Below are 72,089 nucleotides of genomic sequence, written 5' to 3'. Positions count from 1 at the left end.
AGCCCTGTGATCAAGCAATAACCGATGGACCTGCTGACTGATGCAGCCCACCAGTTGTGTTTGTGTATGATGCACAACTTACTGATGGAGCTCAGTGTTCCGGTTTATCTCATCTGAAATCCTGATCAGCTGTTCCACCACTTCTTTAATTTGGGGCTCCTGTTGTTCATTTGGCCTTCCTCCCAGATACTCTGAGGACACGTGTCGACTGGGGTCCTCTGCGTTTATACGTTCAATCACAAACCTAGGACAGAGGAAACCACTTCACCAAACAAATATATTTTATTACTTTAAAAGATACCTACTTGATTATAGGGATGCAACGAATCCAGGATTCGGATTTGGCCGAATATTGGGCTTTTTGACGGGGTTCGGTTTCTGCCGAACGTTAGAATTTTTGGTCGACGTAATCACGCCGCCGTTGATTGCGAGAAAGTGTTTATGTAGGTGGAGCGTTCAATGCAGTAGGCTGTGAGAAAGTGAAATGGAACTCATGAGCAGAAAAGGCGCCGCCCGGCAGCACCCCCAGCCAAAAGAAGGCAACCCAAGCCGAGCCACACGCCCAACCCGCAATGCCGACCTGTCCCGCGGCGGAAAAGGACCCCAAACAACACACAACATCGCCGCTGCCAAAACATCTGCGCATGAAACATCCGAAAGAATATGAGCTGTGCATGAAGGAATCTACAGACAGCAGCCAAAACGCAGCAACCTCAGGTACGGCAAAGGAAGGACAGTCACAGCTAAAAACTTGTGTTAACCAGACAGGGCCTCTCCCGGGCTGTCAGCTGTTCTCTCGGCAAATGAGTCTCCCTACAGTGGGAGTGGAGCGACCAAACGGCCAGCTGCTGCTGGTTAGCTAACGTTAGCTTTCTAATTTCACCCACCCAACATGCCATCATCATACACTGGTTAGCGAAAATTTGCCAAACTAAATTGTTACTCATCTGGCGATAGCGATGTGCTTTCCTACGATGTGAAAAGAGCGTGTGAATTCAACATTAAGTTGTTACATTTAACTATTTTAGAGGCTGTGGACGTTGTTTACTTCATTAATGTGTTTTACTGTGTTAAAGGACTGAGGATGGGAGTAGGATTTGGTATTGGGCAAAATCTTAACCAGTGGATTCGGTATTCGGCCAAACCCCAAAAATCTGGATTCGGTGCATCCCTACTTGATTAATATCATTTAGTGGGGTTGTGAATCTTTTGGTATCTCACAATTCAATTCTGATTCTTGGGGTCATGATTTGATTCAAAAGCGATTCCCGATTCAAAATCTAGTTTCAAGTTATTTATGCACAAGAAATAAAGAAGCAGTTGTCACAGAAAATCTTGGGTCTTAGGCTCCCTCCAAAAATGCAAATTAAAGTTGTACAGAACAGAAAATCACGGGCACTCGGATAGCTCAGTTGGTAGAGCGGGTGCCCATATATATAGAGAGATTTTCTCATCGACGCGGCGGGCCCGGGTTCGACTCTGACCTGCGGCCCTTTGCTTCATGTCATCCCCCCCTCCCCTTGTATGTGTTCAGCTGTCCTGTCAAACTAAAAGGCCCAAAAAAATTATCTTAAAAAAAAGAAAATACAGAAAATCACCTACATGAGAATCTAAGACATGAGACATAAAATAGTGCAAGTTAAAATATAGGGATAAATATATAAAATCTGTTCAATTATGTTTTTAATCAACAGAATATAAAGAACAATAGTGTCCAAAAAGTTTTTTCTCTCTCTCTCAACCTGATCTCGGGAAGGATTAATGGGCGTCATTCACCAACCGTTCTTACAAGGAAATGTGTTCTTAAACCCTTCTTACGCACTTTTTACTAAGATTCTGGCATTCACTAATGTTTTCTTAACTTGGATTTGTTCTTAGCTAAGAACAAAATCTACAAACACTGAAAAGCACTCTTACGCACATTTGAGTGATGACAATTTGCTCCAAATGATTGGTTACTGCATTTTATTTAATTTTACAGTCGTTTACAATGATAGTATTGTACTGAAATGTATTTCTGATCATTTGTTGGAAAAAAAATCATATTATGCAAAAAAAACACTAACAATTTACATCAGCAATTAAACTGATTAAATCCTGCGTTATTTGGTGATTGATCGCTATTTATAGGGCCAAAATGCAGTGGTAGAATGTAACAAAGTACAAATTCGTCCTAACTGTACATATACAGATACGTACATTTTTCACGTATCTGTACTTTACTTAAGTAGACTCAATAGTGCATAGCCTACTTTTTTACATTTTGCAGCAATTATCTCTACTTTCTACATTTCTACAATGTTCCGTTACATTTTCGGGTCAGTTTCCCCCTGCCAAAACGTCTTCCTGACTGTTTGTCTCACCAAGTGAAGTTTGGTTGCCGTAGATACTGTATATATGGGGCACCGCTGATCCAAGCCGGCTCTGGTGCTGCAGAGCCCGGGCGCAGCGCCCTCGGTAATACAGCCTCCGGTAAAAGTGAAAATGAAAACGTTTGTTTTTATTATTCCTGTTTTTAAATCAAAGTTGCCATCTATTTCTCTCCACAGCGTCGTTCACTCCTCCGCCAGGCTGCGTAAGACGCGTTCATATCTTATTTATTTGGCTGGACCTCTTCACATCTCCCCATTTGCGCTGCTTGACACACTTTATGATATAAAATAAATAAATATACACATATAAAATAAAATACATCCATGAATAAAACCAACCGCATTCCGATTCCAACACATTTCCGTTTTATGTTGGTTAGGATAGGAACTTCTTATAAAAGTCAGGCCTTGCTTGTGGTAGTGGACACCTTCTACTTTTACTAAAGTAAATATGTCTTTGGTTATTTGTACCTTTATATAAGTACTGAGATTCAGTACTTCCTCCACCGCGGCTCCGACAATCTCCGAAAACCTGTCTCCCAGGAGGTGCACAGGAAGTGTCATGTCCTTATATGGGAATTTGCGGGGCGTTTTCTTATGCTAATTAGGAACAACTGGCACGCTCTTTCAGTTACGAAGACGTGGGATTCATCAATCCTAAAAACACAGATGCGAAAAAAATCTGCTGTTTAAGAACACGTCATGAATTCGACGTAGACTTTTCTTAGGAACCTTCTTAAGAACATATTTAAGAGAAAACTTAAGAAGATATTGATGAATGAGGCCCATTGTTATTCATTGTATTTCATGTTTATTTCTGGTTCTACCATGCAAAGCAATAACTTAACTTTTCTTTTAAAGTGCTGTATAAATTAAGTTTAGTCTTATTCAAGTTGTAAAGATGAGACTTACCCTCTAAGGATCACTGCTCCTCGCTCCATGATGGGATCGTCAATGACATCTGGAACAACGAGAAGACTGATTAAAACCCACCATCATTTCAATCATACACACTTCACTTTTGTTTAAATGAATAGAAAAAAAATGGTCATATTCCTTGCAAATTCAAAACAAGAAAAGAGAAGTTTTTTGTTATAAAAGCTTACCAACTTATCATGGTATCATGTGAAAAGTTTATTGTTTTCACAAGATAGGTTGATTTATGTTGGATTATGTTTGGTGTCTTATTTTGTGTAGGCCACAGGACGAAATTGCGGGGGGTCAAGACTAACCACATCTGACGGGTTGTGTCCCCCGTAAAAATATCATTAAAACCACACTGTGTATTGTACATAATATATACCTCAAATAGTTGAGTAAGTAATAAAACAATACAAACAGGGCAAAAAATGTTTTAAGTTTAGAAACATTTTGAGTCCCCCCTCCCTTGCCTCAGAGGGGTTTGGTCCACTGCTTGGTTTCTCCCTTTACGTTAATTACACAGAAGTCCGGTGGGACCATAGACAGTTAAAGAAATGGACCAACAGATCCCGTTGCTCTGGACGGAGACTAGTGAAGGATATGAGAAGCACTTTTCCGGTGAGCACTGAGCGTTACTGCGCAGCCTCCAACTGAGCTTGAAGACGTAGATGTGACGTGAGCAACCTGTCTGAAAGTTGTAAGTCTTCTGGTAGCTGTGCCAAGAGAAATCTCAATCATTCCCAATATTGCAGAGACGGAGAGCATAGGTATATGTAAGGAGATAACATGGGCACAGGCTAATTATTGCTAACTAAAGTGCTAGTTCATATGAGTAATTAAACTTAAACAGCTAATGTGAGTCGAAACTGCCTGCGAGCTTCTCCTGTACTATACGGTAATTACTATGCGACAGTAAGTCGCGTGGTTATGACAAAATCGTTAGCCTATTTTTACAAAAACGTCTGCTACGGAACCATAACATGAGATACAAGGTAATGGAGTATTTTATACATTGTCGTGTTTCTTTAGAAATAAACAATGGACAAATATTCTTTAAACGCTTCAGATGTAAAGTTATTCGCTGTCAAAGTGACGTCAAAATGAATGGCAGTCAATGGGATGCTAACGGCGGGTGAGTGCCAGCCTGCTTACTGGAGTTCCACAACTACACATATCCTATACAAGTACAATTTTGTATGTGTATGTCCCCTTCAATAATTGCGCTTTAATTTTATGTTTATTGTCCCCCCCTCCACCCCCATCTGTTAGATGAAATGTACGCCCATGGTGTAGGCCCTAAAATTCCTGTGATTCTTGGATGCTCAAAAGGAACACGCCGACTTATTGAGACTTATTGAGACTTTGTCTTATTCACCGTATCCCCCAGAGTTAGACAAGTCCATACATACCCTTCTCATCTCCGTGCGTGTCCCAACTCTGTCTGACGCACCCACCGCTAGCCTAGCCTAGCACAGATCCAATAAGTAACAAAATAACGCAAACATTTTTCTATTTACATGTTGTGATTTGTATAGTCACAGCATGTACAAAAAACAAGGTCACATGAGACACAGCCATCTTCTAACCGTATACAAACTGGGAACTATATTCTCAGAAGGCGTAGCACTGCTACTTCTGCTACTTGGGCGGAGTGATTTGCACGTAGCACTTGAGAAGCCCCTTTGTGAGGAGCAGAGAGTTCGCTCAGAGTAATAATCACTCCGCCCAAGCAGCAGTGCTTCCATTCCAATGCTATCAGCGGGAATTCTGTCATTGTACCATATCCAGTCCCGTCTAGTCTCTAACCCCATAATTAAGTGGTATGCGTTGTTAGACAGTCACGTAGCTTGTAATGTTGTTGGCTCTCATATTTGTTCATGTAATCGTAGGCTACATCAAATAAAGTCTGACGCCCCGTTCAAACTTTAGAGGACAGCTTTCACAGCCTCAGCGACAGGCATAGCTACACTCTGACTCACACTGCCCGGACTCCCCTCCTGCCTGTTTATTACCTTGTTTGTCACCAGCTGCACTTAGGTTACCGGCTAAAGGAGACATATAGGCCTGTATTATCCTTTATAATGCAGACATTAAATCGGCATACATCACATTAACTCATCTCAACACTTCTCCCAGCAAGCTACAGTATCTTGTTGATATGTAATGACTTTTTTGAATAACCACAGGACACAGGAAGTATTTTAAACCTCCAGTAGTCTTAACGTAGCCTACACAACACAGCAAGCTGATGCATTTATGTTCACCATTTAGATACATAGCTAGGGGTTTCCTCCCGAAGAGTACGTGGTGTTTCGCAAAGCGCCATCCTGCCGATCAGGGTTTAGATGAGGTTATGGTAAATCGTAGCACAGAGAATAACTGGTTGGGGTTTGAGGGAGGTTGGAGTCACGTTCACCACAATAAACGACGGGTTGGGGTTATGCTTAGGTCAAGATAGAGGGAAACAGCATATCGACGGGGTAACAGACTTCGACACACACCGGTTCTTACGTTCTTTATAAGAAAATGTGACGACCCTGGTACCTACCATACTAATATTCAGGGGGATTCAACGAAGTAATTTTTTAAGAGAAAGGCCGCTAACGTTATACGTTAGCTTGTTCGCACCTGCCGGCTTTAACGTTACATACCTTCCCCACCCACGGCGCCCTGAGGTTCCTCTCCGTCCTCTCTCTCCTCTTCTCTGTTGTCAGCCATAATAACTTCTAACTTCAGTCAGCTCGGAGCGAGGAATGATTAACTGGCAAGCTAGAAGTTTGGTTCGAACATTTAACACAAAAGTTAGCTCGTTTGAAGAAATAAAAGTCACAAAAGTCCGGACGTGCCCGTAGGTTGAAAAGTTTTCGTCTGCACTTCAGAACAAGGAAGTGACACACACAGAAGCGCGCAGTGGGGTGGCGGACCGTGGTGAAGTTAGTTTGATGTTGGATATTCAACAGGTATTTGGAAATTCATTTTGGGTTCATCAGCAGTTTCTGCTGTGCTTTCACTCTTGGCAGAAAAATGTAGGACACCCATTTGCTCCTAACTGCTTGGTTTTTACCTAGGGACCGTCAATAAATTATGTTCTGGAATTCATTTATTTCCGATAGCTTGTATATCAGATGTTCTAAACACCACAGGCCAATACAGAGCTGTTCTGCAATGTGGTACTGATAAGACACACTTCACTATAAATTTATATTTTGCACCTATTTTATTTACAATGTTTTTTTGTTTTTTTTAATCCCATTCATTTTCTATGGAAAACGGCGTTTTGCTCAATAGCGTCCAAGTTATGGGACCCAAACACCCCAGACCAATGCAGAACCTTTCTGGTATATGGGTAATTTTTGGTCATTTAATTAATTAATGGTATTTTGCACCTACTATTTCCAGGGTTCTTATTGCAAAATTCCATACTTTTTCCATCCATTATTTTTAACCTATTGGACATCAGTGCACATTTTTTTGTAGATGTAAACATCCTACTGTTAAGGAAGGACACATAAGGTAGGCCTAATCTAAAGCATTCCAGTTAGAAATGTATCGAGCTGGTCATCATTAAAGGAGAATTCCAGCCAATTTTTACATTACTCTTGATCTCTATAGCTAGCCACGGATACCATTTATCCCTTTTCCATGTAGATACATTCACTGATATGGTCATAACCACTATAATGCTCAATTACCTTTTTTTTGCGGGGGAAATAAACTACAATCTTTCGCCACGAAGGCATGTTTTGTCCTCTGGAGGACATCCACCAGACCACCGGGCGATCGGGGGATTTTTGTCAGCTGCGGGAGTTATCACGGACCGCAGATAGCAGCTAACAGCTAACAGCTAGCAGCTAACAGGCCAAGTTACCCACCGGCAGGATCAAGACAGGGTAGGTGAATTTAAACAATGTCTAAGTTGAAAACGCATCTTGTTGTCATGTTAGGGCCCTGTTCATGTGGCAAATATTAATTGCATTTTGTGTCTGTTAAGAGGCACAAAGGCACTCTAAAACTTGCCCCAACAACTGCCGTTTTAGCTCAGTGGATGCTTGTACATGTAGCTGCAGCAACTCCAGTCTGCTAGGACTAATCCAGGTCGGGTTTTTTCTATCGAAAGTACTCACATAGCTATAGCGATCAAGATTAACATAAAGATTGGCCGGAATTCTCCTTTAATGATGACCAGCTTGATAAAATGCCGTTTTCCATGGGAAAAGAATGGGATTCTTAAAAAAGAAATCATTAAAAAAAGGAGATGCAAAATATTAATTTATAGTGAGGTGTGTCTTATTAGTAACACATAGCAAAACAGGTCTGCATTGGTCTGGGGTGTTTGGGTCCCATAACTTGGACGCTATTGAGCAAAATGGCGTTTTCCATAGGAAATGAATGGGATTCATAAAAAAATGTAAACAAAAATAGTAGGTGAAAAATATTAATTTATAGTGAGGTGTGTCTTATTAGTACCACTTGTAGTACAGCTCTGTATTTGCCTGGGTGTTTAGAACATCTGATATACAAGCGGAAATAAATGAAGTTCAGAACGTAATTTATTGACGGTCCCTAGGTAAAAACCAAGCAGTTAGGAGCAAATGGGTGTGCTGTTGTTTTCTACCAAGATATTGTTTTCTGCCAAGACTGAGTGAAAGCACAGCAGGAACTGCTGATGAACACAAAATGAATATCCGAATATCTGTTGAATATCCAACATCAAACTAACTTCACCACGGCGGGAGGCATGAGCCATCAGGGTAGATGCTAGATGGATTTCATTTCAATTCAAAATAAGCAAAAACGAAGCCAGGCTTTCTGGAACTGGCTGCCAATATTAAGCAGTATATTTTTTTCTCCATTTGTATTCCCATTTTTCATTTACATTTCATGTTTATTTGATAGGGACAGACGCTAGACACTTACACAAACAATTCTCCAATGTACTGCATCACATCATTATAGCTATTGCTCATTTCCAATGTCTTTCCTTTGATAGCTTTAAACAGTCTTAACAAAAACACATATGAAACATAGACAAATTAAAAAAACATACAGACGCATTAACACACAGGTACACTGTAAAATATTACAGACCCATTTAGTTATGTCCACTTATTTCTTATTTTTAACTGAATGAGCTTATACAAGTTGTTGATTTTGAACTCAACTTTATGAGTTTTTGAAAGTTAAACTTGCATTTATTCGTTGGGTTGACTATTTAAAAAAATGTATGTGTTGATTGAACTTAGGTATGTAAGTTAAGTTATCAACCAATTGCAGTCAGGACTGCAAGACTGCTATTTTGCACGGGGCCCTGGGGTGGCCCCACCCAAGCACCCATGGTATCTCCGCTATAAATGTGGTTATGTTGTTTTAATTTGAAAGTGTGAGTTGAAATAAAGCAGGAAGGTACCGTAAAACTTCAAATAATAGCCCGGGCTTCTATTTACCCAAATGGCCTAAATGCACCGGCTTGTATTTGAGACAGGCGTCTATAAGAGACAGGCCTTTAATTGACATGCTTTGCCCGCATGCTGTGGATCCACTCACACACGCTCACCTCCAGCTCTTCACTGACCTTCTTCCTCCCTCCACCTTGCAGTCTGGCCCTTTTGTCGTCTTCCTCGGACAGACGTTGCAGTTCTGCTTTATGTTTACGCCATTCTCGCACTCTCTTAGGATCAATCGAGAAATGTCTTGCCGCTGCTTCTCCCGAATTTTGTTCGGCAAATTTGACAACTGTCAGCTTAAATGTCAAATCATACTTTTTTCTTTTTGTCTCCATGGTGGTATTGAGAGAATTAAGAAAAACTGAAGACTAAAAGAAAGTTCGTTAACCTGTTTGTTATGTTGCCATAGTGATGAGTCGTTTATGAACGGTTGCGTCTGTCACGTGAAATCAAATCAAAACATAGAACAAACGATCTGACGGGTTTTAAAAGATCAAATACAACCCGACACAAAAAAAAAAAAAAAACACACCAGGCCTCTATTTGAGACCGGCCTTTATTTACCCAAATCTGTTGTCACACCAGGCGTTTAAAAGAGACAGGCGTCTATTTGGGACTCGGCTATTATTTGAAGTTTTACGGTATGTCTGTTATACTAGGCAAGGAAGGTTTCTTGCATTATTAAAGAAAATAAATGATTTGTTTTAACTTAAAGTATGAAGTTAAACCAAGTAATACAAAGTTAAATCAACTAAAAGAACAACTTTAACAAAACTAGAACACTGTAGTTACATCAACCTCATTAACTTTAATTTCTATGTTGAAACAAAGGCAGTCTTCAAGTTGAGTGAACTTCGATTTTCATGCAGAAAGGGTCCTGCTTTCGTTCCACAAACGGACGATGCGTTTCGTTACCGCCATCGCCCGTCCGCCCACCGAAGCTCTGTGATTCCCGGTCGTCTGTTCGGTGTCGCCTATCCCGGAGGTGCGTCCAGCAACGGGTCCTGGCGGCCAACGGTTCTTCAGCTGCGCCAAAATGGTCAGCGTGCGCCATTCCAACCCGGTTACACGAAGGCAGCGGCAACAAAGTGTCGAATCGTAGGATACGTTCGTTCGTACCAGCAGTTCGTAGACCGTGCCAGTCAGCTGCACTCCACGCCGCACCGAAAGCGCCGCCTGTGCGGCCTGAAATGGTCGACCTCGGTGCGTGAGCGAGCTTCCCATATTGCTTCCGCGCCAGCGTCCCAGCGAAGTTCCAGCGTCGATGGCGATGTTCCGGTTCGTTACACTTAACCGTGCCGAGAACGTGAAGTTCCAGCAAAGCAGCCCGCACGACCGCCGACCGGTGCCAGCTTTTCCAGATCCAGCGATTGCCGGTATTCAGCCCGAAACCAACGTCAAAACCGGCGATGTTCCAGTTGTTACCCCATCCCGCCCGTTCTTCGCCGCCACTTCCATGCGCAGCAACGAACTGAGACAAGGAGAAACAATGGATTTGCCAGTCATGTGCCCCATCCTTCGCTCGGTAACGAATGGCGTCGGCTTCGGTGGCGGCGTCGCGCAGCGCGGCGTCCCGTGCTACCGTCTCGAAACCCTTCCTGTTTTCGTGACCGCATCCGTTGTCCGCGAAATGCCGCGGCAGCATGCCTGTTCCGCGTCCGTCGCCGCGAACAGCACCAGCTTCGTCGCCCTCCGCCTCTGTTCACCTGTTACCCAGCCCAACCACGCACCGGCCCAGCCAGTCCACCATGCCTGGCCGGTACGAACTGAAAGGGTACTGGACTGGTGCAATATTTTTTATTTTATATGGTATTGTGCAGTTGAGCATGTGGGCATGTGGGCATTGCGCAATATATTAAAGTTATTAACCACAGCATGAGTTCATGGGAAATGTAGCCTGACAAGCCAGACCCACATCCAGATGTCGGGTCTGGGAACTCACCATTGACGGAGCTCAATCCGAGGGGCGGGATAAACGGTTGTCTTTCAAATTCCCTCTACACGCAATAGGATAGCGCTACAACCAGGCAGAGCAACTAAGAAGGTAGCAAAGCTAGTTGATAGATTAAACTTTTGCCGTATCCGCTCGGCAAAACTCTGAACACATCTTCCTTTTTTAAGAATGATTTCAGTGGTTCTTTTCTCAAAGAAAAGCTTAACTCCAAGTCTTCCAGAAGACCGCTCTTCCCAGCAGCAGCAGCCATAAGCCCGCCCACCGACTCTATACACGATGTGATTGGCCTGACCAGAGTTTGGTTTTTCCGGCTCGCAAGTCAACGGAGAGTGCCTAGACCCCCTCCTGGCTGCAAATTAAATTTGCTGCCGCTAGGGTGCGTCTAGATTTCTAGGCTATGGGAAATGTGCAATCTGGGCAGAATTAAGTGCAATATGCGGGGGAGGATGTGTTGTGGGTTCTCTTCTCTTCTTCTGTGAGTGTGAGGGAAGGTAGCCTATAGGGGGGTCTTATGTGAGGTTTATCAGATGTTCATTGAACGCATTGGATGACATAATGTATGATAATGTTTTATGCATGGTTAACTGTATGTTTATTGTGTGTTCATGTGCGATGTTTAACAGTAAAATACGACCAACGACAAAGAAAACCGCACAGAATCGCTAGAAAGTATTTTATCTGAAGAAACAGTGTGTAAAAAAGGTTTATCTCGTAGTGAGGGGATTGTTGATTCTTTTGCTACTTCTACCATCCCCAGCTCCAGTGTATCTCAATGTTCTCTGTGTTATAAAGATGTGGATGAAACTACTGCATGTAGTTTCAAAGATAGAAAAACATTTGTACAATGTTTGAGAAACCGGGGAGATGCTTTTACCCTAGGTGTCTACATGCTCCTACCATCCATAGACTGTAAAAAAAAGAACAGTATGCCAGAGATCTTCAATAGGGGGTCCGGGACCCCTAGGGGGTCCTCAGAGTTGCTGTAGGGGGGCCACCAAATTATTGTTTGATATTTCTTTGAAAGTTTTTCTTGTTGTTTTTAAAATTAGAATATGCCTGAAAATAGACATTACCAGGAATCCAACATATTATTAGCAAAGAAAAATTATTTAAGTTACACAATATTGATGATTCGCTTTAGTTAAGCTTAAGGATGCACTGTGCCTTTCACATGTATGTTTCACATTAAAACATGATGTATATAAATACTGATCCATCCATTTTCATCTATCCAGCCCAGTTCAATATCCAATTAAATCTTTCTACAAGTAGAGGGCCCCTGCTCCATCTCTCTTTCAGTTAACGGGTCCTTGGCTAAAAAAATGCTACCAACACTGAATTGAAGCTCTTAGGTGTATATACTGTGATATTTTCTGCCACAGGAGGGCAGAGAAGATCCATCTGAGCAGCATCTATCCATCATGTAAACCAAAGTCATTGTTTTTGGGGCAAATGAAGAAAGACTCAAAGTATGTGCTTACCTTAATAATCTGTCCTTGAAGAGCACAGATCAAACTTGAAATCTCGGTGTTATCCTAATTCTGACCTGAATTTCAGTAGTCACATTAAGTCAATAACAAAATCAGCCCTACCACCTTAAAATATCATAAGATCGGGGACTTCTTGTCAAAACATTTTAATGCTGCTGATGTGGACAATTTGTGTCGGGATGGAAGAGATGTTGCTCATATATCCAACATGCCTGGTCACTTTGCACTTTATTGTGGGTAGTTTTAGCTTTTTTGTCATTCTGCCGCTGTCTTTTTTTAGATGTTATTGATGCTGTGCTCTGTACACTGGGAAATGCCAAAATTGGTCACCAGCGACTATTGTTGGTCTTCTAGCCCACTGGTATTCAGGTCACCCCCCATCTCCTTCTGTGTTGTATGACTTGTTGACCTTCTGTGTTGTATGTTATTTTTCCTGTATTGTATACCTTGCTGTAAAAACCAATCACCCTGAAAGTTGAAAGTTGAAGTTGAAAGTTGAGAAAAGTAGTCTAGCAGGCTGGTCTACTCTAATACGCTGTTCACAGGTCTGTCCAAGAAACCAATCAGACAGCTTCAGCTGAGCCACAATGCAGCTGTCAGATCCTTATATTGGCTACCACTTGCTCACAGAATCAACTTCAAACTTCCCAGAATTCAAATTGCCAAAACATAGAAGTAGCTCTTAGACTTGAGTCAATGCTGATTAATTTCAAATCTAAGCTGACGAATAAATGTAGTGGAGTAAAAACGTAGACTTTAAAGGTGCAATATGTATTATATTTACTGTATTTCATCAAATGTTTAAAGATATTAAAGAAACGTGCTAAGTTGAAATACCATGTTTTCTGACAACAATGCTAAAGCCAGTATTTTCTCCTTATGAAATTTCTGTTCCGTGACGGAATATCTGTTTGTGTTTTGGCCTGTGTGTTGGTATCAACTGCCCATTTAAGACAGCCGGACCGGGTTGCCAGATATACCTGTAGAAACGCAAACCCAGCGCGCTACAGCTGTAGTACAGCCATGGAAGCAGCAAATAAATGAACAGGATCAACGGAAATAGATTCATTCTACCCGCCTTAAAGGTCCCATGGCATGAAAATTTCACTTTATGAGGTTTTTTAACATTAGTTTGAGTTTCCCCAGCCTGCCTATGGTTCCCAATTGGCTTGAAATGGTGATAGGTGTAAACCGAGCTATGGGTATCCTACTCTGCCTTTGAGAAAATGAAAGCTCAGATGAGCTGTTCTGGAATCTTGCTTGTTATGAGGTCATAGCAAGCGAGGTTACCTCCCCTTTCTCTGCTTTGCCCGCCCAGAGAATTTGGCCAACCCATGAGAGAGAGAGAGACATCATGGCTTTCAAATGGAGCAAAGTGGCAGTTGGTCAAGGCCACACCCCCACCCTCCACCTTGTCCCCCCCTCTCTCCTCCTCAATAGCTACAAACACAGAAATGGCACATCCTAAGGAAAGCTCATTGTGGGACTGGCTCTAGTGGCTGTAATTCTGCACCAAGGCTGAATTTTAGAAAAGCATCCAAAGAGCACCATGTCATGGGACCTTTAAAAAAACAACTCTTTCTAAACAGTTGCATAACCAGAGAGAAGGTAAAACACAGGTAAATATTGGAGATGCATTTAAAAGATGGAGAAAGCTCAGAGTCTAAAAGGACAGGTGAGCGCTGAGCTTCATTCATTTATATCACGGCTAACGTAGAGATAGTCATTTTCATTAATTTCAACATTCATGTGCTTGCATTAAATTATATAGAGATCTCCAGTTAGTTACTCACAAAAAAATTTAGACATAGCCGGTGAAGTGATCCTGATTGGTGCTAACGCCGACATGCTAATACACTAGGGTGACCAGACGTCCCGGTTTGACCGGGAAAGTCCCGATTTGACCGGGACAGTCCCGATTTGACCGGGAAAGTCCCGATTTGACCGGGACAGTCCCGATTTGACCGGGACAGTCCCGATTTTGAGTTGCGTGTCCCGAGTCCTGACAAAAGCCTGTTGGGACGCTAAAATGTCCCGGTTTACACCAACCACTATGAAATTGTCAGTGATTACATAGCTGACGTGGTCTTATTATAGCCTGATCATTAACTAAACCCATGTAGAAAGACTAATGAAGCGACCAGCGTATGATTTTAACAATGTGTGTGTGTCAGTCAATCAGTCTGCGTCTGCATAATCTGTGCAGCCAGCGTTACAATGTATATTTGTAAACATTGTTGCAATGCCTCTTCTTATCTGTCTCGTTTTAGCCATAGACAGCGAAAGGGTTTTAACCGGGAACAAATGCTCCCGTTGAGCGGATCTTTTCACTCATGAACAACACATGGACTGACCAGAGGAACCGCATGACCATTCCCAGATTAAAGGCGCTACTCGTCACATGGGCCAATTTAGCTAACACCTGTGCCCAATTTCACATTAGGCTTTAAGGCAACAAATTGATTCTTGAGCAAATTCACTCCTCAAATATATGGAATGAATGTTTCCAAGCTGTCTGCTCTATCAAATGAGATTACATTTGTGTGTGTGTGTGTGTGTTGTTGGTTAGAATAACACTAGTAACACTTTACGGTAAGGGTACATGAATTATCATGAATTCATGCATGAATTAATTGATGTATGTATTATTATGCATTTATAATTAATGATGTATGTATTATTCCATTCCTTAATATCCCATGAATCATCAGGAATTGACTTGTTCATAGTCTGTCATTCGGGACCTCATACATGAACAACACAACTAAAGCATTAGGTATGTGGGCACATCATTATGAATTATGATTTATTAAGCATGATCATTTACTTTTCTGCAAAGAAAATTGGTCATCGCTTTGCAAATTCTGATTTGAACACAACTTGTGCATAATGATGTACCCACCTTACCTAATGCTTTAGTTGATGTGTTGTTCATGCATGAGGTCATGAATGAGAGGCTATGAACTCATGTCAATTCCTGATGATTCATAAGATATAAAGGAATGAAGTAATGCACAAATCATGAATTAATTCATGCATGAATTCATAGTTTATGTACCCTTACAGTGTATAGACAAGCTGTATAACAGGATCTGGAAAAAGTAGTACTGACAATCTCCCCCTTGCTGAAATTGTTCCCCCGCTTCTGTTCAGCAGGCATAGCTGACAGACAGTGACTGTGCCCTGGGTACAGACGACTGCGAGGTCGCGGTCTTGTTAGCGGCTGTTGCAGTGATGTTAAGACGAGAAAAGGTGGCTGTCAGTCGGGCACAAAGGTCCGCAAGGTCGCCGTCTTTTTAACGGTCGTTGTTGTTATGGTTAGTCAATAAAAGGTGACTGTAAGTCGGGTACAGAGCTCCGCGAGATATAACCGTCAACATAGCAGCATCTAGCAACTCTGCACTGTGGATTAATGTCTGGCAATGCGAGACTAGCATAAAGCTAACATTGACATTGTGTGACGTTGGGTTTAGCGTTCCCAACCTGGCAACTCCCGTAAACTTCGCGTTGGGGAGGATGGGCTGGGTGAGACGACTCTTTTCCGTATTTTGAATTTGGACTGCAGTCACCATTTTAAATGCTAGCTGTCAGTATTACATATTGGACCTTTTAAAATAGTGGACGTAGCATCAGTGATGTCACCAATTGGTTTGTGGACTGCCGATTTGAAGCCTTGAGTTTGACGATTTGGTCGTCGCCATCTTGGTTTTTCTGAAACTGTATGCAGCAATCTCTGACAAGAGGGTAAACCTGGGGAGGATGACACGGCCAGGCCAGTGTTGTTTATGGTTGCAACGGCGCTGTGCTAAGCTATACAATAAAAAAAGACAGATGCAGATTTTCAACCCTTCTAAAGCGGGTTATCCAGTGGAGATTTACCTGCTGGTAGGAAATGAGCAAATATTCCTAGCGCTAGCTATCTAGCTTGGTTTTCAGAATGCTGAACAAGACATTTTTAGGTGACAAAAATGTTCCAAATAACTTTGATGAAGTGAATACACACAGTGAGAGGGTCAAAGTTTAAGACGAAAACACGGACAACCGCCAAAAACAATTTTTTTTTTTTAACGTCCACAGTGTGGTTAGCGTCCAAGCATTGTTAGTAGTGATGGCCAAATGAAGCTTCGTGAACCATTTTTCTGAGCCCACTAGATGAGGCTCTCTCTTCAATAAAGGGTTGAAAACTGAATTGCCATTCCTTTAACCATATAGTGAGCTCAGAAAATAAAGAAAATGTTTCACGAAGCTTCGTTTGACCATCACCAATGGTTAGCATTGCTAAACCTCTGTCCTGATTGACAGGTCCTAAAGCATCCTGCTTTATCGTCTATTTCAAAATAAATGGGACCATCATTTACTACATGAACATCATGCAGTATTGAAGAAGACTTGAAACTAGCGATTGAGACCATAAACGCATGATGGAAATGTTTACTGGTAATAAATCAAGTGAGAAGTAGGCTCATTTTCTCATAGACTTCTATAGAAACAGACTTCTTTTTGGAGCCGGTGGAGTCGCCCTCTGCTGGAAATGAGATATAATGCAGCTTTAAGGCACTTCTGCATCGGCTTCACTTTTCACACTTTTCATATGAAGCGCTGTCTATTATTTTTACAGTCTATGGGTAAAAGGTACAATGATTTGCCTTGAAGTGGGTTAGAAGTATAAAACAGCATAAAATGGAAACGCTCACAGTAAGTATAGTTTTGAGGTACTTGTAAGTTTGTCTCCACCACTGTTAAAAAATGTCCCAGTCAGCTGCCATATGAACAAAGTTGCAGAAAATGAGCTTAATCGGCCAAATATTAATAATGCTAATATTTATTATGATCATTAATAAACATGATCAAAAATGGAGTACAAGGAAGAACAGGGAACATATTTAAAACAATTACATACTCCATAACAATGCAGTTCTCCCTGATCTAACTTATTGTTCACATCTGCTCTGTGCAGCTTAACATGCTCAATGTTCTGCAATCTGAGGGGGAGAGAATGGATGTACAAATTCAGCTGCACAAAAATGCAGATCATTTCACTTTATAGAACTCTTATATGCACTGCTTCCCTGTTTCAGGGTGGGTGGTCTTTTTGTTGAAGCCCCTCTCTCCAGTTGTTCCCACGGCAGAACCAAGCCTTTTTATTCTGTCTGAGCCCCTCCCTTCCTCCATCTGCTGCTGGTCTGCTGCAGTTTCCTCCATGTGATAAACTCCAGGTCCGAAGGTTACACTCTCCCCCACACGGCCTTCCAGAGAAATCCCCGACTTGGCTCCTGCTGGCCTCTCAGCAGACACTATTGTGAGGCTCAGGCTTCTCCTTTTACTGTAAAGTAAATTTTGTTTGACTAGATAGATTATATAGGGCAGAGTAAGATTATCCAATTTTTTTTCTTAAATAACACACTATTTTCTCCAATCTTTGATCCTATTCCTCAGCACATACAGTATATTTTTTTAAAGGGGACGATTTACTTCATTATAAGTACAACATACTGTATTGTGAAGACAGACTAATTGCAAGCAGTTGTTTGGCCAATAATTTGAGGTTTGGTGAAGAGTTGTTGATGCTCCTTTCTTAGACTGCCATGGTGGCCTCTCATGCTGTCCTCTCCTTTATTCTTTTATGAAATTATAATTAAATGCATTCATTTCTAAGAGCATTTTCATTGTAAGGACAGATACAAAAGTAAAACAAATCAAACGAATGCAAAATCTCAAATGAACAAGATATGAATGGCTGATATCTAAACTTAAATGAAATCTGGAGCTGCTTGATAAACTCCTCTAACTGCTAATTTGTTCGCTTTTTGGACTGTTGCAACAGGTTCTCACACTTCATCTCGTAAAATATGGACGCTTGGTCAGGTGCCTTTGTCATTCTTATTGACGCTAAAAGTCCTTTTGCGCTTTAAGTAAAAGCGCTTGGTCGGGACTATTGCCATCCCTTTTGACGCAGTTATGTTAAGGAAAAGGTTGTGGTTGGGCTTACGGTTCCGTGACACGTGGCAACAACGGGTTGGCTGGGTTTAGGAAAGGGTCGTGGGTGGGCGTACGGTTCCGTGACACGCGGTAACAACGGGTCGGTTAAAGAAAAAAGCAACTTTAGGAAACGTGACAAGCGGGACGCGAACCCCGGTCTTCTGGGTGAAAGTCCTGTGTTTGACCCATCCACCACCCCAACCGACCTCCTTATGCGGAATTTCATCCTTACATACTACTCGCTAAACCCCATCTAACTGCTGCTCTCCCCGGTGCGTTATACAAACACGCTGAAGGATGCCTTTTTCGTCGCATCAGATGCTGACAGCCACTGACAGCCACTGTCCAAACGTCCTTATTTTACGAGTTCGGAGTGAGAACGGGTTGACTGTTAACGAAAATGGCTACGGCCCAACTCTGATGGTTAACATCAGAGAGAAAAACACGTCTGACATTTGTTTGTTAAAAAGACTACAAACAGCCACGCTAGCTACTCTGTGAAGCTGTTGGTGTGTATTAGCATTGGTGCTTTGAGCTAAATGCTAACATTAGCATGCAAACATGCTGATATTTAGCAGAAAAGGTTTAGCATGCTCATCATCTTAGCTTAGCATGTTAGTATACTAAGATTTGCTAATTAACACTTAACACAAAGTGCAGCTGAGGCTGATGGGAATGTCATTAGTTTTGCAGGTATTTGTTCATAAACCAAAGTTTTAGACAAATTCATATTTTACCCTGATCATCACCAAAGCCCAGGCCTGGAATAATGATTCAGGCCGGGAAACTGGCAATCCATCCAACAGTTGTCGAGACTCTCCAGTCTGGACTAAGGTGACCAGATTTCTGAAATGAAAATGGGGGGGGCTTTCCTAGTACGGTCAATATGCAGTATAATTGAAATATCCAATTTTATTATCTATAAAATAAATAGGGGGACAATTCTGGTTTCATGTCTTTTGACCATGGTGACTGTTTTAAAAAACACAGCACGATTAAAGGGGTGATAGAATGCAAAACCGATTTTACCCTGTCATAGTTGAATAACGACAGTTCGGTGGGTAAATAGGACATACATAGAAGCTCAAAATCCCATTGACACCCCTTTACTATGAAAATCTCATTTTTTGAAACTGCCGCTGAAAACGGGCGAATCTCAACAAAGCTGGAAGTTGACGTCAACCTCCCAAAAACCGGAACCTTTGTCACAGCTATGGATGTATTAAGAGAACGGTCACGCCCCAACATTTACATAGGCTACACAACTGACCTGAGATCAGGTAGTTTTCTGAATCTAGCTAGGTCACGCAGATCTCTGCTATTCCATTACAAAATTCACTTCTGAAACTTTTTTATGCGAGAAATCAACCATATAAAGCTCAAATATGGGCCGCTTTACGAAAATGGATGGCTAATTGCAAATTTTCTCCGACTGTGTGTCGGAGTTTAGTGCCGGTGTTGGTGCTGCCTGGGTTGCTACATCGCCGCCCTGACCGCAGTGTCAGCGAGCTTGTTACGCCCGCAATCTTTTACCGCAGCCCGCAGGTTCCAGTAAATCTTATAATGGGTATGTGTGTTGAGTTATTTAAACAAACAATCGGGGAAATAAACGCCTCTTGTCCGCGAGTCTCATTGATAGAGCCGCGGTGAGATGGAGTCCGAAATCGGACAAGTGTTAGCTAAGCTTTTCAAAGACCTTGAGGAACCTGTAATATTCATGCCGTGACGAAATTCAAACTGTAAATATACTTTAGTTATGCGAAAGTGAGGTATTTCCCCATTGTAATGAGTGGGACATATAGCAAGCAGCTGCTCGTCCTACAAAGACGCCTCACGTTCATAAAAATGCCTTAAAATCAAATCGGACACAACGGTTAGCTTTATAAGACATTGGGGAATGATGTTATATAAGTGGCGTGACGAAATTCAAACTGTAAATATAATTTAGTTATGGCGACAGTGTAGCTAGCTAGCTGCGGTATTTCCCCATTGTAATGAATGGGAAATATAGCAAGCGGCCTCGTCTACACGACAAGGCCGCGTTCATAAAAATGCCTTAAAATCAAATCGGACACAACGGTTAGCTTTATAAGACATTGGGGAATGATGTTATATAAGTGGCATGACGAAATTCAAACCGTAAATATATTATAGTTATGCCGGCAGCTGGCCTCGGAGCCCCGTAGTGCGGTATCCACAAATGGTGACTTTGCCCTGGGTATGGAGCCCAGCAGGCTGCCGCTTTCTCGTCAGACTGTGTGGAGCTCCTAAAGTCCGACACGTCTTACCAAATTTGCAATTAGCCATCAATTTTTGTAAAACGGCCCATATTTCAGCTTTATATAGTTGATTTCTCGCTTAAAAAAGTCTCAGAAGTGAATTTGGTAATGAAACATTGCAGTGTCTGGAATATGAGATTCTGTCGCTTCTCTAATCTATGTGTATTGGGGATTCGCTCAACCAATCAGCGCGCGTCTCTAATGTGTGCGTATGGCAAGTCGCTCAACCAATCAGCGTGCAGCTCATCTAAATATTCATGACCATACCATATTTGGAAGAAAAGCTCTTGTTACAAATAGGGCCAAAACACAGGGATGCATAAGGGCCAATAAAATATCAACCAGGCCATTTTCAGCCCAACCAGTGTTACATACCCCATTAGGAGACCATAAGGAACAGTGTGAAATACCCTATATAATCATTCTATCACCCCTTTAAGATGTCAACTGGTAGGCTCTGCTGCCCAGTCTTGCCACATAAGATATCATTTCACTTTTCGGCCTGTTTATAACACACAGTCGTTTAAAACGGGGATGTTTCCAAGGAAACAACTCCAACTGGGGACACGCCACCAAAACTGGGGACTGTCCCCGGAAAACGGGGAAGTCTGGTCACCCTAGTCTGGACCTACGGGTGGACAGACTGACCAACATTGCTATGTCTTTAAGCCTCTCTCTCTCTCTCTCTCTCTCTCTCTCTCTCTCTCTCTCTCTCTCTCTCTCTCTCTAGTGTGGGCATCATATATCAGCTATAAAAAAACATTAGTTTAAAATAAATTGGAATCAGTGTCAAAACAACATATCAGTATATCAGTCAAAGAGCATAACGGTATATTTGGGGGTGAAGTCCACTGTGTGTGTTGAAACCGTTAAATTCCCATCATCACAGGCTATCTAGTGCAAGCTAAGCCAAGTTAAACACACAGCCAGCCACCTGAAAGAGGACACGGTTTAAGTCCATTGGCTCCAGTCCATTTTTCTCTTCCTGTAAGTCCGTCACAGTAAGATAATCTGCTCAGTGAATTCAACTGTCGTTCCTCGTCTTTTTCCTCACAGCAACCTTGATCCTGAGGTCGAAAGCTCAGGGTGAATCACGTAATGTGCTGCAGCCTAGATGGCGGCATCTGTGAAGTCTCGTCTGGCAAATCCTTTCTGAAAAACATTAGACACAATACAAATACTGATAAACATTGTGAAAAGCAGTCTTCCTGAAAATGATGTAGCCTAATGATTGGGCTAAACATTTACACTCAGCTTGTGCTGCCATCAACCATTGGCTGCACGGTCAGTCTGCACTAAGATAGTTTTTGAGTCTTTATTCACCTACAGATTGTTCAAAACTCTGCTGCCACATTGCTTCACTACACTGGCTTCCAGTTTGTTTTAGAATCCTTTTTAAAGTTATTTTAATCAACTATAGTCTAAGACATTAAATAGCCAAACCCCACGATACATTGCTAAACTTTTAGACCAACAGATCCTAATATATAAACGAGAGAATAGGTTGATTTCAATTACTCCCAATTATGACTGTTCTATTTACTGCTGCACAGTGGCCGTTATAAACATGTGACCATGGCCAGACTTTATTCCACAGCGCTGTGGAGACTGAGCCATAGTCATCTGATCCATTGTTAATGTAAAAATATTGATAACTGCAACTTTAAAGAGGCTAAAAATCCTTTTTGCACTGCCATTCAGTGGTGACTAAATGCCTAGTCTATATCGGCGACGTTCCACACACTGGGATTGTTCAGGTGCCGCCGGAATTTCTGCCAGATGTCTCTCTCAATCGGCCGGATGTCCGTTACCTTCCTCTTTCTTTGTGTTGGCATTCTAAACTTATGAGGACTATGGTTAAATGCGCTTCAGATCTCTGCAGGGTAAATCCAGACAGCTAGCTAGACTATCTGTCCAATCTGAGTTTTCTGTTGCACGACTAAAACTACTTTTGAACGTACACGTTTCACCAAAACAAGTTCCTCCCCGAGGCTATTTTGCAGATGACTGTGATTGGTTTAAAGAAATGCCAATAAACCAGAGCATGTTTTTCTCCCATCCCAGAATGCTGTGTGGACTAGCCAGACCCTCCACCGCAGCGCTGTGGAGGAAGGTCTGGCAATACGAGACTACTAAATGCCTAGTGCAACAGCCCACACCTGCCCCACTCGGTCATTATGTCCTTCCTCTCTGGGTAGCGCAGGAAATTCTATGTTGGTCTTTCTTTTATATGAGGAAATATTTTGTTCACACTAATTTTGTCTGGAGTGTGTCTCCGGGGAAAAGCTCATGGGTAAAAATAAGCAGCAAATTTCATGGCAGTCTGTCCCGTAGTTTTCCAGATATTTTGCTTTGGACCATTTTGTTTGTACTGTGACTTGTGAAGACAGCACAGCATGTTTGCAGCAGGTTTTTTGTGAACTGCATGAGATTGGGTTGAGGACAGACACACAACAGGATATCTATCAAATGTAATAACTTCACCATGGCCACCAGGCAGTCAGATAAACACATGGCTTTTGTTTGTTGGTGGGGGCTGTGTGTGTGTGTGTGTGTGTGTTTGTGTGTGTGTGTTATACAGGAGGAACATAACAGCGTTCAGGGACTGCCAAGTCCACATATCCAAACTCTACTTTTATTCATTCCAGAAGAAACAAAAGAGACAAACCCCAAATATCTCAGCCAAATTCTCTGCATTTCTGCTGAGAGCGCTGCGGTCGCTCAGAAACTAAAACTCAATAAAACCTGGGCCAGGCACCAGCAGGGATAGACAAAGGTAAAATATTCAGGAGATAAAGCAGGGATCCTCACAAGAATGTAGCGAGAAAGACTGCTGCCACTGTGTTATACAAAACTAAAGGAATTCAGGATTGTTACATCTCTAAATTTATGTAAATGTAGTTTTAGCAGAGTAAAATTTAGTGTTATTTCCACTTGCAATTGCAAACCCCTAACAGCAGGCATTAGAGGTTGTGTTATCTAATATAATCAGTGTGGCATACCACAGCAGATTGGTGAAACATCCTTCTATCAAAGGAGCTGCTTGTCTTGTTCGTGCCCAGGCTGCTGTAATCCTGTTAGCCACTCACTTTGGATCTTTATCAACTTCATAAACTGGGCAAAACCCACTCGTTCTAAGTTGTAGTTTAACATATTGTCAGATTTTTGAGTTCATTCCCAGTTTCAATAATTGCCTGGGGTTTTTGGTCTTCGTTAACTGAACAGCTGATAGAATAAACTCTGACATGTTCTTTTCCATCACAGTTGTGTGGAAAAGCAACAATAAGCTGCAAGCAGGTAGCAACTTTAAAGTTGCTTTAATCAATATTTTCATATTGAGACTGGAATAAGTTACGTTGGTGGTGATAACCCAGTAAGCCATTAAAGAGCCAGATATTTTTCTCAGGGGTGGGTGTAGACTAAAACAAAGCTAAATGAGAGAGAATATTGGACATACATTCCTCAGGTTACACAAACATACGAAGGGATTATCCATCTGCTGGATGTGTAAATAAGCCATTGTTTGCTAACACATATATATGTCATATTAACGTTACAAGGTGTTAATGTGTCAGCGTTACGTGTTCAGCTTGTTTTGCTGCCCAAAGGGCCCAATAAATCAGTTTTTTTTTTAATCTTTTGATTAGGAAAGAAACTCCTGCATCTCAGTCTGCATCTGCAGTCAGATTTGTAGCTAATGTTGGGGAAATATTTTCATTTGCAGAGCCAAGTATCCTCAGATAAGGCATGACCATAGGCTAACAACAGGCTTTCAGAACAGAGCAAAGGAGTGAAGATGAGAACCAATGGGAAGAGAGGAGCAGAGGTCAAGTAAGATACAAAACAGATGTGTACAGACTGGAAAACCATCTGGTGGAGACAGTTTAGAGCACAATGTCAGCCAACACCCACACATTCTGCTCTCCACTTTGACTTCAGACTCATGTCTTCATTCACATACGCAGCAGCCTAAAATACCTTATATTAGCACTGCAATGTTTTCGGTTCTGTGACTTAAATTTATCCATGACACTTTCAAAAGACCATTAGATACAGTAAGGTTTACTGTCCCACTGGAAACAGAGCACAGTAAAGCTGTGGGGGTTGAGAAGGGCTTTTAATGAACAATTCTACACAACAGCTATCATCCAAGACAGTTATGTATGCTCTACAATATTTGTGATGAAATCAATTTAATAGATTCTAGACACATTTCCAGTCAGGCGTTATTTCGAATAAACTGACCACATATTGGGAATCTAAATGGTAACTTCCTCACCTGAAAATATATTAAAATATATTAATAAAGTGACATATTAACAGCTTTTAGCCTGGCTCAAAATCTCTGTGTATTACATGACTGACAGCTGCCTGTCTGTCCCGGCCAGTCTCTGAAAATGTTTATAATTCATTGAAACGACATGATACGGTGGTTATCGTAACTTTTAGATCTTTATTAATGAAGAAAATGATGACATTTGTGGGTTTCTTTTTTTTGTCATAACACTCGCTTTTAAGTGTGCCTCTGAAAAACCTGAGTTAGGAGGGCCATATACGGTAGCCCTAACACTTTGCCCTAGCTCTCTATCCCAACAAGAATCAGGACACCCCTTCCACGCAAATCAGAATGATAGGGCAAGGGCTCTATTGGGATTGGCCCAAAGACTCTTTGTTGACGCCCATAAACGTCCCGCACTCGGAAAAATAATAAGAAAAGAGAACATACAGGCAGAGGGCATGCTCTCTGCAGTTACGGACACCGTCACACACTGAGAGGGATTACTTTTGTTACATTACATACATTGTTTTTTAGGATAATTCTCCATATCATATCTTTAAAGACGGTCTCAAATACCGGCACTTTCCAAAAACGGGGCTAGGCTACTTCAAGTTTCATGTGAAACAAACCGGTGTTTCCTGTTAAACTAATCAGAAAACATGCCAACAAAGACAAAAGATACACACAAACTTTATCCCCTGACGTATCACCATAGTTGAAGTGTTTACGCTCTCAAATACTAACAAATAGAGGCATTTCCTGGAAAAGGGTGTGAGCCACACACCCCTACAACAAACCACAACATTACTATGTGCTTTAATTTCTGACATTATTTTTATCAACTGATACAACAAAAGAGCTCTTGATAAAAAATGTTCTGCCACACATCCCAGCCCAGGGCTCAGGCAAAGTGCCACGGACCAGTAGGAAAACAGATACATGATCGTATGAGACTTGAGCCAAACATAGTGAATGCCAAACACCAACAACCACGCATAAACAGGAACACTAACCAGGGGAATAATGGGTGAATGTCCTGAAAGCCTGTCTTTTAACACTGGGGGTCAACTATTTTAATGAAGACTTTTGTAATCTGGTTTCTGAGCCTCAACTGTAGTTTACCCGGATCCCACTCAATGAGGTGGCTGTCAGGTCAAAGGATAGTGACAGTACTGTCGAGATCACTGAAAGCAATTAGCGATGTTCTAGCTGCCTCCGACTCTCAGCGCCAAAGCCAAAAGCATTTAGTTAATGTTCTTTTTGAACAAAAATAAAATATATATACATATATAAAATAAAATATGTATATATAGCCTGTATAAAATAAAATATAAAAATACAAAAGTGCGTAGCAACAACAACAATATCTATACAGTGTTACAAATAATATTAAAAATACTATTACAATTAATATTTTTTTAAACTGTCCGAAAAGGAGCAGGAATGAAGCCAAAGCTTGTGATGTTTCCCACCCCTCATTCAATTTTAACTCAGTCCTTTATATATCATATCTTTTTTACAACAGGATAACCAATATACACAACAATGCATCTCTAATTTTACATGTGCCAAACCCTTTTATTTTATTTTTTTACGTTTTAAGTAAGTCAACAACCCATTTCCATAATCCACCACCGCATTGCAATCCGTACACTAACCCACCTTCACCATCATCTCTCTTCCTTGTCATATCCTTTTAATAAAGTGTTTTTTATATAACTTCCATCCATCTGTCTTATGATGGATGTACTTCAGAATGTGGTCCTTGCTCACCACGGTCAGATCACTGGTGCGAGGATTAGAAGCACTGAGAGAAATAACAGCCCTCGCTGCTGCTGCTGCCAAACAGAAACTCTTCTGCTGTTGCAGTTAAAACAAACAATGGTGCAACCGAGTTAACTCTGGGGGTGCTTCGTTCCTGTGGTTGCTCTGCTGTCAACAAGAGATAGAACACTTCCAGCACACAAACGTTTACGGCAATGTGAGGTCACATGGATCTGTAGGTTAGGGTTGCCCTATCTTCAAATACAAAATGACCTCTCAATTTATAATGTCAAGTTAAAATGTGTCCATCTTCTGCTTGCAAACTTTAAAGGTCCCATTACATGGTGCTCTTTGGATGCTTTTATATAGGCCTTAGTGGTCCCCTAATACTGTATCTGAAGTCTCTTTTATATAGGCCTTAGTGGTCCCCTAATACTGTATCTGAAGTCTCTTTTATATAGGCCTTAGTGGGCCCCTAATACTGTATCTGAAGTCTCTTTTATATAGACCTTAGTGGTCCCCTAATACTGTATCTGAAGTATCTTTTATATAGACCTTAGTGGTCCCCTAATACTGTATCTGAAGTATCTTTTATATAGACCTTAGTGGTCCCCTTTTTTTTTTTTTTTTTTCTTTCCCGAAATTCAGCCTTGGTGCAGAATTACAGTCACTAGAGCCAGTCCCACAATGAGCTTTCCTTAGAATGTGCCATTTCTGTGTCTATAGCTATTGAGGAGGAGAGAAGGGGGGCAAGGTGGAGGGTGGGGGTGTGGCCTTGACCAACTGCCACTTTGCTCGTTTGAAAACCATGATGTCTCTCTCATGGGTGGGCCAAATTCTCTGTGAGGGCAAAGCAGAGAAAGGGGAGGTAACCTTGCTCCTTATGACCTCATAAGGAGCAAGATTCCAGATCGGCCCATCTGAGCTTTCATTTTCTCAAAGGCAGAGCAGGATACCCAGGGCTCGGTTTACACCTATCGCCATTTCTAGCCACTGGAGGACCATAGGCAAGCCGGGGGAACGCATATTAATGTTAAAAAATCTCATAAAGTGAAATTTTCATGCCATGGGACCTTTAAATTATGTTGGTTGTCAGGAGCCATGATTTTAACTTTAGTTCATCCCTTTTCAAGGCTTGGTGTCCAAGTAGGACAAGACAATTATTACCAAACGTTCCAGCTCCACAGAGCGTTTAGCATCTTTTAGTTTAATTAGTAGGCTATATTTTCTGGCCCTCAAACTCCGTCACATTAACCTTGTTTCCAGATGTACATAACTTGCAGGTTGTTTTTTTGAAAAGAAAGATCTGATAAATCAACTGTACACCTGACCAGTACCAAGCAGCAGAAACAATTTAGCAACTATCTAGCCAGTAAACATAGTGGAGTATTTAGCAGCTAACGAAGAGCCAGATATTTCCCTTGGGAGTTGGTGGAGACCAAAAGAGAACATAAAGGTTTGATTGGTCTTATTGGTTTTTACGGTTGAATGTATGATAATTGGCTTATTTATTTTTTTCAACAATTTTTTTCAAGTGGTTCCCAAAGTGGGGTCCTTGATGGGGTTCCAGGGAGTCCCCAGCAAAAATGGAAATCATTTATTTTCACTAGAATTCAATCAATAAGTAACAAAATGACACAATGTATGACTTGTTTTAGTCATGGGTTTCATATACTTTCTGTAATAAAACATTTAAAAGCAAAACTCCTATCAGATAGGTGACCCTGGGACAATATCTTATCAAATGGGGGTCCGTGGTCTAATTGTTATCAGTTTAGGGCTCCTTCCCGTAAAAAAGTTTGGGAACCACTGAAGATGATTCTTTTTTGGGCATTTTAGGTCTTTATTTATAGGACAGCTAAAGACATGAAAGGGGAGAGAGAGAGAGAGAGGGGGGGAATGACACGCAGCAAAGGGCCGCAGGCTGGAGCCGCCGCGTCGAAGAGTAAACCTCTGTATATGCGCGCTCGCTCTACCGGGTGAGGTACCCAGGCGCCCAGATGATGACATGATGATTCTAAGGTAGCAGCAAAGTATGTCTGGAGATGAATGCTCTATGATGCAGTGATACTGAACCCAAAAAAGTATATCTCATCATTTCATTGTTGCAATCCATCGTTAAGCCCAAACCCACCACAGGTGTCCCCGACATACATACCTCAGTACTGTATGTATGCTGTAAGGGTATCACAGTTCTTTAGATAAGACTAGAGTTCAGATAGAAGTGTAACCTAAATGAATGAATGAAAACTAAAACAAGACCTCACAGTGGGCTCTGGGAAGCTATGGAGAGCATCATAACTTTATGACTCATTATTCATTAATAGAAAACAAAATAGCTGCATCAGCAGCTTTGCCTCTCACCAGTTTGTAGTCCTTGTGCAGTTTGTTGTAATGGAACATGTTGCAGAGGACAGTGGAGGCTGCTCTGGCAGCTTTTAGACTCCCAGAGCTAAACCAACACACAGTGACAGACGGTTAGAGACAAGGAGGAAATACCACAGCAAAAGCAGAGGGGAGAAATCCAGAGATAAACACTCTAAAATGACCTGCAAATTAACAGAGGGTTATATTTTTGCGTGGCCAGCGGGGGAGAGCAGTAACAGTTCCAGAATATGTAAAGTCATTGACAGCAAGCAGAGATAACAACTTCCAAACTGAGAGATTGTTGTACCTAAAAAATGTTAACCAATTATAAAGATCACAAAGACAAGATAACAAGGTTTTCATAGATTCAAAATGTATGGTGAGTTAATAACTTTTACTCATTCTGCTTTCTGAAGCAGCAGCTCTGTGTTCTCCCTGTACCACACTGATATTTGATGATTCCAGTAAAAGTCAGTCCAACCTGTTATCATGGGATGTCTTGATGCCCAACAGTTTGGGCAAGCCGTTGAAATATGAGATGTCACGGGCTGCCAAGGAACTGCCGGTGACCAGGTGATTGAGGGCTCCACAGATGTTGACCACCACCTCGCTGGATGGTGTTTTCTGCAGGCCATCACTGGGCAGCTTGGACACCAGAATGTTCACCATGCTCTTAGCTGCAAGGACAAAGAGAGCAAGGGGGGGTTGTGTTACAGAACAGTTTTTATATAAATCCTCTAAAAAGGGCTGGGTACCAAACACACCGCACACTTTAAGGCCCCGAACAAATTGCCTCCATAATATCGAGTATCGAAAACTTTGTATGTTTGTACAAGGGAAGTGGAAGCTAGTTAGCCTTGCTAACCTTAGCATTGATTTCCACTAGGCGGTAGGCTACTTATCATTGATATTATTTCAACACCTACAAACACACTTAGTGCTGTGTTGGTTCCACATTATACAAAGTAGGGGGTTCAGACCAGACTGAAAACTCACAGAAGTGTTTAGTTCTGTGACCGCAGCAGTACGGGACTCCATTTTCTAATCACGACATAGAGTAACATACGGAGTCATGGAGGAACATACAGAGTGCTCATGGGAGTAAGCAACGTCAGCCTCCTAGCTGATTAACTGCCTCGGTAGCTGTTGGAACTGAAGTGTAATTATGAACTTTTGTCAGTGCCCTTCTAGTCTGGATCAATGGAAGTACATTTCCAGGATAAAGCCTCTCTGTGTGTTGCCCTTCTCAAAATCCCTTTGAGCTAGCAAGCTACACGCTAAAAATTGTAAACTGGGAAAAAAAATGTGGATCGTGCAACAAGGCAGGCCTGCTTTGTTCTTGGGAATGATTGTGAAGATTTTGGGACCGACTGGTGGGGATTGCTTTGGACAAAGTAGCCTACACACAGCGATACACTGGTAAGAGCAAATAAGGTTTAACCATATAACCAGATAATTTAAATAGCTCACGTTACTGTATTGTGTCAACAGTTAACTTCATTTAAGATTTTATGTGGCATTTTCTTTTGCAGGGTGCAAATGTTCCACCAAAACAAGTTCCTGTACAAGACTATTTTGTTTGGACTGCTTCTGCGTCCAAACTTAGACTTACCTAAGACGATTGTGATTAGTTTTAAAAAAATCAAACAACCCAGAGCGTTTCTTTCTCCTATCCCAGAATGTATCTGTGTTGCAGCCAGACCTTACTCCTCTGTGGAGATTTTTCTGGTAATACGAGCCAAAGAGAACTGAAGCACCGTCAGCAATCCTAGTTTGCATCTTACCCATGTGGTCTTTGTTGGTGGAGTGCCTGGCCAGATTTCTCAGCAGGCCGGTCAGAGACCTCAGCTCCATGTCACTGTTGGTGTCTAACAGATCCAGCAGGATGGGCAGCATCCTCTCCTGCTCCACCACCACACCACTCAGTACCGATGACCACTGGCAGAGAGGGGCAAAGATCACATGAGCCTGTACTGACTTCTGTTCTGATTGTGTGCATTGTTGGCTATCTTGCTGAAGAATCCTTCTCCAAAGCAACCACACACAAAAAATAAGACAGTTCATTTTGGAATGCATAGTTAATATTTCTGTGAAATCCTACCCTGGCCTCCCCTGCAGTGATATTTTGTAGGGCACCTATGGCAGCCTCGCGGCTGGTGGAGCTGCTGTCGCTGTTCTGCAGAACGAGCTTGTAGAGCGCCACCACATTAGGGTGCCACAGCCACTCGGAGCCCTTAGGTTGTCGGGACACCTCAGACAATATGGACAGATTCTGGTTACGCTGCCGTGGAGATAAAAGAGAGAAAATGTATATTTATTGTTAATTTACTTACAATATGTTCTGTTGTAGCTACACAACTGTAAGTTTATTTTATTACATTTTACTCAAATAGTTTTTTCTCTTGTATCAGCTCTTATCAGGTGTCGCTAGTTGTAACTAATTAAGCTAACGTTAGAGCCATTAGTTGGTTAAAAAAAACTGTCTCCGGCTGACTTATTTCATGTTTTCAACTGACTCATTTTAAAATGAGAATCTTGCAAAAGGGACCTTAAACACGCACATTATACCTACATACATTATATTGCGCTAAAAGGCAGATGCTAAAGCTAACATGTTCCAGGCAAAAAGTCAGTATCCTCACCAGTTGCTGACTCATGTAAAAGACATGGGTAAAAAAGCAGTATATTGCACTGTAAAGCTAGTTAGTCCTAGTATTATAAGTGTGATACGGCAAAAAAGACGTATTTCATTCAAACATAACCCTGTTTGGGATCTTAGCTTACATCGGTTTTTTTTGTTTTAACCATACAGGTAATCTCATTTAGACACGGTCCCATTCTCAAGAGACACCTGGTCAAGACACAACAGCAACAAAACACATAGTTACAGACAGACAGGACATTCATAAAGTATGTATTCTTCTGTGAAGCCCTGGTAATGTAGACTATGGCAACACTGTTTACATGATATATACTGTAAGTGGATAAGTAAATATAATTACACCAGTGCAAAGTTCTGTGCATGGATAATGATGGCTAGTGGCCTAAAGAGTTTACAACTGGTTATGAATCTCAGAGCTCCGTGGAAGACAGCATCTAACAGATAAAGAGAGTGAGCTGAAGCGTTCAAGTACAAAACATGACCATAATCCAGAAAAGGCTAGAAACTGGCAGCAACAAGCCATTTTTCTGTCATTAAAGGAGAAACAGGATTTGTTCCTATAAAAAAATAAGTCCAATTTTAATTAATTTATTAAATTAATCAACATGGAATTTGAAAGAAAGGCTTTTATCAATTTTGCCGAAATATTTGTAGATAGTCACAGTGCCAAAAGGGGTACCTTATGAGGACATGATGCAGGGTGAAACAGCCGGCACCTTCTTTTTTGTTAGAAAAGAACATGGCCTTGGTTTTGTTTGCATTAAACAAAATGCAAACAATATGCATTTAAGAAAATGCAAACAAGACCAAGGTCAGATTAATGCTTTATTGTTCACATTTTCAGAGCAACAGAGTGCTTAATCTATTCGTTACACATTTGCTCTTGTGTTTCTGATCATGAAAAGGCCTAAAAACTCTCCCAAAAATCACTCTCAAAACTCTGTGCATTGCTTTAGTGGGCAAATACAAAGCTTGACAGGCTGGCAGTGCCAGTTGCCATTGCTAAGCTATTATTGGACAATCACTGTTTGGAGGAGGGGGTTAGCACACAGTCAGTTTGGCCATTGGTTTTCGAGATATTTTGTCATGGACCAAAGGCAAGTCAAGGAAAAAGATTCCGACCAGAACAACTGAGTTTCCTTTAGAGTCCCTGAATGTCGCACTCTGGCCTGGAGTTGTAAAGACATCTATCTCCTGACTAAAGTGTTAGCCACATGAACGGACAGAGGGACAGATCACTATCCTCAGGCCCTGCTAAAGCAGGACAAAAATCCTCCCAGTTCAGCCTCCATATAACCTGGCTAATGATCTGCTCTAAGCAACATGCAAAAGTAGGTCATATATAGTTAAACGGGGTCCCTTTATCCTCACTCTTGGGGTGACTATGAGAACATGCATGTAACAGTGGGTCTGATGTGTACTCCTTTAGCCTCCACTGCTATTAAAATGAGTAATGTGATCTGCTGGTTGTGTTTGGGTTCTATTGGAAACGGATCCTCCCTGTGGACCTGAGGCCACTTCTCAGGTTTCTAACTACTCAGCCACTTATTATCTGGCAATTTCCAAGATACCGATTTCCGAGAACCCTGACCTAATGCTTGACTTTTTGAGGCTTGTTAAGTGAAACATCTTTAAAATTACTTATATAGAAATGCCTCAAGCACATTACGAACTCTGATTATGATATTGCATCTGACAAACAGCACCCCAGCTTCCCAGACCTGTAAACAATGAGCATGTTATTGAGACCAGAAAAAGATTAAAAAGAAATGGTTGGATAGTGTTGATGTCGTCTGTAAGACTCCAAAAGAGAATGAGATGGGTAGAAAACATTTGTCATGTCATGTCATGCAGTCATAATGCATTTTCTCTTCATGTTTTCAATATCAGTTACTGACAATTAAAGCCTTCATAAAGATGTATATGTGGATAAAAGCCATAGTCTGTAAAAATAATGGACGAAGCTTCCGGGTCAGAGAAGTGAAGTCAATGCGGAAGTGCCTTAAACTCGCATTCTGTCTCATTTCCAGCAGGGGGCGACTCCACTGGTTGCAAAAAGAAGTCTGTTTCTATAGAAATCTATGAGAAAATGAGCCTAGTTCTTACTAGTAAACACACAAATAATTATCCACCGGACTCGCTCCAGAAGGGTTGAAAATCGGCAACTTTCCCTCTATAGCGTTTAGCTTAGCAGAGCGTCATAGCAACCATAAACAACACCGGCTTGGCCGCGTCATCCTTTTCCAGCTCCACCCTCTCCGTAAAAATCGGCACATCTGGTTTAAGAAAAACAAGATGGTGACATCCGTATCGCCGAACTCGAGGCTTCTAAACGGCAGTCCACAAACCAATGGGGGACGTCACTGCTGCTTCGTCCATTGTTTTTACAGTCTATGTGAAAAGCATTGGGCAATCACCAGCAGACAGCCTTTTGGCAAGCAGCAGGAATTGCAGTGACAGTGCGCAGAGTGAATGAGAGCATGGCTGTGATGGGTGTGGTGGCTGTGGCAGACAAGCTAGCAGGCTGACATCATATCCAACATGTTTGTGATTATATAAACTTTGGATCTAAAAAGCAGACATGCATTTGGGACAAACGTATGATAACTTTAAAGGTATGTAATGTAATTAAAAATAAAATACATAAATACATAAAATGAAGGAAAAAAAGCAAAGCAAAACAACTCTTTGGTAAAATCACATTTCGGATATGCCTGCATGTAACTCTGCTTTAAAGGTCCCATGACATGGTGCTCTTTGGATGCTTTTATATAGGTCTTGGTGGTCCCCTAATACTGTATCTGAAGTCTCTTTCCCGAAATTCAGCCTTGGTGCAGAATTACAACCACTAGAGCCAGACCCACAATGAGCTTTCCTTAGGATGTGCCATTTCTGTGTCTGTAGCTATTGAGGAAGAGAGAGGGGGGGGCAAGGTGGAGGGTGGGGGTGTGGCTTTGACCAACTTTACTCTTTTGAAAGCCATGATGTCTCTCTCTCATGGGTGGGCCAAATTCTCTGGGCGGGCAAAGCAAAGAAAGGGGAGGTAACCTTGCTCCTTATGACCTCATAAGGAGCAAGATTCCACATCGGTCCATCTGAGCTTTCATTTTCTCAAAGGCAGAGCAGGATACCCAGGGCTCGGTTTATACCTATTGCCATTTCTAGCCACTGGGGGACCATAGGCAGGCTGGGGGAATGCATATTAATGTTAAAAAAAAACTCATAAAGTGACATTTTCATGCCATGGGACCTTTGATATCACTGAATACAACCATACTGATAATTCCTATTAAAAGTTGTAGTTACATTAATTGTCATTGACTTCATATTTTAGGACCAAAGACTAAAGCAGTATTAATTGATTTCTTCAGCCACCAAGGGAAACGGAACGAGCTGTAAACACACATTGACATAATATCACCATTTAAAGTTGTTACAGTATGCACAACATGCTAGTAAATAGTTGTCTATTGACACATCCTGCAGACGCAGAGCAACATAGTCGTGTTTCCGGCGTGTCATTTCACGATGTGTGATGAATTGTACCTCAGTGTGCTTTTTGTTATACAGAGTAAAGCAGCCGATGGCCTCACTGTCCCTGGAGGCGGAGGCTCTCGTTGGGCCCTCCAGACGGTGTCGGACAGAGGGAGGAAGCTCCGTGTACAGCTGGTAGGACAGATTCCTCATCACACACAATGAATTCTCCAAACCCTTAACATTAAGAAAGACAGAGACAGGAGACCAAATGAATGGGGGATTTGACAAGAGGAGGGTGAGAGTGGACCATTTGTATTGAAAGCAGTAATAAATAAATAACTGGATTGGATGTTGAAACATGTAAACTGCACAACTGGTGGAATAAGCTGATAAGTTCGTACTCTGATCATATGAAATCTGAGTTGAATGCCTGATGTCCTCTAATGTTTAACAGGTTACTGAGGCATAGAAACATCTTCCCTGCTTTCACTATTGGTTTGTCAAACTGGAACCAACACAGCATTGTGAGCACATTTCAGATGTTGATATAGTTCACTAGTTAAATGTAAACTTTGGCCTGATGATGGCGCTAGATGAAAAGTCAGAGGAGTAGGATTCATTCTCTGGACACCATGAATGCCTGTACAAATGTCATGGCAATAAATCCAAGTTGTTGAGATATTTCACTCTGTACCAGTGTTCTAGTCAAGACCACCTAAACCGAGACCAAGTCATCACCAACACCAGAGTGTATCGAGACCAAAACGAGGCCAGTGCCAGACAGCCAGAGCTTTTTCTCCTGTTTCCCACATTCACTTTCTCGGTGATTAACAGTAACAAATTTCAAATTAGTCAAGCTATTGGTTGCATTTGGAGCAGAAAGCTTGACATCCAATAACATAATGCACAGGCAATTTAGTGATATCCCTGCAGCTGTGGTCTTGACCGGTCTTGAAATAAAATCCAGAGTCCTCTTTATCCGAGACAAAACCGAGTAAAAATGCGGTCGATTCCGAGACGAGACCTTCAAAAAGTGGTCTTGAGACCAAGACTGGTCTCCAGTAATACAACGCTGCTCTGGACCAAAGTGGTGAACCGCAGACATTGCAGTTCATCGATAGAGCTCCACCACTTGCATGGCTGAGAAGCATCTCATTTAACTACAGTATTTTCAAAAACATGAAGATTATACAAAATTATACAAAAAAAAATCCTTGTCTTGACAGAATAGGCAGAGATTGCCAAAAGTGGATCTGGTTGGATCTTTTTATTGAGTACTTTAGATAACCATCTAAATACTTTTAGTAAATAATCATCTAGAAGAAGAGAAAACTAAAGTGAATGAGACCGTTTATAATGCTCACATAATTGAGAAACTGGTGGCTGGATTTAGCTCAGTTTAGTACTGAACATGAGCTGAGAATTGATAAGATAAGACAGATTTTTATTTTCCTGAAGGAAATTTGCCTTGGACAAATGGAGAGTATCTGCGGAATAGAGGAATTGAATGTGTTCCTGCCAGCAAATTATAGAGCATGGTCTTAATGCGGTCAACAATGAGTTTTAACTCAACCCATAAACCTTAAATACTTTGTAAAACACAATTCAGCATGACCTTTTTCCTCTACTCAATATTATTTAGAATCAGATTTAGCTGGAGAGTTTAGATCAAATACGAACTTTCCAGCGCTGCCACTTTGTGTTTTTAAATTTTTCAGTTTTGAAACCGATGACATCTCCCCAAAGCATGTTGGTCAAATCAGACGCAGGAAGGAAGGGTTCATGTTGTTGTCTAATGGAAGCAGAGCCTTTATCAATCATCTGCCAGTCAGTTAAAGATTTATCCAAGTATGACTAGTAACGCAGGTCCCTGTACCTCACAATGAAGAACTGAGAGATAAAGTACTGAATTGGATAACAAGCTAACATTCCTTGGTCCCTTAGTGGAGCTGCCAGGCTGAAGAAACACCAACGAATAATGCAACACGCTTCTAACGCAGTGCTTTAAAGGATACGGCTGTTAAGATAATTTTTGGGGCATTTTAGGCCTTTATTTATATAGGACAGCTAAAAGGGGAGAGAGAGAGAGGGGGGGGGGAATAACATTCAGCAAAGGGCCACAGGGCAGAGTCGAACCTGCGTCGAGTTGTAAACCTCTATATATGGGCGCCTGCTCTACCAGGTGAGCTACCCAGGTGCCCGGCAGGTGATATTGATAGTTTTTCTTATTTACAACAAATCTCCTGAAAAGACCTAGCCTGGTCGACACCAGACCCTTCTCAGTTGTAACTGATAGTGGGTCTGGGGAATGTTCATTCAAAGCTCATTTCCAAAGGGGCGCCACCAACAGACGCCGCTCAAATGCCTCTGGGCCCAATCGGATAGTCCTTCAACCAATCAGAGCAACGATCCGGGTGACGTAGCAGCGACAGCGGCATCAACGGGTTGCTTCGCTTCGGTGGCTGTCATGTTGAATGTAAATACAAAGCTGCTTGCCGTCGCTGCGCTATCGTCTTCGTGTAAGTGATTGGTGCCTCGATTTGGAAAAATTGGAAATGGGCTTGAATGGGCTCTTGGCCAGACGGATTTGCAGAGCAAATCTCAAATTTGCCAGAAGTTTGTCAGGGTTTTCCCAGGCTAGAAAAGACCCGAACCAACAATAAAATTGATCTTGCTAAGTAGTCAAAGCCTGGTATATGTTACCCTCTGTGCCATAGAGCTCCATTGTTCCTCAAAAACTATTGAAACACATCAGTGAGCCACACTGTTGCACTGACTGACATGTTCCCTCAGTACCATGAACACACACTGTAGTTTATTTTGACTCAATCCCACAACGTCCTGCTGCTACACATACTCATTAGAGCACTGAATGTGGATTAATCCGCCTCTAAAAACAAATGCACTATTTCTTCCTGTTTGAGTAACATTTGCTAAAAGTGACATTGTCCAGCTGTATTAAAAAAATTAATGAGATTTTAAAGATTCACATCTTCAGTAGGAACTACAGATGTCCTGAGCCGATCCAAAGGATTGATATCAGGGCAATCCAGGCATTTTTCAGGCTACACAGAGGTTGGCAACATACCTAAGCTCGGACGCTAATTAATCTTTCACCGCTGCTCTTTCTTTCTTATGACATAGAGCAGTGTCCAAAACATTCTGATAGCAGCTTCTTGTTTTTAGGTGTTGATGACCATCGCTTTGCCAGGTTCACAAACCAGTGTTTTTGTAGTTCCCGCAACTCAAACAGAGTGATGCATCTTCTCTCGAGTGGATCACCATGACAGTAAATTGACGCAATCCATGATTTAAGTTTAACAACTTAATGGTTTTAAACCAGGACCATCAGTATTTGGATCAAGTGGCTCGTGAAAAACATGGTGTGTCAGATTAGGTAGCCTACAGCTGTTATTTCCATGTGTCAGATGCATATGTAATCAACATTTAGGGAAGTATCTGATTGGACTAGCAGGTTGCTAATATTAAAAGGAATATTGGTCAGGATTTGGGCCTAAAAAACATGATCGGGACATCTGTAGCAGAAACCAATGGGCTTGGGACTGAGTCCCATGGACAAGGAAGGGAAGTTTGAAAGTACGGAGAGCATGACTTAACAACACGGTGTTGGTTTGGGTCTTGGGTCATGCGATTTGTTGACAAAAAGAAAAATATAGACAGGCCTTTTCCTTTAACGTGAATATGTTATTAAATGTCATAAGAAGTTGTGGAGTCTTTCATTTTGTGTAATCTTGGCTTTTTGGTCTTTTTATCTCCAGCTTTGGTGGTTGGTGTTGCTCATAGCTACTGATGTTTTAAAGGGCCTGCCAGGCCTGACCATAGTGATTTTCAAATCAGACATTGTCATTTACAGTGTATCAAAATGTCACAGTCTATTACAGTGCATGTCAGAGTTACCTTGTCATCTGCCCTGTCCGCTTGCTGAATGTAGGACACCAGAGAGTCCACCAGGCCTCGCGTGTCTCTCATCTTCTGTCTCGTCCTCTCATTGACTGAGCTCAAGTTCCTATGCAGTCACACAGATAGAGACGTTTAACCCCAGGCTAGGCTATTGGAACCTTACTGCAGTAAAGCTGTCTTCACTGAATGCATCTTTGAGCGATTATAGCACAAACTTTAAGAACCTTCAGTAGCACCTTCACCACTTTGAAAGGATGAGTTGTTTTTTGGATCTTACTGCACTTACATGTAATTCTATCTGTCAATAAACTTCTCAGAGACATGCTTTACAAGGTGTAACCTAGTGTAACTTCAGTTCCATGCTATGGAAATGAAAAATTATGTTTATATGATCTTGACAGAAGTTGTTAAAGTGAATAAAATCTGCACTCTGTAAAGACAGCGTAATGCTGTTTCCAATCGAAGCAATAAAATGCTTCCCCTGTCCTTAACTTTAAAATGTATGCTTCTGCCTGGTATCTCCATAGCAACAGCAGGTAGGGTTAATGAATAATGTAGTATTTAGTGCCATTCAGCCGACCAAGTTGAGGAAAACAACGTGGAGGAACATTCGAACATTGGTTTTGGAGTATGATTGTTACTTTTGATCCATGGTAGCAGTAGGTCTCTTTAGGGCTGCACAATTAATCAAATTATAATCACGATCACCATTTTGGCTTCCCACGATCAAATTTGCGTGAGCGAGCGATACTTAAAATGCATTATTCTCTTCATAGTACGCTCCATATCAAAGATTTATTTAATTTTTTTTTGCAAAGCCAATCTAGCACTCCATAAACCACTGTCTGATCACGTGCCTCCATGAGCCAATCAGAGTTGTTCCCTGCGCCGTTTAGCTGTCAGCATTTTAGCCGTGTTTAATCCAGTTACCACTGTAGGCTAACAATATCTGCTGTATAACGTATTATTAGTGTTTACTAGCGTGACATGCAGCGATGTTTATGCTTATGGTTATCTCTAACGTGGGTTTCGGAGCATCAGAGCGCAACGCAGACATTCAAGTGGGACCGTAATGAGGCACCGAAATCACCGTTGCTATTTCGTCCGGGAGATACCGGGCACGAAACGCGGCGTTAACGTGAACAGAAAATTGCGTTGCCATGCTAGCAGCTATGCGAGCATTATAACGTGTGTTCCAAAGTGACACACGTTTGTCTCTGAAGTAAAGGCTGGACTACAACAGAGCTGTTTGGAGCAGTTTGTGAACAGTGTTTTCTGTTGGAGATGGTAAGTCCCTTTGGGGTGGACTTTGGGCTTTTTCACTTTGTAAACCTATAACGTGCACAAAAAGATATATAACACAATAAAGGAAAGGGGAAAAGCCAAAAAGCATAATATGAGCACTTTAAACCTCTTTTACTCTTACCAGTGTAACGCCGTGTGTACTTCTTCAGCAATCCCACCAATCAGTCCCAAAGCATCCCAGTTAGAGAGTAAAATCATGTTTTTTGTAAATCTTTACAATCATTTCCCGAAAGAACCAAGCAGACCTGCCTTGTTACACGATCCAAATTTTCTTTAAACCGTGACATTTTCAGTGTGTAGCTTGCTAGCTTGAAGGTTCTGGTTTTTGTTTACCAAAGAGAACGGAGTTGGAGAACGGCAACACACAGAGAGCGGAAGGTGATGGACTTCCAATGTCGCGCAATTATCCTGGAAATGTACTGCTGTTGATTCAGACTAATGACCAAATAACTGCAAAACATGACTTTCCCATGAGCCTCAGCTGTACTTTGTGTATACTGCTAACTAGCGAATGTGACAAATTCAAACTTTTGGTATGATTACAGTGTCTACCCCATAGAACTTTAACATGTGTTTGGCACAGGGTGGTAGGTTGAGCAGGCACTTGTGTAGTCACCTGAGGCAGCCGCTGGTGTTGTAGAAGATGTCTTTCTCAGACGGGCTGAGTGGCATGCTGCTGCACAGAGGGATGAGTACGTTCTCTGTCAGCTCTGATAAAGCTTCTTTGGACAGCTTCTCCTTCAGGTTGTCTCTGGAGGACAGATTCCACAGGACACCTGCAGCCACAACAAACACGTTTTTAACCTGTAGCCTGAATAACTGAGTAATTCAAAGCAGATCAGTCAGTAACAACACCTGGATGGTGGGATTGAATTACAGGTAAATATTAGGGATGTCAAAATGAATGCGAAAATAACGAGTTAACGCTAATTCCTTTAAAGGCCACAAATTTTTTTGACGCACGCGCATTCTGTGATTCTGTCGATGTGAAAGGAGTTACCAGCGGAGTATGTCAAGTCTCAAATACCACTTGAACTTTGAAAATATCCCTTTAAACGTACATTTAGCAGAGATTTGCAATTCATTTGCAATTAATCACTGTGTGATTAATCGCGATTAAAGATTTTAATCGATTGACAGCCCTAGTAAATATCTTAAGCTCATAAGCAGGGTTCAAAGCCGTCTGAAAGCAAGGACCATTACTACCTGTGATGGTCTTTCGAAGCTCCTCGTCGGGTTTGCTCAGGATGCTGACCAGACGCATCACTCCGCCGGCGTCGATGAGTGCCGCCTTGTTCTGAGCATTCTCGTAGATGAGGTTCCTCGTGGCGCCGGTGGCAAAGCGCTGCACTTCTAGGCTGTCACTGGAGAAAAGCTGAACAAGAGCTGGGACGCCATGCAGAGCACGGACCTGAGAGAGAGAGAGAGAGAGAGAGGATCACCATATAGTGTAGATGCAAACATATGGATAAGAAGGGCTTGTGATGGACACATGGCAGACTAAATGAAATAATACAACCAAACACAAATAGATAAATACAGCAAATAAGAGAAATATGACCAAACACAATAAAGCGTGTTACCTGGTTTTTGGCATCATTGCTATGGTAACACTGGTGTTGTATGTATGCAGCTCCCAGAACTTGCAAGGCATCATCGGACTCAGACAGATATCTGACAGCTGTAGCCATGTCCAGACTCTGCATACTACACACACACACACACACACACACACACACACACACACACACACACACACACACACACGATTATGAAAAAAACTTACAATTTTCTAACATTTTATAGACCAAGCAACTAATTCATTAATCCAGAAAACAAATGACAATAATCAACAATGAAAATAATAATAACCGGCCCAGATATTTTAGCCAGGTTAATGAATGAATAATATGTCTCACTCTTCCAGTGGGTCGTTGCTGTGTATCGATGCTCCATCCAAGATATCCACACCTTTCCCGACACTCCTCACACTGCGGAGCGAGGCGGCCCGGTGGAGAGGGGCTTGGTACTGGCCCGTCCCCATGGCATGGTTGGCCCTGGACACATGCTGCTGCCACTGTGTCCCCCAGCCGTCCCCTGCCATGGGGACGCCCCTGCCAGTCCCCACCCAGCCCTCCTGGCCAAAGGCAGAGCTCTGCTGCTGCTGCTGTCGGTTGGTGATTCTGCTGATGGTGCGGTGGGACGGGCCTTTGTAGGTGTACTGACACGGCAGCTCCTCGGCCTGCCAGCAGCCTCTGTCCTGGGCCAGTGTCCCGCTGAGGCTGCGCCTTAGGGTGCCAGGGGGAGGCACCGTGATCATGTAGGAGCCGTTCTCTGGAGGAGGCAGCACAGTGAGAGGAAGGGCCTCCTGGTCTGCTTGGCACAGTGACTTGGAGCGTCTGCTTCTGCTTTGTGACTGGAAGGAGCGAAAGCTGCTCTGGGCCGTGCTGGAGGCTTTATGGCTCACCTTGGAGCTGCTGTCCACAGCAGAGCGAGAGGAGAAACCGGAGCGAAGGGGTGCTGTGGGCATCTGCAGGGCGGGAGGTTGAAAGGTTAACAGAGGATGAAAGGTTAACAGACACACAGCAGCGGACCAAGATATACACCATTATTTCTGAATTTCTGATATGAAAAAGGCAAATGTTCCTATAAATTCCAAAGTACTGCAAAAAGTAGTTATAGAGAAGCTCTTACAGAACAGGTAATGCCTACCATACAATAGAAGACTCTGAAAAAAGTTTAAAAACATTTGGTTTTGTCTGAACGTCAAGATGGGGAAAAGACTGACTTAAGACAGCTTGGACTTAGTTTTATGACCACCTTACACCAAATAATTGAGACGATGTGAGCGCGCCCCAAATCTAGCAAGACTATCTTGATTTCATTCCAATGGATTGAAATCGGAAATTTCTCTGTGACAGTGGAATAGCTTGAAAAGTTGTTTGGTGTAAGGTCGATAAGAAAAGTATCATGAGTATCTCCTTTTTTACCGTTTTACATAAACAGTGTTTGAGGCTGGTGAAACCGTCCAGGGCAGCAAAAATCTGGTGTGAGAGGTTCCACATTCAACAGCTCTTCCTATATTACAGTAAAACCAGGCTACTGTACAGTAAGCTGCAGGAAGCTCACCGCTGCCTGTGCATTGTTAGACTGGCCAGTTAAAAGAAACAGACATGCGTCCTGTTTATATTTTTCTTCTAACTTCACATTGTTCAGAATTTGGTCAGCAATTAGACCAGAGAGGTAACACTATGCATCCACATTAGTGTGTGTGTGTGTGTGTGTGTGTGTATGTGTATGTGTGTGTAGGCGTGACTCACAAGGTTTCAATCAAGGAATGAACAGTGATGAACACTGCGCAACTCTTTAAGAGAAAAAGGACTGCTTTAGCCTGTTTTACTTCTTGGTCTAAGCTGGAATATACCAAGTTGAAGTTTTTATCTTTCTGATCCCACCTCTGGTGTTGATATGATGGGCTATCACGCCTAACACGAGCTGAGGATAAGCTATCAGCTCATGTTTTTAGTTTTAGAGTAGCCTATGCTGTTATTGTTTTATTAATTACAAAGTCACGTCACTTTGTGTGGTCTCCGTGCAACACTTTGTGTATGTATAAAAAGAGCTCTGCAAATAAAGTCTGACTGAATGAATGATTGATTGATTGATAATGTTTTAGATTGCTAAAGTTGAAGTACAATTCTAATTTATTACAACTTATTGTTGTTATTTTCATAGTTTTGGCTGGGTTTTGAACACAGAAATCTGGACAAGGAAGACGCAGGAAATGAAGTGTCAGTGGTAATCAAGCCAACAGTCTATCCAGATCATCTCAACCACTTTATTTGGAGGTAAAACTGAAAGGGAGTACAAAAGGAATGCTGCTAATAATCCCCTCATAACACAGGAAACTAGGCATTACACACACACACACACACACACACACACACACACACACACACACACACTCTCTTACTCACTGTAAAAACCCCCCCAAAAAAACGGGCGCGTCAGATGGCCGCCCACCAAGAGCCAGGTTCTGTCTGAGGTTTCAGCATGTTAAAAGGATTTTATAGAATAGAATAAATGTCAGCAATTAACTTTGTGAGTGTAATCTCCAATCCAGATTGTTTGTGTACTGTATCTGTGGACTGCAAGAGTAAACTCCACAAAGAAGATCTTCAGTCAAACTGACATGTTTCTGGCTGCATGGAGAGTACAGTGAATCCTATTCACACTGTGTAAAATACCAAAACAAACCACCAATTCTTGTAGTAATGTCAGAAGAACTAACCATACCGGACACTGTAAATGTACATGGTTTAAGTCGCTGTGTTACCAGGCTTTGACCTAAGCTACACTAAACGGATCCCAAACCTACAGTCTTTTTGCACTGATCTGTACTGGGCAGCTCTTTTCCATGTTTTCTTGCATGTATGGTAGTGTAATGCAGTACTGGCAGGCGGTACTCACAGCCATGACGCGGCTGGGTGTGTGTATCATGGATCTGGAACTGAAACCGTGGCTGTGGGAAAAGCTCTTTGCCTCAGGAAAGCTGTAGTCTAGACAAAGAGAGGAAAGAGCAAATGTTACTGTTTTGGATCATTATGCCACTGTGTCAAAACAGATTTAATATTCATATTCAGAATGCCACCTTGTGTTATGAACCGCACTGGTGGTGGTATACGTAGGTATACATACATAAAAACATCCTTAAGTGCATGCAGTAAGACAACAAATGCATTACCTTGCCCATCTAAGACTTTAGATGGGCAGAGGGTAGGCCATAGGTGAAAACGGACGTTTGTGTGTAAGTGTGGTGCAATAGTGGGTGCCAAAGAGAAGATAAGTATTTAAGTTGTTAGTGTGTGTGTGTGTGTGTGTGTGTGTGTGTGTGTGTGTGTGTGTGCGTGCGTGCGTGTGTTTGTGTGTGTGTGGGCTTGTTTAACTATATTCGTGGGGTTCAAAAACCAGTCCAGGAGTCCAGTATACTTGTGGGGTCCCGACAGCTTTGTGGGGCCAAAATGCTGGACCCCACAAGTTGAAAGGGCTGTTTGAGGGTTAAGACTTGGTTTTAGGATTAGGGATAGAATTAGGTTATGGTTAGGGTTAGGGTTAGGGTTAGGGTTAAGGGGCTATGGAATGCATTATGTCAATGGCGGGTCCCCATAAAGATAGTGCCACAAAAATTGTGTGTGTGTGTGTGTGTGTGTGCGTATGCGTGTGCGTGTGTGTGTGCATGTGCGAGTGTGTGTGTGTGTGTGTGTGTGTGTGTGTGTGTGTGTGTGTGTGTGTGTGTGTGTGTGTGTGTGTGTGTGTGTGTGTGTGTGTGTAAAGCGGATACAGATGGGTCTGTAGAACAAAACAAAACGGAAGGTAGTTTGAAGACACACCCGCCTTACAGTTTATCTATAAAGCACCTGTGCTGGCGTGGAATCCCTGATAGTTTGATGAGTAACGCGTTTGAGCAGCCTGAAAGTTCGAGAGAACAATGTAACCACCGAGCGTATCTCTCCACTCTGTTACTTATTCCGTATGTCTGGGGTAACTCTTAAGACACCCGTGAGGAGATAGTGCTGCCCACAAGCACAATTTGTGAAACAAGTGACAAACTATTTACAATGTTCATTATTTACGCAGCAACCAGGTCAAGGCCCCGTAAGACCTGGGCCAAGATTTCCAAAACATTGTATGCTATCCACAGAGATTCACTCATGCAACACAGGACACTTTAAGGACTTTCATCTCCCTTAACCAATATACATTGAAATACAGAGGACCATCTCTTTGGAACAATCTACTAGCATCATTAAAATCAACATCTACATTATCATCATTCAAAAACATTTAAAAAGGCCCCTAATTAACAATGTCTTTTAAGATCTTCATCCCATTTTGAAAACCTTTTCTAGTTATCATGCTGCTTAGTGTAACTAGTGTTACTTAGAGGGGTGGTATCTTTATAAGCCTTTTCTTCCTCCCCTGCACAGTGTTTTACCTTGTATCAAACCTTATCGTTGTTGTGTTAAATAATGTGTGAATAAACTAAACTAAACATTATGTTATAAGCACTAAACAGAAATGATCATGTAAACTGAACTTGACTCCCTTACTGGCTATATTATCCACATGCCCATTTTGCTAGCTTGCCTGTATGGTCAGTAACCTGACTCCGCCAGATGGATTGCTTCACATTTGCTCAGCATATCCATCTGGGAACTTTCCGTTGGAGAACTTTTGGGAAGGGGCGAAAATACTGGTTAGCTGATTGGATAAACCATCTGTCTATCACCTATGTTGGTGATAGACGGGCCAACTCAACCAATCAGGTCAACGAAGCGTATGAAAATACAACCACAAGCCCCTGCTGCTGCAGGCAAAGCATAGCTCGTTAGCTCTGCAAGCAAGCAACATGTCGGTAAAGGATATTTGCCGTTTGTGTAACGAGAATTTACGAATAAAAGGCACCCTTTCAGGTTCCCGGTCCATATTCCAAAAGAAGGATCCAAGAGAAAAAAGCATTAGCGAGCAGCTAACAGAATTAGGGCTACCGCTGTCTGAAAATACTGGTTAGCTGATTGGATAAACCATCTGTCTATGACCACCTAAACCCGCCTCAAAACCAACGCTGATTGGCCCGGTCGTTTGGCGAACGGCTCCAAATTTTCTCTATCTCAAGATGCCAGACTGATCTGCGAGTGGAAAACTGGAGCTCGCGAGATCAGGACGGTCTCACGAGGCTATATGGTCAGTATACCACGCTGTCTATTTGTCTGTATGGACAGTTTTCAACTTCAACTTTAACTTCAACTTTTTCTTCAAGTCTTTTACTAGTGTCTATGTATATTACTAGTGTCTATGTATAGTTAGTAATGATTATTATATTTTTGATATATTGTGTAGCCTGTTGTACTTGAATAGATATAGAATTTGCACTGGCAAGGAACTTGCACTGACATTCTCTTGCACTATGATACCATTGCACCTTTCTCCATTTTTTTCCACACCGCTCTTTGTACATATTGGGCAGAACTATTGTAAAACAGATGGATTCAACTCACAGATGGAAATAATGAACATAGACATGAAGACACTAACTAACCACGTATGAATGAACACCCAGGAGTCGTTATTCTGTAAAACATTACACAAGTGAGCAGCTATGAGCTGAACAGAGAGAGGAAAGGGGGAGCCTAGCCTGGAGTAAAATGCTAGGAGAAGAACAAAACACGGCATCCAGTCCAGCAGGACGGAAGGAAGGAGGGAGGAGGGAGGAGATGCTGCTGGGAGGGGACCTGGCCTGCATGCCTGAGCGTAAGCATCACCAGGTCAGGGGTTGGGGTGGGGGAAGGTATGCTCATACAAGACCACCACAATAGGGAGAACACGCACGGCACATGTAATCTGGATCTTTTATTACACAGCAACGCAACCACCGCGATCACGAAAGCTTTTAATTATAAGGGTTCTTATCAGCTGATTCAATGCACCAATATTTAAAGGAGTGCTCCAATGTTTTTACCTTGTTTTTTAGTGGTTCCCAAACATTTTCTGCATTTTGTCGATAAAAATATAAATAAAAAGTAAACAGACAAACAGACAGACAGACAGAACACACAATGCACAATCAGCTGTTTTCTCCGTGAAGGAATAGTCAACGAGACGACAAAGCGAAGATTGCAGCCCGTTCTCATTTCCAGGTACCTCCGCTTTGTCACACCCTTCAGCATATCATACAAACACACAAGTTTAACCGACACACACACAGACTGAAGCTCTGCATTCACTCATAATCCGTCAATGTGGCATCCGTCAAGTGTTCATTTGTCCTTTAATGTAACCGCCGTGAAACAATCAGAAAATACAGTTTAATTCCTCTGATTCACTGCTTTGTGTGACCCGTTTCACTATCAGTATTTAATCCATTCGGTCCAAAAACATTAGAGTCTGGAAAAAACGCACAGTTAAATTATTTAATCCTCATTCAAGTTAGTGGAGCGTTAAGCCGGAAGTAGCCGGCTCGGCCGGTGGAGGTCTCTAGTGTGCTTGCTCTATGGGCCTTATAGTTCGGGACCAGCGGCAATCATCAGGCTAATTTTATACACAGGTTTGGCTCCATGATGGTTTCATGCGCCACTGAGCAACTCTCATAGGAATTAACTGGACTCTGCCTTGAATGCTGTATGCAGTTCTTATTATACATCTATGCATATTATTCCTTTAACTGTGGCTGCAGCTCTGATTCATACCTCTGGCTGGTGTCTTCTACAGCAATAACAATGGCTCATGGGTACTACAGGATCATGGTATTAAAAAGTTACGCACTAAAGCTTCAAATTATCCAGGTGACTCCCATTTCTATGTTGAAGAACTTAAGGTTAAATCTCCTTAAAAATTCTTAAAATGTTTTGGAAGTGAATTCAAAGAGGGGAACAATAGTTCCTAGTGGAACTGTCCACTTTTTTAGCCTTAACATTAGGTTACAGAAACACACTACATCAGCCTTCACCAGTGGCTTACCTAACCGCTTAATCATCGGTACCAGTAGCTGGAACAAAGCAGCCCCCTCCCCCGTGGCAAACCACAATGTTGGCTGACTGTCATGCAGTTCATTCTGCTGGAAGAGCGATTAGTCGACCAAACTCTAAACTCTATAGTTGGGAGTCAGTTGTAACATCACTAACAGGGCTCCAGTCATAGTTTGTCTAACTCTGTTGTCCACACTGTCAGTGGTGGTGTTTGTGACAAGGGATTTTGAAATGCCAATGCTGACTACTTAAACTGCCATTATACTCCATCAGAACAGCTTCTGACACATGGTCGGAGAGCCTCGAACAACCACAGCTTTCGGACATCGGATAAGAGAGGCTATCTGCAAAAAACGAGTTTCCCACATTCACAACCAGCTGTGCGGGGGTGAGAAAGGAGCTCTTTAGCTCTCTTTTTTTTTCATTCTTAACACAACTATTTCTGCTACTTTGCACGTGAACAACCAAGTGCAACACTGTCAATGCTTTCAAGAGAAAAAAAATCGGAAATTTTTCCCCATATTTAAACGGTATCGCATCTCCTCTGTCTTCATGGCGGTCAACTTTTTACCCTGCCTTAACATGTGGCTGTTGGGAAAAAAACTATGATTTCAGAGGTCGTCAGACAACATGTCATACAAACTAATTCTGATCAAGCATAACTTGAGCATTACTGTGTATGTTTCTGAACTAGCTATCTATCTTGGCAGTGATCCAGGAGAGTGGGGGTGTCTCTGCTCTAACTCCCCTATATCCAGACTTGTCTATCCGGGTGTCTGGTGTCGTATCCAGTCTACCCTAGATATGTCTTTTAGCGCTTTACTGAAGGTCTATGTCTCAACTTTCAAATAGTGACAGACCTGCAACTAAGACACACAGTCAAATGGTTAGAAGTAGGCTAATACTTAGTTACTGTGTCTGAACAAAAACACTCACATGCCACGAGAAATCCAGAATGTTGGACTGTTACTTATCTGAAGTTCAAGTATGTTTTCAATCAACTCTTCTCTCAAACGTTTATGACTGTGATTAAGCCCAGATGAGACAGCTTTCTCTTTGGCTCTGCAAAACAAGAAGCCTCAGAGTGATTTATGTATTCATTTTGCGATATGGAATGTGTGCAGCTCCTCATATTCACCATGAGCCATTATTGGGTCATGATACTGAGCCAACCCTTTTTCAACACCATGTTTTCTCAATCCATCTCTGTCACAAACTCATCTTCTACTACAGCTCCAGTCCTTGTCCCATGATATCCAAAAAACAACTTGTTCTCCAACACTTTGGTCATCAACACAAGCCTAAACTCCATACACAATAAAGAGTCTTACAATCTTCTGCAACATAATTTACTCCCCACAATGCCAAAGTGTGGGATGAAACAAAGAACATATTGACAATCCATGGGGCTATGATGTCCCAAAGGGCTGCACTAAAAGAAGGTTATATGATCAAAATAAACAGACATGCAACGGGAAACCTTTGTGGCCAAACCGACTAATGGCTGAAGATTTATATTTAGGTTACAGCCACGAGTGGTATAAACCTTCTCCTCTAACTTGCGGTAAGAAAGTGAATAAACATATTTCCCAAAAACTGTTGCTTTAACATTCTGACCTGAGTGTTGAAGAAAGCCAAAATGGAAATGGTTCATCCTCTAGCGGACATTCATGTGCAGTAAATGACATGGCAATCTGGTCAATGGTTTTCAAGTTAGCATGTCTTGGACTTTTCAGGGGGGATATTTTGATCTGGCTTTGGCACTAGACAAATGGTAAGGTTTGCCAATTTAGTGCCAACCCGACCAATAGTTGTTGAAATATCAGACATAATGTATGTAATGAATGATGAATATCACCATCTTTATGCTACAGCACAAGCGTTGCAGTGGTATTCTGTATGTCAGGGTCTACTCCTATCTCCTCTCATCCAAGCTCACATATAGTAAAATAATTGGGACAGGATTTTGTGTAGAATTGACTCCTGTCATTGCGTTGGATTGAAAGTTTGACCCTTGCCTCGGTGGTTAGGATGGTTACTGTCTTTACGCCCTTTGCTTCTTATCTCACTTAACTGCAAATCTAACTCATCTGTTTTTTTCCAACAACAGTTATGAATAAGGATGTTTTCACAACCCTTCAAACTTGGTTGTTTTTACCTCAGGTAGTGAAATAAAAAAACTCCTAGATGTTTTTTACTTTCATTTAGACATGGAAAATCCAGGTTAAAATACAATGCTTTGAGTTTCTGCTAGTATATCCAGAATGCTTTATTTTGGGTCTCAGGACGAAGCCGAAAGGCCGGAGAAGTGCTATAACTGAGGGAAAATTTCTCAACTGTCAAATGGCATCAGATCTAAGTATATCCAATTTGCCCTGATGTTTAGCCCTCGAGTTGTATGGCCCAGTGAAGGAAATCAGACAATGACAGCCTGCCTGACCCCACTGGCCGATGTAGAGACCAGTCTAAAATAGTCTCTGATAACATGCTGTAAAGAGGAGATTGGAAAGGAATGTTCCACACAGAAGGTGGTCACTGAGCTTAGGAGTTGAACCAGACATCAGCTCACTTGCATTTCTCTTTCAACATTTTTTTTACAATACAATTTAAAGACTGGAGTTGACACCCCTGGTCATTCACACTCCTCTTCATCACTCCACACAAGCATCTCAATTCCATGCAAGTTTGCATTATTTTGCTCCACTCATCCTCTCCATCTGTTTCCTTTGTTTTCACGCTCATTGTGGTTTGGACTGCGTACAGACTATGTTGAATTCAGACCACCATGTGTGAACTTCATCCAATTTTGCCAAACCTCTTTGGCTCATTCAGTTCCATTCAACTTCAAATGTCACACAAAGTAAATTCCAAACTTAGGTCACAACGGGTAATACACCGACTTAGATCTCATGAGAAAATTTGACTTATTCAGGCTGCATGACAATTGGAGCCATTTCACCATAAACTAAATTGTTTTACCCTAACTTTAAATCTGTGGTTTTGTATGTATTAGCTTATGTGCCACAAAATCACACATACTTTATATCACATGCTGTTGTGTTTTAAAGTAGAACTAAAATTTGAACGCTCCTGACTTTTTGTGTAGGGAAATTTCAACTATAACAATACTAAACGAAGTCATGAAGTAGCACAATGCTGTGCTTTGGTTGTGACACACATAAGGGCCTCTGTCACTGCTGAAAAATTTCTTCTTTTTGGTAATTATAATTTTGACAAAATAAGTACACAAGTCAAAACCAATACATCTAAGATGTATACTGCTGTCTATGCAAAAAAAAAAACTAATTTTAAATTAAATTAAATTTAAAAGTAAAATATGTTTTCTACCATTCTAGACATGTATTGGTCTTCTTTCACATTTGTACTTTGTGTAAATGTTTTAGCAGACTCTTGAGCAGAAAATTGAAGCGTGTCATCAATCACATTGAATCAATTCTGCAATAACTTTCTAATTAATTCCAGACATAAACAGTAACCACTGGCTGTCTATACTGAAGTAAAAAGACAATATCTTAACATATATTGCATGCTCTTTGGAATAGTCGGTCGAAATGGGATTGAACATTATAGACATACAGTATTTAAGCAGTTAAGGAGCTCAATCTTGCAAACACACTGGTACTGTTTTTAACATCTTTGGGCTGTGTGTGATGAGGCGACCGGTCATTTGGGGGCAAGTAGGGCATAGCTCCACCTAAGAGAAAAAGTGTGGTTTTAGTGGAACTGAGTAATTTAGAAATAAATATAATTCTAGATTAACGCATGACAAAAAAAATATATCAGTCGCTGCTGTTATTTACGTTAAAGGTGCAGTAGGTAAGAATTATAAAACTAACTTTCTGTCATATTTGCTGAAACTGACCCTATATGTTCGAGTAGAACTACATGAAGCAGGTCATTTTAAAAAAACATCCGGCTCCTCTGACACCACCTACAGCCTGTAGTGCGATTTGCAAAAATCCACCGCTCCCTGTTCAGATGCACCAATCAGGCCCAGGTATTTGCTCAGTCGGATTATCACCTGGCAAATTACTTCAAATTGTAAAGGTGTGTAATTTTTCTGGTTTTCCACCTAAAACTGTTCATGTGTAATGGAAATTTCTAATGAAAAGTAATCTGTGTTGGCTTGGAGATATGCAGTTAGTAATTTTTACTAATGAATGACGATCTCACACAAGCTTACATGCAGCTTTCAAACAACATCCTGACCCTCTGTTGGGTCAAACTGAGGCGCTGCAGTCTTATCAGACAGGAGAAGGAGTAACAGTCTGAGGAGGGAGGGAGGGATTTCCTCTTCCTCTCCCGTACTTTCCATTTGAAAAGACTAATGCCAGGTCACCATTTGGCCTGCGATGAGACAGATGTGGATCATCTGAACTTCCCAGGCTGACTGCCCACTATAATAAACCTTAACATGTCAAAGCAGAGACCATAAGGAGGATCTGTGTACTTAAAGGGAAAGTTCGGATTTTTTGAAGTGTGGTTGTATGAGGTACTTCTTCATAGTTAGTGTGTTAGCTACAATAAATGGCAGTTAGCACGCCGCTAGTCTTTATCCACAACGTTCCACTTACGGGATTGCTTCTTCATTTAGGCCAGAGATCCATTACTTTGGGCTTTCTCTGTGTTGCCATTTTAAACTCCGGTGGATATATGAGGACTATGGTTAACTGCTCGTCAGATCTCTGCAGGGTAAATCCAGACAGCTAGCTAGACTATCTGTCCAATCTGAGTTTTCTGTTGCACAGTTAAAACAACTATTGAACGTACACATGTTCCACCAAAACAAGTTCCTTCCCGAGGCTATTTTGCAGAGGTGCCGTTGCTCCGTGCGGCCGTTAGCACTGCCCATGACGATTGTGATTGGTTTAAAGAAATGCCAATAAACCAGAGCATGTTTTTCTCCCATCCCGGAATGCTGTGTGGACTAGCCAGACCCTCCTCAGCAGCGATGTGGAGGAAGGTCTGGCAATGCGAGACTAGCGAGTACCGACACATAAACTAAGCAATGTCCTGCTGTAGACGGGGTAAAAAATATCAGCTTAGGTGTACTATATTTAGGACATTTTTACTGCTTTACCACCCCGTTCTGACGGGGAACTGAAGCCCCTATCTCTGCTCGCTTCAAAGCCACCAGACTTGGTAAAATTACGAGTCTGGTGGCTTTGAAGAGAGCAGAGATAACGGCTTCAGTTCCCTGTTGGAAAGTGCTGTCTGATGGCAAGGTAAAGCGCTGAAAATATTATTTCGCGCACACTTAAACAGATATTTTTTACATGGCTACAATACGTTTGGCTACCGTGTGCCGCCCGACATCTACTGTAGTATACACTATGAATACGCACCTCAAACAACAACACTTAAAAAAAAATAAACATACTTCCTAACTAATAACAAAAACAGTTCTTGTTCAAGATGTGAACAGTCATAACTCAAAACCATCCTGACTGGAACCTGTGATGTCAAAATTAAAGTTTCCATGGGAGGAAAAAAACAGGAAATGAGCAGGAAGTAGCACACTGTGTGGTTCCTATAGTGGACAAATACAAACCTGTGTAGTGGGCCAACAATAAACAAGAATAAACAGCTATTCTGACCTCATTTACATCACTTTTGGGTAAAGTTGTATGTGATACACATTTAATACATTTATAAATGTGTCATCTCCATTCAAAAAACTGTGAAATGGTTAGAATGAATGGCTTTTTGAAGGAAATTGACATAATAGTAATCATCCAGGAATAGTGATGCACCGAAATGAAAATTCTTGGCCGAAACCGAAAACCGAAAAAAGAGGAAACCAAGACCGAAAACCGAAACCGAAACACCGAAAGAAATTAAGCCAATTATTAGTACCATTGCATTTATGGCTATAACTGTGTACTAACTTTACTAAAATCAAGGCATTGCAATTGTATAAATTAATATTAAAGTTTAATTAAAAAAATATCTAGCAGAAATATGGCTACAATCTGATAGTCACAGTATACAGTAGCCTAAGAACAGAATAGCTTACCTATTGTTATTATTATTATTATTATTATTATTATTATTATTATTATTATTATTAATTGAGGCACTTTCTTGCAGGATTTCACTGAACATATCAGACAACGAGGGTGCATGCCCCTCATCTGGTGCAGCGAGACAAGTCTTTTTTTCTGCGCTCTGATCTCCTGCGCTGGGCGCTGCTCCGTCTCCGTCTCCACGCGGGTTCTCCGCATCCATCGCGGCCTGGATCATTTCTCGTGCGCCCTGCTTTATTTCCGCATCCAAGTAATGGTCATAATAACGCGGATCAAGTACAGTCGCGATGAAGTGCAGAGGATCCGAACAGATCTCACTGAAACGTGTGCTGACAGACTCTAAGAGCGTACTTTTCATTGTTTTCACTCCGTGGTCCGTCTCAACCTCGTTGCTTAGGAGACGCTTTGCAGGTGGAACGGATCGGATACTGACACACGTGCAGGTCGCGTTTTCTGTTTACGTCATCACAACATTTCGGCCGTATTGTTTCGGTGATAAAAGTATTTCGGCCGAAAACCGAAAATGCCCTTTTGGGCCATTTTCGGCCGAAAATTTTCGGTGGCCGAATATTCGGTGCATCCCTATCCAGGAATAAACTGAGTGGACTTTAAAGTCCTGTGACATTAATCCTCCGAACAGCCTTGGGAGGAACTGGAACATAACAACAAGCATGTGAACGTTTTAATACATTTTCTAAAGACCAAAGGTTATAGGGATTTGAAATTCCAAATTCCACATCATCATGGGATGGCACTTGACAGTAGGGATCGACCAGTACTGGTTTTTCAAGGCCAATACCGATACCGATTATTAGTAGTTAATGAAACTGATATTTGGAACCGATATGCATTTATTGTACAGTAAAAAGGAAAATATTTTGTCAAAATTAACAATTTGGAATGTTACAAACTCCAACACAAAAGTTTGTTTTTAATTTGCTTTAAGCAAGTATTTAATAAAACTGAAACTTTAAACTTAATACACAGTCAAAAAAATTAATAAATAAAAACAAAAATAGCTTCCTGAAGATGTTACGTGCTAACACTTTGTATGCAGGTGTTGCAGCCTGCTAACAGAGCTGTAGCGGAGCAAAAGGAGCATACTTTTTTATTATCGGTCAAATAAAACACAGATACTGATAATCTGCAAAATGCCAAATATCGGCCCTGATAATCGGCCAGGCTGATCATTGGTCGAATCACTACTTGACCGTATGAATAATAGTGTTGTAACAGTGCGTGTATTCATTCAGGACAGTTTGGTATGCAACTTTCTTTGGCGCTGTGTGCCCTACAAACAAAATAATGAATGTTAAATTGTGGAATTAGCTTATTTCTATCCAAATAGGTCTTAGAATATTCAGGAGATATAATTCTTAAAAAAGAATGGTCAAAAATTAAAGCAACAGAAGCATTTCCCATAACATTATCCCATGATGCAACTGTATAGCATCGTATATTAGCCCCTCCCTGGCTCCTAAATAACCACTTCTGTCACACTATCTTTCACCTCCAGTGTGCAGGTATTCTGTCAAACATTTTAGATTTCATGCCCAAGCTGAGATGACATCATCAGAGTTGTTTTTTCAAATGTTGGAGTCTTTTTGTAATAATAATAATAATAATAATAATGGAGCAAGACTGACTTATTGACTTTTTCCTACTTACTTTTTTTTTGTGGGCTTTCCCACCTTAATGGACAGGACAGCTAGGTGAGAGAGAGAGAAGGCATGCAGGAAATCGTCACAGGTCGGACTCGAACCCTGGACCTCTGTGTAGAGGCATAAACCTCTATGTATATGTGCGCCGGCTCTACCAACTGAGCCAACCCGGCCACACCTACTTACCACATTTTTGGCCATATGCCAACATGTCAGTGGCTAATCTTTCACAGTAAGAATGAGTGAGAATGCTTACATTTACAGAAGAAATGAACCATGCCATCAGCCCACAACCTTCCGCCTCTGGAGCAAAACCCAGAAGCCCCTCTCTGTGTTCAAATGGTGTATAGTTACATTAGGAAAGTACAATGAGGTGTTAATGGTAAAGATACATAGTACACCATAAACAGGGTAAGAATGTGAAATTATATTTTCATGATTTAAAAAACAAACATTGTAGTAACACCATAATGTACAACATGGTGAACCCAGCACAAATAGACTTTAAAGTACCTGTACAATACAGGCAGCACACAACATATCATTTAAGTATTTAACTGTTACAGACACTGTTATAATGTATGCTCCTAAGTTCCTAAGCCAGAACTACGGAATATTAAACAATCATATCAAGGATGATAAGGTTACCACACTTCGGTGTCAGGTAAGCAAGAAAGAAAGTGTGTTATAGAGCCGACAATGGTTCCCCAAACACACATTTCAATCTGCACAAGTTCTAAACAATTCACTGGTTTCAGCCTCTTAAATATCAATATCATGTTGTTGGGACTTTTGTGCAGTTGGTCGGACATTTTGACTTGTCTGTATCTTGGTTTTGAGGTACAAGTGTTGTTTCTCATTGGAAAACAGGCATTGCTTTGAAGCTGCACTTATCAATATTTTATATTAACAACAGATCATGTGACTAGGTGTAAAGTCAAACCCACCAACAATTGTCTCCCAAAAACTGCAGCGATCCTCGGCTACATCAAACATTTAAGCATTACTCCTTCAGCTCATTGTTTTAGTTCTATACAGACTTCACTCTTTTCAGCAGCAGGCAGCTGTTTCCAGCACAAAAAGCTCTGATAAACCCACTGACCCCTACCTGCCCAGCACCGATCGCCAAACAGACACAGTTTGTAAGAAGCTGGTGAACAACATTTAGCAGCTAAAGCATCAGGTGTCTCCCTCTGGAGTTGGTACAGACTAAAACAGACTTTTAGACATCCATCAGGTGGCCAGAGATTCCTAATAAGCTACTAATGTTGCTCTGTAGCTGCAGGATTTTAAATAGGCAACTGTTGGCTTAAACCTGCACCACAACTTTATTTGATAATACTCTCGCATTTCCAACTTGTTCCACTGCCTAAGTGCTCAAAAAGCGATCACTGTAGCTAATTAATAAGATAAGATAAGATCTGCCTTTATTGTTTCCTTTAGGAGAAATCTGTCTTGGGCACAAAAATGGCGATACATTGCACATATACACACTAACAAACAAACAATTGTCTAATACAAATGTTGTCAACTTAACATTCAATAATACACACACACACACACACGCACACACACACACACACACACACACACAAAGAAAGAGAACCTACTGCACATCCTCCCCCTGATATTGCACATATATTCGAGCCAGATTGCACATTTCCCATTAAATCAAGCAGCGATCAATAACTTACGTATTGCACAAATGTTGTATTATATTAGACCCACATATTTACCATCAAATTAAAAATATTGCACCAATGCCCTTCCAGATATTGCACATGCATCCTTCACTGACGCATCTTTAACCCTGTTCATAATTCAATTCAATTCAATTCAATTTTATTTATAGTATCAAATCATAACATAAGTTATCTCGAGACACTTTACAGATAGAGTAGGTCTAGACCACACTCTATAATTTACAAAGCCCCAACAATTCCAACAATTCCAGTAATTCCCTATAACCTTATGAATAAATATAAACTTTACACCACCTCAACCACAGTTAACTTTGCCTTTTAATTCCTTATCAGCATGTTTTTACTGGTAACCCTGTCCATGTTATTGCATAATGTGTATTTAATGAGCTGGCAGCAGCAGTAGTGCTTCAACCTGTAGTTCAACAAATATAGTGTATTGGAAAACAGCGTCTAACGTTAAGCAGCTGGTTCTAATTAGAAGCCATTATTTATCCAGGTAAGTCGATTGAAAACTTCTCATTTGCAACGACGACCTGTCACATTCACACAGTTACACAGTTGGGGTTAAGGGCCTTGCTCAAGGGCACCTCAGTGGTGGTAATGAGGGAGAGACATGCTCTTTTCACCCCCACCAACCCACCCAGCTTTTATCCTGCCGGTCTGGGGATTGAACCGGCGACCTCCCGGTCCCAAGCTCTCTAACCTTTAGGCCACCACTGCCTTTAAAGTGATGTGGCTCACCTGTTGATCCAAACAGAGAGTCGTCCAGCCTGGGCAGGGAGGAGGACTTCTTCTCAGCCAGTCGCATCCGGACTTGCTCTCGGACCCTCCTGGCTGGAGACATACCGTCCGAGGGAAGCCCATAGGCGGTGCAGGACGAGTTGGGCTGCAGAGCGGACAGAAAGCAGCCCTCTGCCACCGCTACACTCATACTTACAGCGGGGATAAACAGCCTGAACCAGGCACAAAGAGAGAGAAAAGTTGCGGGGAACAGGAGGGTCCTACAGCGGGCGCGGCTCGTCCGGAGAGCGGCTCTGCGTTGTCTGAGTGTCCGCTGCGAAATGGAGACCGGTCAGCAGCCCGACTGACTGTAGGTAGGCGGGACCTTCAGGGTGGGGGGGCAACCCGAATCCACCTAGTGAATGTCAGGACAACCATGACTCTTGATTTGTTTATTCGCCAAGATATCCAAATTTGCAACACAATATAGTGCTTCAGTGACTGCAGCATTATTCTGATTACTGATTAGGCTATGTCAGGATGTGAGTCACAATAAAAAGGTATATGAAGATGTTTGAATTGATAGAATCATTATTAAAATGTGAATGTTGTAGCTTACATCAGTGGTTCCCAACGTGGGGTCCAGGGACCCCCAGGGGTCCTTCAGGGGGCTCCTGGGGGTCCCAGCAAAATGGGGAATACTTAGCCTTTTGTCACTTTAATTGACTATTTTGGACATGGGTTTTATACACTTTCTGTAATAAGACGAAATCTCATCAAACGGGGTCCGGGTTCTAATTTGTGTCAGTTTAGGGGTCCTTGACATGAAAAAGTTTGGGAACCACTGTAGGCAATTATGATTTTGGGGGGGGATTTTTTTTTTTACCATATTCATGGTTTGGGTTTACGTGCAGTTTAGTGTCCCCAATTCCACTATGGCCACGCCAAGACCCACCCTACGAAGCAGCTCGATTGGTTGGGGTTAGGCATTTGACCTCGAGTGGTTAAGGTTAGGATAGCCGATTGGTCAGGGGATAGGACGTGTACAAATGGGGTTACGTTACGGGGAATTTGGGACACTAAACTGCACGTATACCCATGGTTTTTATTGTCATGTTTGTTTGTCTGTATGGAAAGTCATACTGTAAGCTAACACCTCATGTAAAGCATCGAAGTTACTGGTGAAGTAACTTACTATATGCTGTATGGCTCATTATCTGCCACATCCTGTCACAGTGACAAAGGCTGTTGCAGAAGTGCATGGTGGATAGCCGACAGGTAGGAGTGATGAAATGCAGATGTTTTCTCTTCACCTGTGTGGGGACTTTTTATGATCTGTGATCACTGACACGTTCACAATACTGTGATGTTAGGCCGAGGCTGGCAGCTGAGCTATTTAAAGCCATTATGTAGCACGTAGCCTATGTATGACTTTGGTGACTCCCAGTGGTATGATCAACAAATACACTGCAGCAGACAATGGAATGGCACTGTCGTTAACTTGTGTTAAATGTTTATTTAGTCAGACGACATTTAGTATGTGTTTCAGTGTGTGGCCTTGCAGAAATACTTATGAACAACCTGTGTGGATGCAAAATGTTTACATGTAGGTTACACAGAGTGTTAACAAGTGAGTCTTTGACGGGATGAAGAAGGTATAGAGTCAAGAGTCTGCGGAGTACATTCCATGGCACTCCTGTAGGGCTGCAACCAACGATAATATTTCTTTGTCGATTCATCCGTGGATTATTGTCTCGATTAATCCATTAGTTGTTTGGTCTATCAAAATGTCAGATAATGGTAAAAAATGTGGATCAGTGTTTCACAAAGCCCAAGATGCAAGGGACACTGAAATATGATTTCAAATTTGATTTCCATTTGATCAGAGTACTTTCACTTTGCCGCCTCTTCTGCCAATCGCTGCCTTTGCATTTGGTAAATATATTCTTTAAACACACATTGTATGTGGCAACTGTGTACTTTGTTAAAAGTTTGAGGCCAGTTTAGAAGTAGAAATATTGAACTCGCTGTAGAGCACTTGTTGCTGTAAGGAATAAATTGTGTATTGCACTTTATTTCTGTTCTGTTTCCTATTATCTGAAAACTGTGTACAGCAAGGTTCTCTTTGTTGAAGTTTGAGGCAAGTTTATCGTAAGTGTATTTCCCTTTAATTTTGTACGGTTCTGTGAAAAAAAAATCTTCCCAGCCCTTGTCAAATGACCAATTACTGTTTCCATGATGACTATCCAAATTTTTGCCTTAATGAGACTATAGAAAATGTGTATTGTATTTGCATACACTCTTTGTTGAAAATAAAAACAAGTGAAACTAATGATGAATGTGATGTGTTTTATTTAGCTAAATTACATTGTGTTGTCCTATCCTATTCAATATTTCTTATATTTCTAAGCAGATTTTTTATCCCACCCCCCGATTATGTAAGCTCTCAGCCTTAGCCAAACTTATGAATGATGTAAGTGATGACCAGAGCCATCAGGAGGGACAGGGTGGGGTCAGGGTGAGAGGGTTAACACGTTTAGCTGACATGCTCAGCTGAAGTGACACTGGCGTTTCAGATAAACAACCTCAACAGGACATCATCTCAAAGCCCGGTAAAGCACAATGTGAATACATGCTCATGTTTCGTTGTAACGGATACACAAATACTACTAGTGAATGACGTTAAGGTTGTTATTCCCCTCTGGCTCCATCTCCACTTCATTGTCCTTTTGCCAACATTTCAAATGCGAATAAATGAGCGCAATGATGATAGTATTGCGAAATAAGCCCAGTTTTCCCATTGATGGGCGGTTGTTTAAGGGCCCAGGAATGTGGAAGTAACCTTATCACCTACGACTAACATGATAAATCTTGGGGGAGGTCTGGGAAGCTAAATCTGAGTCTGAGAAGAAGTAATAAGTCAAGGCCAGAGAGGCTCAAGGAGGATAACTGCAGCCTGTCTCAGAAACAATCCTGCTAGTACTGAGACGCTGAGGCTTTCACACGAACCTACAGAAACCACCGGCTCTCAGTTTGGGTGTGGGTGTAATGGGGAGTGCTGCATTCTTAGCGAATAAACACATACTCACTTACACACAGAGGTCCTGACCTCTTAATTTGACTTTCTTAAACCCAGGAATGCTAATAAGCATTTTCTTCTCATTTAATTAACAAAGAAGCCACACAAACATGCAGAGATTACATTAAGAGTAAATTCATTCCAGCTGAATTTGCCCTGCTTTTTCCATTTTTACTTTTACTTTTAATTACAGGCTAGTCAGAGAGTATTTTAATTATCAGTATCCCTCAAATTACAGCTTTAACACATGGCTGTGCTCTCATGTTGTTTACTTGTTGCGTGTCCAAGAAATTTTGGAGTAGTAGCTCATCATTTTCCTTATGTGTATTGCTCTACGTCCTCTACTCTGGAAGTTTGTGGCTGAAATGAAATCATTCAATTAAACAGAATTCCAATTCTTCATTTGTGTGTGCATGATTTATGACAAAATTAATGAAAACTAATATAAATGCATAATAAGAATTAAAACAAAAACTCCATGAACACAGGTTTTTTCAGTGTATACCAAACAATGTGCAACTTAAACATGAAAATTAAATGGCAAATTAGACTTTTGTTATTGTATTGTATAATGATTATAGCTCATTTGAATGAAAATGAAATGTAGTGGCTTTTTTATGGTCATGGTCTATAGGCTACATCCACACTACTATGTTTACATTTTCAAATGGCATTTCAAACTTAAACGGGGTCAGCAGGATTTCCAAATATCTCCGTTTTAGGAGCTCGGAGTAGTGTAGACGCGATACATAAATGTAGCAAAAGATATGCGTTTTTTAAACAAAAACTTAGTTAATAATTAGTGTGTGGATGTAGACTTAGTTTGCAATTTCATTTTGTCTGCCTGGTTAAAAAATGAAAAGTCAAATTTGCATACATTTTCCTAATATGATAGCGCTGCTATGCACTGAAAATGATCTGACAGTAGAGTTTCTATTTTAATTTTGCAAGTAATTAAACATTTCAAACTTGAAAATGTGATTATAAAGTTTGTCCTACATCTTACACACAGAAACTGAAAACTAAACGTCAAGTTGATTAAAAGATTTGATTTTTAAATTGGCAGTCACAGACTTCCATATTCAACACATTCTTTAAAGGAACACGCCGACTTATTGGGACTGTAGCTTATTCGCCGTATCCCCCAGAGTTAGATAAGTCCATACATACCCTACTCATCTCTGTGCGTGTCGTAACTCTGTCTGACGCACCCACCGCTAGCCTAGCTTAGCACAGATCCTGGAGGTAACTGGCTCCATCTAGCCTACTGCTCCCAATAAGTGACAAAATAACACCAACATTTTTCTATTTACATGTTGTGATTTTTATGGTCACAGCGTGTACAAATAACAAGGTCACATGAGACACAGCCATCTTCTAACCGTATACATACTGGGAACTATATTCTCAGAAGGCGAAGCACTGCTACTTGGGCAGAGTGATTTGCTCGCAGCACCTGAGAAGCCCCGTGGTGAGGAGCAGAGCCTAACAACGCTGCTTTTCAGGTGTTGCGCTAATCACTCCGCCCAAGTAGCAGAAGTAGCACTGCTTCGCCTTCAATAACATTTGACAACTCTGTGGTAGTCCCCACCCAGACTGCTAAAAACCTGAGTGTGACACTTGACGACCAACTCTCCTTCACTGCTAACATTGCTGCAACCACCCGATCGTGTAGATACATGCTGCATAACATCAGAAGGATACGTCCCCTTCTAACGCAGAAGGCGGCTCAGGTTCTGGTTCAGGCTCTAGTCATCTCACGTCTAGACTACTGCAACTCCCTCCTGATTGGCCTGCCTGCATGTGCCATCCGACCCCTGCAGCTCATTCAGAACGCAGCAGCTCGGCTTGTCTTCAACCTCCCCAAGTTCTCTCACACTACACGGCTCCTCCGCTCTCTTCACTGGCTACCAATTGCTGCCCGCATCCGCTTCAAGACACTAGTACTTACATACAGGGCCACGAACGGATCAGCCCCAGCTTACATCCAGGACATGGTCAAACCATATACCCCAACGCGCCCACTTCGCTCTGCATCAGCCAAACTTCTTGTTGTCCCCTCACAGCGAGGGAGAACTAATCACTCAATGAAATCCCGACTGTTCACTGTCCTGGCTCCCAAATGGTGGAACGAGCTCCCCATCGACATCAGGATGGCCGAAAGCCTACACATCTTCCGCCGAAGGCTAAAAACACATCTCTTCTGACTACACCTCGGATAAAAAAAAAAAATTCTTGAACCTGCACTTTCATGTCTCTTTGTAGCTTTGCTTATTTAAAGCTAATGTACTTGCACTTACTACTTGTTGTCTGGAGTTTGAACCTTCACAGTTGAAAGCACTTAATTGTAAGTCGCTTTGGATAAAAGCGTCAGCTAAATGACGTAATGTAATGTAAATCCCCAAATCTTTGAGAGGTATTTTTGAAAGAGAATCCCAGTAGTCTTAAATATTGTTTTTGTTGTTGTGACTGCTGAAGGGGCAGAAATAGTTTTCCTTTGGATAGAGAGTGGGTGTTGGAATTCAGAGCATCCAGGACTAATACTGTCAGCTATTAATCACCAAACTGGCAATGAGCAATGGTTATGTGCTAAAGTAGCAACATGAGTGGGGGAGGAACAGTGTGATACATGGCTTACACAGGTCTACTGAAACAATACCGGTTTATAACAAAATGTATGGCTGGGATTAATATTAATGCCAGCAATACAAATTACACCAACCAAGAGAGCGGTGAGTGAATAAAACTGTAAAGTCGCAGTCTTTATAACCCAAACAATGAGCTGGAAGATGTTAAAAACAATGAGGGAAACTGCAAATTCAGGTGATAAACCTCTGTGGGTTTGTCACTACGAGCCACTTCTTTACACAGTCCTTCGATCCATTGTTAAAGTGCTCATATTACGCTCATTTTCAGGTTCATAATTGTATTTAGAGGTTACATCAGAATAGGTTTACATGGTTTAATTTTCAAAAAAACACCATATTTTTGTCTTACTGCACATTGCTGCAGCTCCTCTTTTCACCCTGTGTGTTGAGCTCTCTGTTTTAGCTACAGAGTGAGGCATCGCACTTCTGTTCCATCTTTGTTGGGAGTTGCACATGCTCAGTAGCTAGGTAAGGACTACTAGCCAGTCAGAAGCAGAGTATGAGGGTGTGCGTGAGCGAGATAATGTGTGTTACAAAGTGACGCACGTTTGTCTCTGAAGTAAAGGCTGGACTACAACAGAGCTGTTTGGAGCAGTTTGTGAACAGTGTTTTCTGTTGGAGATGGTAAGTCCCTTTGGGGCTGACTTTGGGCTTTTTCACTTTGTAAACCTATAACATGCACAAAAAAGATATATAACACAATAAAGAAAGGGAAAAAGCCAAAAAGCATAATATGAGCACTTTAACATAAGAACATTGATTAGTATAGCTTTAATGTAGCATTCTGCCGACGTTGCAGAAGTCTATTGAAACACCCTCCAAAAAGCTTTTAGTAGCTTATTTGGGGTTCCCCATTTCACGCGGCCTACATATGATCATTGTACCTTCTGAAATTGTGTTTTAAAGATACAATGATGATGTGTGAATGAATAAATGAAAATCTTTATTTTTATAAATTGCATTCTGCATCATAATTTCAACTCTTCAGGATCTGGATTTAAAAATCAACAAACTCACCTGTTGGACAAATTATGTATTAAAAATTAGAGCTACAAAGATTGATGAGTTGTCAACTTTTAAATTAATTGGCTATTAATTTAAAGAATTTTGAGAATCGATTAATCGGTCTGAGTTATTCTCTTATGAAAAAAAGTAAAACTTCTCTGATTGCAGCTTCCTAAATGTGAATATGTTCTAGTGTCTTCACTCCTCTGTGACAGTAAACTGAATATCTTTGAGTTGTGGACAAAACAAGACATTTTCACCGTTTTCTGACATTTTAGAGACCAAACAACTAATCCATTAATCCAGAAAATGATCAACAAATTAATAGACAATGAAAATAATCGTCAGTTGCAGCCCTATTCAACGTGAGCATGATGTGGGATGCACGTGTAACACAAGTTTAACTTACTACTGTGCTCCTCTCAAATTGAAACATTGTGCTGGTTGTGATCTCAGTGCCACTAAACCTAAAAGGGTCTAAAATCCCCCACGGCACAAAATCAGTTAAATAAACTAATAATAAACTTTGCTATCTAATAATATTAAATGTTGAAACTGATGTGAAAAGGTACAGAGCCCCTGAGGGGATGTGACATGACTTTTTGTGTGCACAGTATACTTTCTGGCGCGCATGCAAAAGTATCTCGTGCTCACAAGAAACCAATCTAAGGCTAGCAAAATGATGCTAACAAAGTACTGCTAATGTTATGCGGCTAAAGTTAATATATCACATTCACAGCACGACATCGGTTAACAGTTGCCTTATCATCGACATGTTTGTTGATGACGCTAGCAGGTACATTTCATTTTGTTGCGTTATCAGGAATATGGATAGCTCGTCCTCCATTCTGACCATAGACTGTTAATATTAATTAACTAATAATATACAGTCTATGGTTCTGACTGGTGTTTGGTGTTTTAAGCCCCCAACGTCATCTTCCAGTCAGCGCTGCCTGCCAAAGGTCTATGGTATAGGTCTATGGTGCTGGTGTGGATCATAGACATAACTGTACAGTGTATATATATATGTGTATATATGTCTATGGTGTGGATGAGGGGCCCACAGTTGTATACATAAACATTCTAAATGGCCCCAAGTTGATTTCCTGTTGCATGGCATGTGAATGAAATAACATGACAATAAGTTGACAAGGGTCCAGGCTGTTGCCTAGTAACAGAAGACCATTGAAAAGGTCTATATCAATGTGGTATGATACATTTCTATACATTTTTACTTAAAAAGGTTATGCAATGTCTTACAAGGCTCCTTGGAGGAGTTTGTAAAAGAGTGGTGGCCCCCTCATTATGTACTGTAGTTGTGACTGGCCAGCAGTAACCTGTATTAGAGTAGAGTGAGTTTAATTTGCTCACTAAGCATTTACTGTTACTGTCAACTTCTCCCCCTTGTGTTTAGTTTTTGTTACAGCAGCATAAGAAAGGTGTGCATTTATCTGACCTCTGATTTATCTGACATCTGATTTATTTCCTAATTTATGATGTTTTTTTTCAAAAATTAAAGTCTTGATAAGAATCCAACATATTATTAGCAAACATAAACCGGCCTATTTGTGGAAAAAAAACAACCCCACTGATGATAGTCTTACTGGCCTGTAGGTAAGGTAGTCACTAAGATAGCCATCCACAGATACAGTTATTCTAAGGATTCACTGTGCCACATGTATGTTTTAACATTAAAACATGATTTATAAAATCAAGCCAACAATTGTTATTTTAATAGTTTAGTATTCTATGCACACACAAAAAAGTGTGTATGAAGGCTTTAGGCCACCCTACACATTATTGTAGGCCCAGTTTAACGTGCAACTTCATTTTATAGAATATATGTAGTAGGGGGTCCCTGGTCTGTCTCTCTCTCAAAGTTATGGGGTCCTTGGCTTCAAAGTTATTGAAGACCCCCACTTTACAGCAAATATTACAATTAATTTGATTAAAATAGCATTTAATTAAGAGCATTGCAATAGTCAAGACAAGTGAAGCACAAAGCAGTTTTTTTTGCATAAGACTAGCAAGATATAGTCTGACTTTTAAAATATTTTCCTGAAGGAAGGAAAAATACACCATTATATAAGCCTTAAGTTTAAATCAGCGTATGACTCCTAAGCTTTTGGCCCCAGAATGAGCTTTTTTTTTTTAAGAGTCCACTTCAAACTGCTACATGCCTTTTTAATACACTAACAAAACCTTATCATTAAGCTATTTTGACTTACATTTTTCTAATCTTGTAGTCTCTTTAAGATGCAAGAAAAGCTCCCGTCAGTTGACTGGTCAGTAAAAAGATATCACTGGCCCCTGGTGGGTGTGTGTGTGTACACGTTCATGTGAGTATGCTTGTTTGTTTCGTTTGTAATTTGGGTGTTGATTTTTTTAAATCTTTTTTTCTGATAAAAAAAGTCAATAAAACAATCCTAAACCCCCCCCCCCAAAAAAAGATATAGAAGTCTGCCTGTAGGTTTCCCTTCATTCGTCGTCCTTGTCATGTGAGTTAGTGGTTCCCACATTTCACATCAGGATTCCCAAAGAAAGACAAGAGCACCTGACCTGTTGTTTATTTGTAAAATACATTTAATCCCTTTATATTTGGGCAAACCAAAAAGTCTAGAAGAGCAGAGAGGGGGGTCGAGATGGAAGTGGCAGTGGGTCCTGAGTGTCGCTTCCCAAATGAAAGAGGCATCAACATGGACAGCTAGTTCTCTCACCATCTGGGGAACACTGGACTGCTGATTGACTCCTCAGTCTCCACTGCCACAACCCCCTTCTGTCCAGACTCCATTGACGACGTACCAAACACAGATATCACAATACAAGGAGAGAAAAAAAAGGCATACATTGTCTATCTACATCCTTCATGATTTTCGTTAGTACGTCAGAGCTGTAAATATTACAAGACACTTTTACTGTTTTTTTCTCGGTTTAAGTAGACGTTAACAGGCTAAGGTTTTTAGTTGGTTGACAAAAGCGGTGATAACATGAAAGGGGACGCAAGATGATATGACTTCATTAGAGTGTTTATGATGCGTGGAACGGTTGTGTGTTAGTATCAGCGGCAGCAGGGTCTAGTAACAACAGACTTTAAAAGAAATATTTCCCAAGCCTCCGTGCTCAGCTGCCAGGTGGGAGCGTTCTGATCGGCGGAACCTTGAGCAGGCAGTTTAAGACTGATTTGCGGTCAACACGGTATCTGTTAATGCGACTGCGCTGCCCTATACCAATACCAGTACAAATATTACCACATTAATCAGCCAGAGACAGTCAAAAAAACACACTTAAAGGACGCAGACACAAACTCACGACCACCAGTAAAAAACCTAACGCAGTCGGCAACGACAGCCCTGACGTGGATTTGTGAGACTGACAAATGTAATAATATGGGAGTCGAACACGACTTGGGTTAGGTTTTAATTACAAGACACCACAAGTTGTGGTTTTAAGGGGAACTATGTGCTGGAACTATTTCTTCTCCAGGCGTTTGGACTTCCATGAGCCTCTGCTGGTTGCCTGGCATCGCCAAGGACTTACCGAATGGATTCGATTCCGACTCACAAGGTCCCGGTTTCGATTACATTTCTGATTCAATTTAATGTCAATAACGGTTAGGGAAATTCCAGTTACAATACCAATTTAGCTTGGATATAAAAGAGATTATCAGATGCTGAAAATTGTACAAGCAAGAAGCAACCCTCAAATAATTTTTTTTATAACGCACCGGATTGTTACGTTAAGAATTGTCCCCCAAAAACGTTGGTGGTGGGTTATACATCCATGGTGAAAAGGCATATATTAAAAGATTGATTTCGGCATTTTAATAGTCAATATCAGATCACTCAAACTAAGTTTTTTTTTAAATTGGAATATCGATTATTTGAACCCAGCCCTAAACGAGACTCCACATCTCTTCACTCTTCTTTAACCATTGCTAGTTTTTTCAGGGAATTATTTTTTTTCGGCAGGAATGGGCCTCCGTACATCATGATTTGACTGCACTGGTGTTCATGATATTGTGTCCGCCCCTGTTCTGTATGTGCACACAAATACACGAGCTCAAACGGTTTTTGGTGGTGCATACAGGGCCAAACCAACAGCATAGTAACGTAAGCAGGAGGGCAAACAGCTGGCTGACTCAGCCCTGCATCAGGGACAGTTACTACAGCAACGGTGTCAACCAGAAGAGGTTAGTGGGCTGTGAAGCCAGAGGAGGGGGGTGGGGGTGGGGGAGTACATTAATGACACAATCAGGCCAGATAAGGCAGGGCTAGACTCAACCAGACAAGGCAACGCCAGATTGATTCAGAACGCCAAAGCAAGGCTCTTCCTGCTGCTACAACGGCCACAGGCTGGACTCGCACCATGGGTTTCCTCTACGAGCCTGCAGAGCTGAGCGACCGGGGCCCAGCTGGCTGAAGTTAACAGTTGACGGTTAACAAGCACACCATCAATACTATGGATGCAACAGGAGTGTCAGTCACACCGACATCAGCCAACTTGCTCTAGGTGTAAGCTCTATGGGTCATATTTCAATTTGATCCCTCCGATTTGGGAGAGATGGTCATAGCGTTAAGCAAGTCGCCTCCACAAATAAGTGCACAGTTGTATAAAACCGTTAAAAGTTTTTCTCTTTTAGATCTATCTTAATGTTTTGTTATTTTTTAACTTGCATACAGAGTACACCAAAATGGGTTTCTGGAAATATTTCGTATATAACGTGCTGAAATAATTAATAATGATTTCTCAGCCCAGCAAAAAGCCTGGTAACGTGTCTGCTCCTGCTTCTCCTGTTGTGGTCTGGAGAAAATCACATCATACAAAAAGATTTTGCTCAATATTCAGAATGAATAGTGCTGCCTTTTTTGCGTTTTAACCACCCAATTGAACATTTTTTGACAAAATACGAGATGTAGGTGGTGGAACTATGCCAAAATAGCCTAGAGACATTTGTGTGTTTTTAGATGAATATAAAGTATGGTTTATAAGACCATTACTTATTTCTAGGGCTGCAGCTGTTGATTATTTTCTCAATTAGTTGTTTGGTCTTTAAAATGGTGAAAAATGTTGTTTCCTGAAGCCCAAGATGACGTCCTCAAATCTCTCGCTTTGTCCACAACTCAGAGATGTTCAGTTTACTGTCACAGAGGAGAGAAGAAAACTAGAACATATTCACTTTTAAGACGCTGCGATCAGAGAACTGTGACTTTCTTTTTTCATGAAAGAATGACTCAAAACGATGAATTATCAAAAGAGTTGGGGATTAATTTGACAGTTGACCACTAATCGATTAATCGTCGCGGCTGTCCTTAATTCAACGTTATGCAACTTCATTTTTGTCCAAGGAAATCTTAAAGAACACTACTGAGGGGAAACACCTTCCTCATAGGTTTTATACAACTGAGCGCTCAAGACAGCGTTGGAGACACGATGAACGACAAACAGCCAAAGACAAACCAACAAAATAACTCCATGGGGGCCAACGTGACGGACATCTGGTCACTTTGACTTTGGTTCCAGCTTCCGAGATTAACTGAGATTCCTTTTGTTCGACAGACATCCCACAGCAGTGTGGGTGAAAACCCGAGACAATGGTCTGTGGGGCAGGGGACGCCATCATCTGGTTCAGTCTAGAGCAAAGACAAACAAGCAGAGAGTGCAGGAAGAATACAGGAGAAAGACCTACTGTAATACAATTTTCATGCTTAGGCAGTCATAAAGCACTGTTAATATATATATTTATATACAGTTTATACATCAAACAGTGAAAAATAAAAATAAAAATACATGTTCATAGGCAAAGGGAGCAGTAAAACAACTAATGCGTCACTAAAGGATTAGAGCACCAACTGGTGAATGGCATTCATGTGTGACCGTGTGATATAATATCTACATATCAGGTTAGGATAGCACTGGTCAAATATGCATAACAGCATCTGTGACTAACGAAACAAAAGAATTGACAGTTGTAATATAAAAAAAAAAAAAAAGAAATGCTCAATGGAGGATGGTTTTTACGTTGGTCTTCTCAAAGAGCTGACTAAATCCAGCAAGCAATATATGTGACGTGTTCCTGCTTATAAAAGAAAAAGAAAAGAAAAAAAGAAAGAGACGGAGACGGAGACGTCGTCCTTCCTTCATTTGGCGAGCGTCGCTTTAGTACACCGGGCTGTTGCGGATCCCGCAGCACAACACCATGCTGAAGATCATCTCGAAGATCTGGGAGGAAGAACACAAACACAAGTTGTGATTAGTGTTAAAAAACTAATTCCACATACGTGAAGAAGGTTCGGGAGATTTTGATGACATACACAGAATGCATTTAAAGGAACAAGCCGACTTATTGGGACTTTAGCTTATTCGCCGTACCCCCCAGAGTTAGATAAGTCCATACATACCCTTCTCATCTCCGTGCTTGTCGTAACTCTGTCTGACGCACCCACCGCTAGCCTAGCTTAGCACAGATCCTGGAGGTAACTGGCTCCAT

At 41.4% G+C, this 72,089-nt stretch overlaps 3 protein-coding genes across 3 annotated transcripts in view; all 3 read right to left on the bottom strand.

Moving 5' to 3' along the window:
- zgc:153993 (uncharacterized protein LOC767645 homolog) overlaps positions 1-6,206 on the bottom strand; it is a 14,969-nt gene extending 8,763 nt beyond the window's left edge. Inside the window, exons 1-3 of the mRNA XM_039795538.1 lie at positions 5,945-6,206; positions 3,285-3,333; positions 83-244 (exon numbers count right to left, since the gene is read on the bottom strand). Of these exons, the coding sequence (XP_039651472.1) occupies positions 83-244; positions 3,285-3,333; positions 5,945-6,011 (278 nt within the window). The 5' untranslated portion in view covers positions 6,012-6,206. The remainder of the gene's footprint in view (positions 1-82; positions 245-3,284; positions 3,334-5,944) is intronic.
- A 14,565-nt stretch (positions 6,207-20,771) lies between these two features.
- LOC120555999 (plakophilin-3-like) lies at positions 20,772-59,227 on the bottom strand. Its single transcript, XM_039795269.1, has 13 exons — positions 58,892-59,227; positions 44,685-44,773; positions 42,134-42,744; positions 41,798-41,921; positions 41,421-41,625; positions 40,831-40,990; positions 38,907-39,015; positions 35,058-35,222; positions 30,951-31,130; positions 30,634-30,787; positions 29,331-29,526; positions 28,847-28,934; positions 20,772-21,591 (listed from the first exon to the last, which is right to left on the bottom strand). The coding sequence occupies exons 1-13, from the start codon at positions 59,079-59,081 to the stop codon at positions 21,550-21,552; spliced, it is 2,313 nt and encodes a 770-aa protein (XP_039651203.1). The 5' UTR covers positions 59,082-59,227; the 3' UTR covers positions 20,772-21,549.
- An 11,211-nt stretch (positions 59,228-70,438) lies between these two features.
- Positions 70,439-72,089, bottom strand: part of LOC120556427 (CD81 protein-like) — a 40,280-nt gene continuing 38,629 nt past the window's right edge. The window contains exon 8 of the mRNA XM_039796037.1: positions 70,439-71,821. Coding sequence (XP_039651971.1) covers positions 71,759-71,821 — 63 coding nt within the window. The 3' untranslated portion in view covers positions 70,439-71,758. The remainder of the gene's footprint in view (positions 71,822-72,089) is intronic.

Source organism: Perca fluviatilis, chromosome 3, assembly GCF_010015445.1.
Source record: "Perca fluviatilis chromosome 3, GENO_Pfluv_1.0, whole genome shotgun sequence".
Classification (NCBI taxonomy): Eukaryota; Metazoa; Chordata; class Actinopteri; order Perciformes; family Percidae; genus Perca; species Perca fluviatilis.
Note: the sequence above shows the minus strand (reverse complement) of the source record. Positions and strands in the feature narration are given on the sequence as shown.

Bases quoted from the DNA above. Each gene is read 5' to 3' on its own strand.
- LOC120555999 (XM_039795269.1), bottom strand. From the start codon at position 59,081: ATGAGTGTAGCGGTGGCAGAGGGCTGCTTTCTGTCCGCTCTGCAGCCC. The intron at 41,922-42,133 runs GTGAGACATATT...GTGTGTGTGTAG, and splicing joins AGCAACGACCCACTGGAAGA to TATGCAGAGTCTGGACATGG. The intron at 35,223-38,906 runs GTAACTCTGACA...CTTAATGTTAAG, and splicing joins CGGACAGGGCAGATGACAAG to GGTTTGGAGAATTCATTGTG.